The sequence below is a fragment of the Hippocampus guttulatus genome, chromosome 12, assembly GCF_054856545.1.
Source record: "Hippocampus guttulatus isolate MCC_2025c chromosome 12, RoL_Hgut_1.0, whole genome shotgun sequence".
In the NCBI taxonomy this organism is placed as follows: Eukaryota; Metazoa; Chordata; class Actinopteri; order Syngnathiformes; family Syngnathidae; genus Hippocampus; species Hippocampus guttulatus.
This window is the reverse complement of record NC_141272.1, coordinates 20,348,423-20,410,079: the sequence shown is the minus strand read 5'-3', so window position 1 is coordinate 20,410,079 and position 61,657 is coordinate 20,348,423. Positions and strand designations below refer to the sequence as shown.

Below are 61,657 nucleotides of genomic sequence, written 5' to 3'. Positions count from 1 at the left end.
ATAAGGACAATATACACTGGACTTTACGACATGCCGAAAACAGCTGCTACTGGGTTCCTAGAACAACACCTGTGTTCATGCTCAGAAATAGTATTACCGTTTACGCTGGACTGGACTGTTTCCAAGCGAGAAGTACAGCTTTTCTATAACTTCAAATACTTGTGCAGACATTGTATTACAGTACTTTACAAGTTTAACGACGTAACATGAACGGGTCTGCAGTGCGTCCTGACACATTGAATAAATTTGTTTTTTCCAGCAGTAAACAACACACCAAACAACCACAGGAGAAAGCTCTAAGGCTACATATAACCTGCATTAAAAAGCCACTTTATACAACAGAATATAACTCATAACATTTACCAGAAAGAAAAACTAGAGATCCTTTGAATAATTTGAGTTTAAACATAGCATAGAATCATTGTTAACATTAATATAAAAAATATAAAATAAATATAGATCAATTTACAAGAATAAGTTTCCTAACAATGTTTTTACTCTGTAACAGAAACAATTTGAAGAGCATCACTTTGCCTGAAATTAAAAAAATATAAATAAATGACAGCACCACTGCCACCTACTGTACTGGATGTTCTTACAATACAAAGAAAATGCTGCTGATATACTTCCAGCTTCGACAAAATGATGACATGCATCACACCAATCCCTGCTGCCCTTTACTCGCTACGTGGGAATTTTAGAATTGATTTTAAGATAATGCAGATTAATTTTGAAGCCTAAATGGTCAGGCTTCTGCCACACTCCATATGAGCTTAAGTCAGGGGTGTCCAAAGTCAGTCCTCAAGGGCCGCTGTCCTGCCTGTTTTCCAGCTCTCCCAAGAGCAACACACCTGATTCAAATAATCAGGAACGTTCTAATGCTGTTTCAGAGCTGATCATCTGAATCAGGTGTGTTGCAGCCACGAGAGCTGGAAAACAGGCAGGACAGTGGCCCTCCAGGCCCGGAGCTGGACATGCCTGGCCGAAGTGATACTTGAGATGTTTGGGGCTTTACTTGTGGTCCCTAAATTCCATTTGGTCTACAAATGAGACAAAACCTTTGCAGTTCAAACTCTGCATCTAAGGTCCAACTGTAGGCTAATGCGATCCAAATACGATGTTTATGCCCATATGTAACCTATATCATATTTTTTCATTCTTGGCGGAATGCATGATTTTTACTGCATCAATTACCCACAAAGTGGAAAATAAAGATTCAGTTTCTAGCAGAGCCGTCCTGATGTCGGGTTTTAATATCCTTTTTCAATTTCTATGTGTGTGTGTGTGTAGGCGGTTCGGATCATGGATGGATGGGTGTGTGTGCGTGTGTGTGTGTGTGTGTGTGTGTGTGCATGTGTGTGCGCGCGTGTGTGTGTGTGTGTATCTCATTTCAGATAGTGCCTGAGCTGACCTGCTCAGCTTCATGAAAACATGATTGTACTCACTGGAAACATGAGATTCCCGGCTTATAGATCATGGGGACCGAAACCTGTGTCAGCAGCTTGTTTTTCCACTCTCCGGCCTAACCACATTCTTTTGACCTTCAGAAGTGAAAAGGAAGTCAGTTTTACTTATATGGTACTCATCACAGAAAGGTCAAGAGAGAATTACCCCCCTAAATTCCAACCATCGACCTCATCGTGGTGGGGGGGTGAACGGGTAATCTACCCGGCCAACAGAAGGCTCTGGTAGAAGCAGGGCTGGGGACCAGGCTTTTCAATAAATTCCGATGAAACCTCTTCATGACTCGAGCTACGGCGTCCGCGGGAACCGACGCGCCTGCCCTCAGCTCGACGGGGTGAGTGATAAATGTGCAAGTCGGGCACCACTACCCCCTCCACCATCACCTCCTCCGACCCCGTGAGTGCCTCAAAATTGCTTGCTGTAACATCCCCCTTAAACTCTCCGAGACGAAGGGACCCAAGCCCTCACCATGAGGTCACTTCACAACTATGGCGTCAGTGTGGCATGCCTTTCCGAAGTACACCTCCCTGATGCCGGGCAGCTAGAGCTGAAGGTCCCTGGTGTCGATGTGGTCTACAACCTCTACCACAGTGGAGTGACGGACAACAGCGGCTGGCACGGCGTTGCAATCGCCCTTGCTCCCGAGGCACATGCTGCACTGCTGGGGTGGGAACCCATCTCCCCCCGCCTTGCCACGGTGCGCTTGAGGGGTGCCATTGCCAACATCTCTGTCGTGGCGGTATACGCGCCCACATTGAACGCTGCTGACGTGGACAAGGAGCAGTTCTATCATAAGCTCCAGACGACTGTCGATGGCATCCCCTCCAATGACATCCTGGTGGTCGCAGGAGACTGGAATGCGCGCACCGGACCGGCGACTGACACCACGCGACGAGTGCTGGGGCGTTTTGCTCTGGGAGGACGCTGCGACAATGGCGAACGGCTCGTTAACTTCGCCGCCTCAAATCGCCTAGTCGTGATGAATACACGCTTCCAACATCCCCAACATCAGCTAGTCACCTGGTACTAGCAGTTCAGTTTCCTGAGCAGGTACATCCTCTGGTGGCATTTTGTCTGGATTACCTCGGTGTTGGAGGAGAACCTCAGGTTATTGTCCAGGATGGTCCCCGGGTACTTGTATTTGGATACAGTTTCCGTTGGAGTCCCCTGGATGATGGTGGGGATTGTCGAGGCCAGCTCTCTCTGTTTTCTGGAGAAGGTCACCAGCATGTCCTTGGTCTTGCTGACATTCAGTTCCAGCCGGGAGGCATCACACCACCTGCTGCAGGGCGGGACCATGGTGTTGCGTGGAGCCGGAGAGCAGAGAAACTAGGACAGTGTCGTCAGCGAACTTCACCAGGGCGGGACCATGGTGTTGCGTGGAGCCGGAGAGCAGAGAAACTAGGACAGTGTCGTCAGCGAACTTCACCAGGTGGCTGTTGGGGTGTGAGGACCTGCATTCATCCGTGTACAGGATGAAGAGCAGTGGCGAGTGCATGCAGCCCTGTGGGGAGCCTGTGGAGGTGGTGAGGAGGTCAGACAGGTTGTTGTTGTCTCTGTGTTCTGTGTGTGAGGAAGTCCAGGATCCAGAGGATGAGTTGGTTGTTCAGGGAGAAGCTCTGCTTGAACCTTTGTGCCAGGATGTGAGGCTGCAGGGTGTTGAAGGCGGAGGAGAAGTCAGTAAACAGAATCCTGGCCAGGGTGTTGGGGAATTTCACATGTTTTGGATGGTGTCGATGATGAAAGGCTTTGGCATCGTTGATATCTCTGCCTGCCTGGTATGCAAATTGGAGGGGGTCGAGGCGTGAGCTGGTCTTTGTGAGGATGTGCTGCTTGACGATCCTCTCCATGGCTTTCATCACGTGGGAGGTGAGGGCCACAGGGCGGAGGTCGTTCAGGGTCTTGGGGTTGTTGTTCTTGGGAATGGGGGTGATGGTGGAGTGCTTCCACAGTTTCGGGATGGTGGCGGTGTTCATGGAGGACTGGAATAAGAGCTGGAAAACGCACCTGAGCTGGTCAGCGCAGTACTTGAGGACCCGGCCACTGACGTTGTCGGCTCCTGGTGCACTGTTGATCTTGGTCCTCTTGAGAGCCCTCACAACGTCCTCCGTGTAGAGTGTAATTGAAGAGTTGCTGGGCCAGAGGTGGGAACTGATGTTGGTGAGCTGCGTGGAGGTATCAGTCTCGAACCTGGTGTAGAAGGAGTTGAGGACGTTAGCGAGGGAGGCTGGGCTGCTCCCAGGGATGAGGATGGGGGCGGTGCTGGTGGTGGTGTTCACAGCTGCCATTTTCTTCAGGCCCTGCCAGGCTGCACGGAGGTTACCGCCATTAAGTTTCTCCTCCACCTTGCACTTGTATTGCAGCTTGGCGATCTTGATGGCTCTCTTGACCTCCCTGTTGATCTCCTTTTTCTCCACCTCGGTGCCCGAGAAGAAGGTGTGCTTCTTCCTGTTGATGATCTCCTTTTTTGTTGTTGGTGAAGATGGTGACAGTTTTGGAGGGGATGAAGGTTTCCTCACAGAAGCGGATATATGAGGAGACTACATCCACCTGGACATTGATGTCGTCGGAGGGGGAGAGAAGGTTGCACCAATCCGTGGACTCTCGGCACCCCTGGAGGGCGGTGATGCTCTTCTGCGTCCACTGTTTGATGGTTTTGGTTACCTTCTCTACTCTCCTGATGGCCGGGCTCTAGGCAGGGAGGAGCAGGATGGCTCTACATGGCGGACAATTGGCGTTTGTCTGGAAGCTGTTCCATAATATGCACGTACTGTCGCAACGTCACTCGAGTGAAGCGCGTCTCAGCAGCCAATAGTCTGCTGTTCTCTGCTGTGCGCGCGTGAGCGCCACATATTAAAGAAGCTTTGAACTACGACAACAGCTAAGCTAGCCTAGCCGATGTAATGATGGTCAGCAGACAAGGTTTACGTTTTATGTGACTTTTAATAACGTGGCAGAGTCATCAAACATGCGGTGTGCTCACTCGCAGTCACTTCCTGGAACTCCCCCTTATAGGCGGGACCTCTCAATCAACTGGCGTATGACCTACAGTACAAACGTTCATAAAGCACTTCTCATATAATAATAGCCTATTATATGACAGCCAACACGACGCTTGAAATCAGACGGATACGTTTTTCTGATAATCTGTGTGTTTTCCGTTTTGCCCAAATATATTTTTTTATTCGAGCGAGGGTGAGGTCTGGCTTGTTTCGGCAGGCGGCATCGTGTCGCCAGACGCACTTCCTTATAAACACTGTGTGGCGGGCTTTTACTTCGTCGACGCCCCCTGGACTGAGTCGACGCCCCCTGGACTGAGTCGACTCCGTCTGGACTGTGTCACGCAGCCTGGACTGTGTCAACGCAGTCCAGGCTGTGCCCACGCAGTTCACGTGTTGATCACGTAATCTCATGAAGCAGCACACGCACCGAAATGTGGATCGCTCTGTGAGCCCGACGCATGCGTCAACGCATCGGTGTCGCTGGACCCATCACTAGCGTTTCATGCTGTACTGTGTCGGTCTTGTGACCTTATTTTATAAATAAATATTTTTTTTCTCGACCTTTTCCTTGTCTGTGTTTGTGAGATCTGCTCCTGTTCCTGACTGGTCCTTAACATAACATTTACAACAGTATATTCTATGCAGCTCTATGTTCTATGACAATCAGGTTCATAGATCAATATGAATTAAGAAGCAAAATCCGTAATTGGTCGTTATCTGCTGTCCATGTACTGTCAACACAGACAGCCCACTCGATCTTTCCTTTTTTGAATGAACATATGTAATGCCTGCAACAACATACACTATATAACTAAAATGTTATACCTTGACATTCATAAAACCCAAATAAAATTTGTTCATGGAAGCAAACAGAACCCTTAATCATCACTGACCCGATTACTTTGTCCTTGAGATGAACGACCCACTGTAGAGTTTATGAAGCTATTTGGGTCATTGAGAAGTGCTCCAGTTTTCCAGCTTCTATCTTTTTCTGTACTTGTAGGCAAAAGACGGTTGCATGTGAGGTTACGATCAGTTGATTTATCCTTATCGTTGTCGTTATGAATATGAATACTAATTTAACATGCCTGTGAATCTGCCAACAAAGGGGCCCATGTTACTGCTGATGTCTGTTGAGATTTAGGCTCTGACATTGGAGAATTCTTTCCAGGATTTTGTTTGGTTTTTTTCCGTGGTTTAATAATATGAATTGGATGAAAAGAACATTTTAGTAGAAAATGAAAAATAATGTAGTCTCTTTCTGAGAGGAGGAAAATGATTAAAGCAGTAAGGCCAGCAGTGAAAACAATGGCAACACACCTGTGTGAGAGAGTTAAAAGATATTGTTGGCTGTGTGTGTTTTCTGTTTGTGTGAAGGAGTAGAGCTGGGATCAACGAACGTATCACAGGATGGTTTCATCTTCAGCTCAAAGAGATCATCCTGCCGTGATGGTCCATTTTTCATAAATAAGCAATTTTTTATTTTATTTTTATTTATTAGGAAGACATTAGCTTGCATTTTCAATTCTATCAATTTGTTTAAAACTTTAAAACCACCCCCTGGAAATGAGGAATATGGCCACGCCCCTCCCTTCCCTCCATGTCTTGGTGGGAGTCATGGGAAGGACCAGAGACTTTTTGTCATTCAAAATTATTATCAATACATCACTACTATTGTCAAAATAACGGGGATCAATCAGCCCCAAAATGTATGTGGACATCTCTCCTTGGGCCCACTTCAAACTGAAAGGATCACAAAACAATTAGCCTTTCCATGGCTGAACCGAACAAGAAATGAGCAGCCTATGTGCAGTTTCTGTCATGTCTTGTCTGTTTTCTTTCATAAGTCACCAAGATCCTTAAAGACAAAGAGTTCCTAAAGGCTTTAGGTCATCTTAATTGTTCATCAGTCGTGATCTATTAAATTTAAATCTGTAAAGGTCAATAAGTAAGCTTCACTTAACTTTTTCCCAGAAGGCCACCTGGGTACTCCCTACAATGCCGATCCAAAAATTAAAGGCTGTAAACGGCCCCACTCGGCTGAGGTTGGCCTCATTGCTCGAAATCCAGTGCCCCGAATTTTCCGAAGACCAACTTTGAAATTTAAACAAGGCTACCTCTGGGGCTTGTCTCGCAGCTTACATTTGATGCCAATATATCCAAAACATTGTGCGGATCACTTTTATTTATGCACAGATTGAAATGGACAACAGTAGGAATGTGCATATGAATTTTTGTTAATCGCCGTTTCAGACATTACATGACAACAGAACATATATCTATATATATATACAGTATCTCTCTCTCTCTCTCTCTCTCTCTCTCAGAGAGAGAGAGAGAGAGAGAGAGAGAGAGAGAGAGAGCAAGGGAGAGACTGAATTAGTGTGCTTCACTTGTTTTTTGACGCCATCAGTGATATGGGAGTGCAAGGAGTTGCAGATCAATAGTGACGGAGCTGCATGAAAAAAGCCGCCTGGTCTCTTGATGTAAATTTCTCTTAGCCACTCACTCATTTTTTCCTCATTCATCCATCCCTTCGAGTTAGCTTTGATGGCGGCGCCGGTTGGAAAGTTTCAATTTGGTGCGGTCTTCCTCTTGAAAATAACCATGGGTGGAAGTTTCTGGCCATTAGCCTGGCAGGCGAGAACTATCGTGAAAGATGCTTTCCCATTCCCTGTGGTGCGAACATTCCCCGTACATGATCCTGTTTTATCCACAGTGCAGTTAACAGGAATATCAAAGGTGAGTGGAACCTCGTCCATGTTGACGATGTGCTCTGGTCGGATATGTAAATTTCAGTGATTTTGTTTTTGCAGTATGCACGGAAAGTGGCAAGCTTTTCTTTGTAGTCTTGAGGCAGTTGCTGCGAAACAGTGGTTCGTGTGCGGATAGAGAGATGACATCTTTTCATAAATCGAAAGCACCAAGAAGGACCGCCACTAAATTCATTTATTTTAAGTTCCTGTGCCAGCGCTTTTGCATTTATTCGAATTGTGACTGTAGACGCACTAATACCTGCTGCTCTCTGCTCAACAACCCATTGTTCGAGTTGGTCCTCCAACTGTGGCCATCGTGCTTTGTTTCCTCGGAAGTTCTGTTTAGTCTTCTTTTCCTGGCACAGGGCGTCTTGTTGCTTCCGCCACTTCTGCACCATTGATTCATTCAGGTTGAACTCTCTCGCTGCTACTCTAGTTCCCTTTTCAATTGTATAACCGATCGCCCTAAGTTTAAAATCTGCATTGTATGCATGTCTCTTGCAAGGAGCCATTTTGGGGTCTTGACACAGTCACATCTTCAGCAAGCTGCAAAATCAGTGTCGAATCATGCTGTTGACTCTGATCAGTATCTCATCATCTGTGTACTCTCTGATCATTGTCTCTTCATGCTGTTGAGTTTGCTACGTGCGCGCGAGGGCTTGGGGGCAGTGGCGGTTCTGGGGGGGGGGCAACGGGGGCCAGTGCCCCTGTAGCACTGATTCTGCCCCCCCCCTCTGGCCCCCCCTCCGAGCGTAGATGACACAGTCGCCCCGAGTCGCTGACGCGAAAGGTGGAACCAAAGTGCGTGGCTTAATATTCTAGTCGGACCCTTTAGTGTGCTGCACCACTTAAAAATGAGCGGGAAAATGAGAAGCAGTCCGCAGAGAAGGAAATTACCACGACAGGAGTGCTATTTTCGACACACCATTTATATTGTCGATGTAAAATCACAAAACGAAACAAGCCCCCAACAGTAGCATTATTAATTCTAATTCCTCTTCACTTAAACATTTAACGTTAAAAATGAAAAGAAAAACGGACATTACATCATATTTCTATATAGAAACAAATTGATCCAGACATAGAGAGAGTCAGATGATGATGGTGGTGAGAGTTCTGAAGAGGAGCAAGTTGAAAGCACCAGAGAGGGAGAGTCAGAGGACACGGGATTCATTTATTTTCAGAGCAAGGACACGGAGCAGGAAAGGGATACAAATGAAGATCCTGAGAATGAGGAAGACGAGACTGCAATAGAAGTGGAGTGTGAGACACAGACAGAGGATATTTGCGCTTCAACAAGCACTGGACCATCAGGTATGTGATGCTGAAAAGAACACGATCCTGTTTTGTGTGTGCGTGTGTGCGTGTGTGTGTGTGTGTGTGCGTGAGTGTGTGTGTAACTTTTAGTCTCCTTTTTATTTTAATTTTTATTTAACAGGATCAATATATAAGACTTTGCCTTTTAAAATTTGGATAATTATATGCATGTAAACATCTAGCTTCAGTGTATTTGCAATTTTTGTCCCCGGTCAGGCTTGAGAATGTATACATTTATATTTATTTAATACAATTACAAAAATAATGAATACAATTAATAAATAGCATCAATCAATTCATTTTAGACAATTGTGTATGTCTGACTGCCTCAGCAATGTAAGTGTAGCGGGTTAGTGAATATGCTGTGTCCATGCAGAACTTGTGTTTACATATATTTGGTTTGTCTTTGTCCACAGACATCAGTTGATGTGAAGAGGACCCGCCAATGCAGCCAGACCTAAAACAGTTTCCCAGGACCCTGATGGGGGACAGGAGAAGGAGCTTCAAGGCAGGCTGGTACCATATCATCCCTTGGCTTGAATATTCTCAACAGATGGACACGGCGTATTGTTACGCTTGCAGACATTTTAGCCCTCCTAATACAGTTTTTTTTTCTCATCACTGTAATGTTATGACTACAATTTCAAAGTTTGATGAAATAAAAAGTCAAATAAGATTTCGAATCTGTCTTTTTAGCCCTGTGTTGAATGTGCCCCTCCATCAAAACCCCTGGCCCCAGCCCGGCCCCCTCAGTGAAATTGATCCAGAACTGCCACTGCTTGGGGGGGCACATGCTATTGGGAGAGCTAGTGCAAGAGTGAAAGCGAAAGTGAGCCGGAGTGAGAGAAAGAGAGAAAGAGTGGGGGTGATTGGGCTTGTCCGAAAAAAGCAGCGCGTCTCTCTTCACCTCCTCCTTGTCAATTCCGATTCATTGTCTTATCATAAAGAGATTGGCTGCGCGGGGATAGCTGGCCAGCAGCTTGCTGGAGGTTAACGGCTGCTACACTGCCAGAGCGGCGTAAAGTGAGAGGAACACAAGTCTCTTTGTCTCTCTCAAAAATACTGTAGGTGGACTGCTGTAGTCTTTGTCTCAAATATGTAAAGTGTTGTCTGTTTAAGAGGGAGGAAATTTCATCTGTGCTGTATGTTACAGCACATTTGACAATAAAGTTGTACTTGATATTTGATATAAATACTCTTTACATATTTTAAACATGTTGGTGCCCACATACACTTCGAAAATTCCTAGAGGGCAGGGGAGCCAACGCTCCATCGCGGTTTTTCACTTATCGTGTCAGGGTCCCAGTCCCCATTAATCACGAGGGAACACTGCATAATCGCTCCTCCTTATTGTGGCAGAGGGGTTTGTGTGTCTCGGTGATCCTCGGAGCTACGTTGTCGGTTGGCTTTTTGCCCATGGTAGGGTCACCAAGGGCAAACAGTTCCATGGTAAGGGACCAGATAAATCAAGGCTCAAAGACCCTCTACGAAGAGAAACAATTTTGTCTCTTATCGCGGATCACCACTAACCCCCTCTGCAGCAAGGTGGGGGCGAGGTGGGGCCTGGTGGACGCACGTATACCCGTGGGGGCCAGCAGAACCCAAAGACATGATGTCCCTGTTCCAATGGGTTTACCACATGTAGGAGGGATTCTGAAAAGACAGACTTGGGCTCGCCCTAAGCACACTGCTTGGGATTCGGTACCAGTCTTTTTGGGAGAGGTTTGACTCTCGTCCACTTTGGGGTTGCCCACGATGAGAGGCGCCGAGCAGGTTCTGGCATATTTACTGTCCAATGGTTCCCTGCCTGTATGTTGGGGTTCACCCTGGTAGATGATAAGGTATCCTCCATCCGTCTTCATGTTTCAGTCTAAAATGCTGGAGAAGTAAAATTCAAAACCAGTCAGCCGTTAATAATTGACCGTGATGACAGGTTGAAGGTTTTCAGCGAGGATACTTTAGCAGGTCTCACAAGGAACAGGCAGTCAAGTCAAGTACAACTTTATTGTCAAATGCGCTGTATGTGCAACATACAGCACGGATTACATTTCTTCCGTCTCAACCAGACAACAAGAGGAGCCGCTGCGGGTGTCCGCGCTGTCATCAAAAGAAAATTTAACATAAAATGACAAAATAGTACAATACAACACATAAGGCACAGACAATCATGCAATCTTAACCACTTTCCTGCATACACTTTGTTGTTTGAAGCAGTTTTAGATGAAAGAGGAGCGAATAAAGTGTCCTTTTCACCAGTGGATCAAAGACGTCATGCTGAAATGTGCACACATCTGCTACAAGCTATGTTTAAAAGCACCAAGAAGCTGTAGCATCCATTAACGAAAAAGAGATTGGCTCTCTTCTCCTGTCCCATGTAAATCCGCTTCAATTCCAAGCCGCAACTCCCAGTGTCACATACGCATTGGCGCTCTGCGCTGACCCTCCTTTCTTCTCATCGTGGGCTCCTCAAGGCATGCATCCATCGAGCCGCAAACTGTCCATCAGCACCGACCTTTCCACTGAACAAAGCGGGGCTGTCCAGCAACGACAGTCAAATGGCGCCGACATTCCTCTGAATCAAAATCAGTGCTGTCGAGAAGGCGCAACCACCAAGGGGCAACCACCAAGCACAGATTCTTCTTCATTGACGAATGTCGTGGCCAAAAATGCTGAAAACAGTCTACATCAGGTCCACACGACATAACAACACCATGTGACAAAACAAAAGCCCAAAAAAAAAAAAAACAACAAAAAACACAAGGCTCTTGAAGAACACTTGCCAACAACTGCCTACTCGGGCACCATCTTGGAAAAAAAACCCAACAATTGCTTTAAATTTTTTTCTCATACAAACACACATTTCCGCTTACATGGCATGAAATATGATACCCACTTCCTAGGTTCGCATGGTAAGTCCAAAGACTTCACAAATTACAACAACAATAAAATGAACAAGTTAGAGCTAAGGGAAATACTTCAGGTGTGCCTGTCAACGTCCAGAAAGGTCACGCATATTCAGTTCGAGCTCTAGTGAGTGAACCATCCCATTAAAAATTTCATATGGTCATTACCGTGACAAATATTGACTTGGACTCGGCTGTTTAAGGATGCATACTGTTTAGGATTTAAAGGAACTGGTGTCGAGCCCAAATGACTTTGGGCATAAGTCAGACCACACCCTGAACTGTTCATCTGTCAGTGGGCAACAGGTAACAATTCCCACTCACATCCAGACCACCACCGAGTGGGAAATGAACCCGGCTTGCCTGTTGGGAAGTCAGTTGAGTGAGCTATTGCTCTGTGACTGACTGTTGCTGGGAATACGCATCTCTGTTTGGTATGTTGAGACAGGCCCAAGTTCAGCAATCATTTCTATCATTTTTAATTGAAAACTTTCAACATGCTCTCACATCCCATCTCACATCATATGTTTAATCCTTTTAAGATGATGAAAGAAATTATAATTGATTTTATGCATTGAGCAAGATATTTTGTAACTATCAAATAAGTTTATGAATGTTGCTCATGGTAATTTCAAAATTCAAAACACCCATGTATGAGAACCCCTGAACGATAGGTAAAAAGGCATTTATTGAATCAGAATCAAGGCAAAATATATCATGGCTGTGATATGTTTGATCCTTGTCTGTAAAACTGTGTCTGATACCTGCTCACCACCGGCACGCCAGCAGACAGAAAAAGCAATTTACACCTCAGTTTCATGCATTGATTTACACATGATGCCATCGTATCTGGACTGAGAAGAAGCAAGTTGAATATGTGCAGGATCACACAATGCCATGTTCAGAGAGTGAATGTTACCAGCTCATTTTACCTCTGTGCTGTGGAACAAAGAGGGGTTCTGTGGGCTGAAAACGACCCCCCACACCCACAAGCCACTAAATCTTACCACCCCTTTGCAGCAACACAAGAGAAGCACAGACAGCAGATTAAATGGGTAGACTGGGCATAAAACAAACATTGCACAGAAAATGGCAGTCACCACACCATGGTGCTCTTCAGGCGACGTTTAAAGGCCAAGTGTGAAGTAATTTCATGAAATGCCAAATAGGGTCTGAAGTCTGTATTCTGCTCATATTTAGTCATGCTGTATAACCTTCCCATGCCCACAGCGTAGCTTGGCGTCCTTGTAACAATCATCTCCTAGAATTGGAATACTCTTGTATTATTCCTCTCTTCTTAGTTAGGTTTGATGGTTAAGGTGTTATTCCTCTCTGTTAGTTGTGTTTGTTCAGACACTTGAACGAAACAATGTAGAATGCTGTTGAAGGTATTTCCTGCTCACTGTGTTTACAATCACCTTTAGTGCCCCTCAACCCCCACCACTTTTAGGGCCCCCCTCCACAGGACATCAAAAGAGGAACTGTTATCTCAAGTATCTGTGTTCCTGCCATCACACCAAATGGTGGGTAGTGGTGGTCTGGTCTCACCTCACCGCTCCCAACTTCTTCCAGCCACACCGGGTCAGATGACATGTTACCGGTACTTTCTTTGTTTCTGGGATTTGCATGAGAGGGGTACCTCCCCGCCTCTCATTATCATATTGTCTCTATATAATCTCATGAATGTGTTTCTTTTACGCTTCCTGATTCAAATCTGGACCCCTCAGGAGCCCGAATCGATTCGTAAACTGCAGAAAAATAAAGTAAACCCTTCGAAGGAACTGTTCATCGCCTCCAGCCTTTATTTGGTTTACCAACATTCTCCTCGTCCGAAATTCAACGAACACGCGGGGAAGAGGAGGCCACTCTTCCCCCAACAGGTCACAATGAAAGTACTTAAACATTGTCCACCAAATAAAGCATGAAAAAATAATTTATATGTTGTATATTTGACAAAATAATCGATTTTCCAAAGTTCCAGCCGGAAAGGGGCGGAACCCGGAAGTGATACGTCACATGGAGAACAGCGATGGCAGAGCTCCATACGGCCACATGCAAAGCATTTCAAACAATGATTCAAACAGCGATACAAGCAATCGATCAAGCGCAAGTGAGGATATCCAAGTTTTTGAAGAGATGGAGGAAGAAGTGTAGGTTGGAATTTTACATGTTGGACCTTACATGTACGAGCCAGACGCTCATCAGGATGCAAACAATGTGGCCAGACCACCTGACATGGAATGGAGACAAGACCCATCAAGATTGGTAAGATATACTGTAGGCTGGTATTATTTTTATGATTTGAAGATGCAGGCATGTGCACATAATTTTATATTTTTGTCTGTCGGATGACATTGTTTAAAAAAAAAAAAAATCAGACTTCATGGTCAAGCCTACTCGGTACTTGAGTATTCTTTTTAGCAAATCATTTTTTGACTTGAACTTGAAAGATTTTTGTAATGACTTTTTTTTATACTCAGTATGTAATGCATCTGCCTGGAATTACTTTATATTTCAGAAATTACCATAAATTGCATCCACCAGTATCTTTCTCAGAGAATACCCACCACTCTTATATTTGGGATAAACGATACAGTAGGAGTGTATTCCTTCCTTTGTTACTTTCTGTGGTCTGCCAGCATTTTCATTATAATGCATAGCAGCAAGAAGTATTCTGAAATAGAACAAAAAATGCCTTATTTAAAAAAAAATTGTCAAATTGTGATGAAATAACTTTATATCTCAAAGTTCTACATTTCACTATAGTCGACATTTCATGCATATCCGTTTTCTTCAACACACCTGCTTTTCATTCCTTTGTACGAGAAGTGGTACATCTTTGGGGCAAAGTGATTCACCACACTGTGAAAAGCTTCCACGCCACTGGTCTGTCCGAGGTGAGACATCTTCATGACATCGTTGACAAACATGGTCTTTGTCAGGAGTTCCACCACTGCGACATTGACTTCAGTACCTTTAAATGAATTTACAAGGTATGACAATATTTCTATTTTTTAGGGTTAACTAGCAGGCAACATCTAAAAAAAAAAAATACCTGGTATGCTTTTTCTCTAGTAATTGGAGGATGTAAACAACTATCATGCACGTTCTGCAGGTGGTCCACACATGCCAGCCACTTCTGCTTCTTTTCCTCCGATGTCTGGGAGGAAAGTGCGCACCAGTACAAATGGCACTTCAAACTTTGTACCCAATCCTTCAGGATCGACATGCTCTTCCTTTTGGCCAAGGAGTCCAGTTTCTTGCACATACCTGTATATTTAAAATGATATGAAAACTCATGACGTGACGTGCATGATATATAAGACATAATCCCAAAACTAGCGCATTTATAAAAATTGAAATACACTAACCTTTAACAATGTGCCAACAATTATAATAATGGATGACTTGGGTCCAATTCCCCACCTGGCGATGCCTGTCAGTGGTGATGGCTCGAAATGGCCCGAGGCTACGACACTTGTGTCGAGTAATGGGAGGGGCGTTTCCACGAAGCTTGTATCGAGGCGCGCGTCATTTCGGCAAAACCCGGAAGTGATGACATATGAAGCCTCGCCGGTCGGCTGACTCACATGTACGCTTTGGCAGTGGTCCGACGTTTGGCGTGCATTGCAAACACAGTACAGACTACGGTATAGATAGGTTGCAAAACGCAATGGCGATCGCCTGTTATCTCACATTTTGTGGATTTCGGGCTCCTGTACTTGTTACACCTGTGCGCAAAAGTGCAACTCGTGCAATCTGTTTTCGAGCCTTGTCCGTTGCTTGCGATGGAACCTGCACGAAAAAGGCGATCCTCCCCTGTATGGGAACACTTTGATTTGATTGCTTCCAATAAGGTAAGGGAGAAAAACTACATGAATATCAATGTGACATTGCAGCTTTTTGCTTGTTCTTATGTCTAACTATTGTTATTTCACAGGTGAAGTGAAGTGTCTGTTGTGTGCAAGGGAACTATTCAACAATAACACCTCGTCTACGTTGAGGCATACAGAGCCTTGCACGAGAGCAAGGAGAGCCATGAAACTGGGCCATACCGACCCAAATTTATGTAAACTGGCACTCGCATTTCTCTGCACCCCAGCTTCATCTGTGCCTTGTGAAAGAATATTTTCTAAAGCTGGGGAAATATTGTCCAAAAAAAGAAACCGTTTAAAGCCAGCCACTGTGGGAAAACTATTATTTCTAAATAAAAATGAATAACAAATTATCCTGAGCACTTGTTGTATTTTGTTCACATACTAAATTACGAACACAAGCACATTCATATCTTTGTCTGAAGCAAATAGCTATTGAATTCTTAACACTGTTGACCTCTTGGGCTTAAGAGACCACTTGATGGCGCCATAGAGTAAATGAAGCACCATGAAGCTTTGCTCCATGTGCAAAACAATTGGCTGCAAAGCTTCATTGCTTCATGAGGCTTCATTTAGCCATCACTACCTGTCAGTGACGACAACTTTTACATTGAAGCCTTCCAACTCCGAACGGCATCTTTTCAGGCCCTCCAGTTCCATTCCATAGCTTCCCCCAGTCTCGTTACTCTAAAGGATAAGTTTAATATGCGTCATGAGACTAAAATAATCGGCATGTAATTATGCCGCATATAATCTATGGGCTAGTCGCACAGTTTTCCAAGAGGACGTGTCATGTTCATTCGTCAACAAAGCAGCGCTGCCAACCTATTGAAATGTACTTCCAGAACAATTCGTCTGACTGCCATTATTACTCATCGCTGATATGAAAAGCATCGATCGGAGTTCGGGGTTTGCCTCGAGCCGAAAACTAACGTCACTATCGCTACCTTCTCCTGTTCAACATTGCTAGCTTCTCGAGTTAGCTTTCGGCGAACGTCGCTATCTTTTACTGTTCATTCCACAAGAGTTGGCAGCTATGCTTTGACAAAATCATTATCATCTATCCAAAAATCACACTTACTTTTTTGCAAATCCTTGATTATGAGCAGACCGGTTGAGAAAGCAGTCATCTTTGAAGTGGAGATGGCAGAGAACACTCGTCGATGATGGCGTGAAATTCATTCGCTTCGTGCAAATAAAAGATGTCCATTTAAGTGCCCTGCTATCCTTCAGCCACTGGCACAACTTTTCTGTCGATTGCGAACAATACATCGCCACACACCGCCGTGGCATCTTACCAACAAGCAATGCAACAATGCTGTTCAATGGAAGGACTTCCCTCGCATGTCTCCATGTGACGTCATTTCCGAAGAATTCCGAAAATTGCCGAAGAAAAGCATTTTCATTGTCAAGGGCATTGCTAAGGGTTAAACAAAGAATCTGGAAGGGTTGCGTTAAAAAAAATAACGGAAATATGCTTATAATTGTTCATCCATTGATATTACTCAAAAACACGGTTGGCCAACTTTACTTCACACTTGGTCTTGAAGAACAAAGCATTGTATCAAGATGCAATCATCTAAGTGAATAGTACCTACACTTATGTCCCACTTTCATCTGGTTTTATTCAATATATATTGGTCCAATGTTGGATGGAAAAGTAAAAATACAGTACAGTATAGACTGGTACTCGCAGCTCCGAGTTTCCTTAACGCAACATACTTATAGCTGCTCTGCCAGTGGCTATCACCTAGCATCTTCCTGGCATCCCATTGGCTAAGAGGGACTTCGACCATGTGTATGTGTGCGTGTGTGTGTGTGTGTGTTTGTGTGCGTGAGTGTGTGCGCGTGCGTGCGTGTGTGTGTGTGTAGATAGAATGTGTCTATGCAGCATCCTCGTCATTCGCCCCTCGAGCCACGAGGCGTATGGATAGTTTTTCGTAAATGTGAATCACCCAGAAAAAGTGTTGACCAGTCCGGTGATCGCTCACTATGCTGATGTTTGCCTTGGACCTTTTCGAAGGATTGTTAAAAGCCGACAAAAGCAAACATTTTTAGATCAGTTCTTTACAAAATGCCAGGTAAAAACCACTTCTGAGAGAGAACATGAACTAAAGAGGGCAAAAAGAAAAAAACGATGAGGACGCAGTTAAAAGTGAAATGACCACATTTTTATTCCTTATTCTTTGTTTTTTATATTCTGCACAACTCTCATTTATTGTGCAATAATCTAATTGTAACATGTTACAAATTTTGATGCATTTTTATGTTGTCCTGGAACAAATTAGGAAATGGAAAATGCATCTCTACTTACAAAATTTTCTAGTTAAGAAATTTCTTCCAGAACCAATTAATTTTGTAAGTAGAGGTACCAGGTGTTAGTGTCTCCTCATTATCCTTATTATTGGCTTTTCAATCATTGGAAAACAGGCATATTCTCCTTATCCTCATTCAGGTCATGCACAAGATGCAAGACGATCCCACCTGACTTTTGGCGAGAAGCAGGGTCGCCCTGTACCGGTCGCCAGCCAATTGTTGGACGCATGTAGTCAAACAATCATTCATACTCTTCATTTGAAACCTACGGAAAATTTAGCAGAGCACAGTTTGTGAGGCAGATTCCTGACCACTATTTTTTACGAAGTGCTGCCTCAGTTAATTTCTATTCAGTTGTCAAAAAATAAAACAAAAATACAAAGGTGTTCCTCTTCTCAGGATATTAGTGCTTTGAAAGCACAGAACGAGAGAGAGAGAGAGACAGAGAGAGAGAGAGAGAGCACGCCCACCGTGCAACAGCAAACAGACTGTACAAGGTGGTTGGATTGAGCGGGAGTTGACTCGGGGATTTGCCAGAGATGTTGTCCCCTCATCGGAGATGGCTCCAGGACGAGCCTCTCAGCCTTCTCTCCTGGTAAGACCTCTCATGTTTGTCTTAAATTAGTACTGCACTACCACTACAACTGCTCCGCTCTCTTTTTCATTACTCTCCGGATTCTGCCTTAAAAATGTCCTTTTACTATGATCTACTGAAACTGTGCATGCTTGAAATCCCATTCATTTTTCCACAACACAGGTTACTGAACCGATGATTCGTGTGTTAAAACAAAATGTATGAAAAGCAAATATGTTTTCATGATTTGCCAACAATTGTAACTTTAAATAAATAAATAAAGCTGGTAGTTTGTGGATGTGTCCACTTTATTGTATTCAATCTCAACTTTAAAGGTACAGTGTGTAGAATGTATTGCCATCTAGTGGGGAACTAATAGGATGCAATCACCTTAGCTCAACGTGCGTGCATTTTGAAGCATGTACTGTACACTATGGTGCTTCAGAGGAAAAAAATCACTTCGCAAGCCTACCACCAATTTCTTCAGCAGAGGTCCAAGAAAAATGGCATCCCAAATGACTTCTTATTTCCCTCAAATGGCGGCGTAAGTGCTTGGCAGTTGGAAGACATGCTGATGGTCATCGTGTTGAGGAACTGTTTTCTAAATGTGCCTCCTTTGAGTATCTATCGCAGAAAGACGGCAGCCAAACATGGCAGCATCCAGAGGCCTATTAAATACAATAGCACAGGGCTGGCCAACCAATCAGAGACTAAGAGCCAATTTTTTTCTGTGTTACTGCAAAGAGCCACATCATGCACATGGGCACACATAAACATCACTGCATCCCTTCCACACACACACACACACACACACACACACACACACACACACACACACACACACACACACAAAGACACACAGACCTCTGCTCAGCCACATTTATTGTAACTGTCACATACCAACATGATAATGACAAAAATTGACTCCTACAGTACGAAGACCACAGGCCAGACATTTTCAACAATGAATATTGTGTGCACTGTCTCACACTCAACTCAACTCAACTCAACTCAACTCAACTGTATTTATAGAGCACTTTAAAACAGCCATCACTGTATACAAAGTGCTGTACATGTATCAACTATAATATATGCAACAATAAAGCAAAGAAGTCAGTAACAAAGACGGTAGAAAGCACCAAACAGTAAAACTAAGATCAAGTCTGAGTCATACTGAGTCAAATGCCAAAGAATACAAGTGAATTTTGAGGCAGGTTTTAAAGATGGGCAGCGAGGGGGCTTGCCGAATGTTCAGTGGGAGGTCATTCCAGAGAAAGGGACCAGCAACGGAAAAGGCTCGATCCCCTCTGAGCCTCCGCTTAGTTCTTGGTACTTCAAATAATGTCTGGTCCGCAGACCTGAGGCGCCAGGCAGGTGTGTAGGGGCGGATGAGCTCAGAGAGGTAAGGTGGCGCGAGGTCATTTATAGGTTTGAAAACGAATAATAGGATCTTAAAAAGGACTCTAAAATGTATAGGGAGCCAGTGAAGGGATGCCAGAGTAGGAGTTATGTGCTCCCTCTTACGAGTACCAGTCAAGAGGCGAGCAGCAGCATTCTGGACCAGCTGGAGATGCTTAATGGAGGATTGGCTGACTCCAAAGTAAAGATAAGATAAGATAAGATAAGATATCCTTTATTAGTCCCACACTGGGGAAATTTACAGCCTCCAGCAGCAAGAATGTAGGCAGAAAGAAGAAGAAAAAACAAACAAACACCGTCCAATTAAGTGCAATATAAATACAAAATGGATAAATCGCAGTGCTATTTACAGTTGTTTTCCACATCATTCAATTATTAAATATTATTGTTGCTATTTTTTATTCAGCAGCCTGACAGCAGTTGGTAGGGCATTGCAGTAATCCAGCTGGGATGTGACGAAGGCATGAATTACTGTCTCCAGGGGAGGTTTTACTTTAGCCAGCTGCCTAAGATGAAATAAGCTACACACACACACACACAAACTCTCAGTGCACCTAAATCCACAAATAAAAATATAATCATGTTTTTCTCTTACTATGCATGTTGGTTAGCACCTTCGTGCAGGGACTTTTGGTATTCCTTCTCTTGAACAATCCTCTTCAAATCTGGTTTGTAATCCGTTGTTGCCACTCGAAACATGGCACTGTCTGCATGCGAGCTGCAGTGGTTACTGACTTGGGACCAGTCTGCTGGCTCTTGGTCGATCCCGATTGACGTATTGGGCACCCCTGCCTTAATATCAGAGGTAATTCGCTGACCAACTTCGTGCCTCGTTGCAAAGTGATTCCGTTGTCATCTGACTGGCTGCCCTGTATGTCAATGAAGTAACGGGATTGATGATAGACTGACATCGTAAATTCTGCTGTACATAGTGCCGTTGTTTGAATGTCAGCGCCACGGAGGCGTTTTTGATGCTTGTCATGTGAAAGCCCAGGAGCCGCATTGTACAAGCCCAATAGCCGAATGCGGCTCGCGAGCTGCGGGTTGGCCACCGGTGCAATAGCGATTACTTCAGCTACAATTACACCTACATCTTTTTGCATATTATTGAAATTAACTGTGGGTTTTTGAAAAAAAAAAAAAAACAATATTTAAAAATCAAAAACGTTTGAAACACTGTCCCTTCAAGGCCGCTGCATATTTCAACAACATGATTTCAGTCGAAAAAGATGACAAGATGTCACACTGGCACTTTAGGGCCAGAATAACGCTTGTCCCAAGTCTTTTCCTTTGAAGTCAAGATGGCGCCCGAGTAGGCAGCCGTCAGCAAGTGCTCTCATGAGCCTTGCTTTTTTTGTTGTTTTTGTTTGTTTTATCACTTTGTGTTTGTTGTTACGTCGTGTGGACCTGATATGGACTTTTTTCAGCATTTTTTGGCCACGACATTCATCAAGGAGGAGACTCTGTGCTCGGTGGTTGCGCCTTCTCGGCAGCATGGGTATACCAGCACTGTTTTTGACTGGGAGGAATGTCGGCGCCATTTGACTGTCGTTGCTGGACAGTCCCTTGGCGCTTGTGTCTTGCGCCTGTAATGGGCAGCATTTTTAACAGCCCCGCTTTGTTCAGCGGAGAGATCGGTGCTGTTGAACGGTCTGCGGCTGGATGGATGTAAGTCTTGAGGAGCCGACGATGAGAAGAAAGGAGTGTTAGCGCGGAGCGCCGATGCGGATTTGGAACTGGGAGTCACGGCTTGGAGTTTGAAGCGGATTACGTGGGAGACAGGAGAAGTGAACTAATCTCTTTTCGTCAATGGACGCTACAGCTTTGTGTTTGCTTTCAAAACTTAGCTTGTAGCAGACGTGTGCACATTTTCAGCATGACGTCTCTGATCCACTGGTGAAAGGACACTTTGATCCTCTCCTCTTTCATCTAGAACTGCTTCAGACAACAAAGTGTATGCAGAAAAGTGGTGAAGATTGCACGACTGTCTGTGTCCTATGTGTTGTGTTGTGTAATTTTTGTTATTTTGACTTCAAAATGGCGCCGCGAGAGTGGCTGCCTTTCCAGCAGCTCCTATATTTTGTTGTTCTACTTCTTCCTTTCATAACTTTGCTGCTGTGAATTGGGAATTTCTCCATTGCAAGACTAATAAAGGTTTTCTCTTTCTCTCTTTCTGGGTGCAAGTAAAACAAAGAGCCATAGTGGAAATTCCAGAGGGAGTGTAAACAACTCACAGATTAGATTACCACCGTGAATCATGAAGGTCTTGAAAACTCAAAAAATTCACGTGATATAAAAATTGTTTTCCTCATGTTGTGACTGTTTGCATCCTTGAGGTTTTCAGTTCCTTTAATGACACACAGGGTTGGCACACACAATGACTGGTGGTCCATCTGATGTGACACACAGGGTTGGGAATGGCCTATTGTGTTTAAATATTTAAGTTTTTAAAAGGAAGGTCAAGTCAAAAATGTTCTGAAAAATAGTAGGTTCTATGCGGCTCCACTAGTCTGAACATGGCATTCTGATTAATATTGCGTTTCTGGCATATGAATTAAGCAGCAAAATTCGGCCATTTTTTCCCGCAGGGGCAGCGATTTTATCACTTGCTGTCGACTGAAAATAACATCACATTTACTCACGGTATAGGTGACGATCAATCGCGAGATGGATAAAAACGGGTGGATTTTGCTGCTTAATTCTTAGTCCACAAACGCAACATTAATCAGAATACCGTGTTCAGGGTAGTGGGGTCGCATAAAACATACAATTTTCTGATCCGTTTAATCCTCACAAGGGTCGGTGGCCGGTGCTGGAGCCTATATCAGCTGTCTTCAGGCAGCAGGCGGGGAACACCCTGAAGCAGCCGCCAGTCAATCGCAGGGCACACATAGTCGTCCACTGGTTAGCCGCCTCACAGTGCAAACGTGCAGGGTTCAATTTTGGCTCTGGCTTTCCTGTGTAGAGTTTGCATGTTCACCCCATGTCTGCGTGTTTTTTTCCGGTTACTCTGATTTCTTCCTACATTCCAAGAACATACATGGCAGGCTAATGGAATACTCTAAATTGTCCCTAGGTGTGATTCTGAGAATGAATGATTGTTTTTGTATGCGTGCCCTGCATTTTACTGTTAACCAGTTAAGAGTGTACCTCGCCTACTGCCCGAAAACAGCTGGGAAAGGCACCAGCACGCCCACGACCCTCGTGACGATAGGTGGATAAGAACACGGATGGATGCATGGACTTTTTACTTCGCCACTTTCGTGTCTTGTCTGTTTCAGCTTCTGCTCCTCATGCCACACCTCAGGCCTTTAATTACTGCCTACAATACATGACTTCATTTTTGAAAACCATTAAATTTAAATCAATTACAATATTATTTAAATACAGCTGCGTACATCATCATGTGTGATAAATTTCCAGTTTCCGGTGACTTGTCCGCCAACCTGTGTGCATCGCGCAGGTGCATCCGGTGCTGATCACAAGTGTGGCTTATTAAATTAAATGAAGAGTCGCCTCAGTGCAAGACTACCAATAAGATGATATTGTGCAAAGGAGGTTGCGTGACATCGATAAGTTGAAGGAGTGCCGTGTTTGACGAGCTTGGTGCAAGCCTCAGCCTCAAATGCGCTGAACTTTAGTGTCACAATCTTCTGAGTTAAACAATAAAAAAGGTTCATTGCCAACAGTGAAACAGCGAACAACTAAATCAGGGGTGCGAAAACCTTTTGGCTCAGGGGCCACATTGACTTTTAAAATTTGACAGATGGGCCGGATCAGCACAAGATACAGTACCGGTATATATATATATATATATATATATATATATATATATATATATATATATATATATTTTTTTTTAAACTGCATTTGTTGGCGGTCCATATCAAACATCAACAAAACAAAAGCATTAAGCTATGAACATACTTTTTTAAAAATGAGAACAGTGTTGTTGATCACCCATTTCCGCCAGTGCAATGCTGTAGAAGGGTTGTGATCTGATTCGTAGAAGTAGAGCGATACAGTATTTTCTAGTCAGGAATCATATTTGCGGTGTCCAATATTTCCTTATAACAGAATTTCCTTCTGTGGGAAACAACTACAGTACGGTCCTGTATGAACGTCCAAGTATGTTAACAACATACTGTACATGTGTGACAACACAAGCAACAAAATATAACATTATATTGACCAAAAACAGTTTATAACAGAAAGCCTTCAGTATACAGTACAGGTATATGAACAAAATATAGTATAACAAAATTAGGACTATTTGCTACAAAATGAGACTCGTAAAAGACCTGGTAGCTTTTCTTTCCACTCACTCACTGTCTCTGGAATTGAGCCTTTCCGACTCCAAGCCTTTCCTGAATGTTTCGTACTTTATAACCGCTTCATTTAATCGGATGCATTTCACTTTCTCTTCCGTGGTCATTACCGTTCCTCTTCGTTTGGATGCCATGATCTACATGACGTAAATGTAAATAAATTTAAAACTTTCGCAATTCAACTAAAACTCACTGCAATAAAGAGTCACTTACATGTGTTTTGGATCCAATGATATCGCGGCGTGGACACATTAATTCCATCGTATAGAGCGAGAGTCGCTTGAGTTGGCGCTACTGCGGGCTTCCGTATGTCTTCTGGGTTCCGGAACTTTCATTGCTCTGACTCAATCGTTCATGTAATATAGTAGTAGAAAGTTTAATGCATGAGTTTTCTTACTGGGTTCAGGAATTTCCGTTTGACAGAGGTCCGTGAGTGGTAGATAAGATTTCTGCCTCTGTCTCTCCCCTCTCTCTTCCTCTCCCCTCCCTCCCTGTGCTCTGCAACTTCAAGTCAATGTGCCAACTGGCGTTGAGATCCCTGTCATTAAAAGTCGAAATAAAATGAACGCAATCATTCACATCGAACCTTAATTGTGTACCAACCTTCGGCGGGCCGGATTAAAAAGACCAACGGGCCGAATCCGGCCTGTGGGCCGTAGTTTGCTCACCGTTGAACTAAATGGTGGGTAAACTCCAATGGTGGCATCGCAAGTCACAAGTCTTTAAATTGCCAAGTCATGTGACTCGAGTCCCTCACCTCTGGTCGCTTGTCACGTCGCCTGTAGTGGGGAGTCTGTCCCCTGTATTTTTTGTGCTCTCAGTATCATTTCTTATCCTGCACTCTATTACCTTTGTTTACGTTTTGCAAATATTGATACATTCTTGCACTTTGCCAACCTTTCGTCTGCACTCCACCATAACAAGCTCCCTCATCAGTGAGCTTCTCTGGTGATGTCCTCCTTCCATTATTTTTTCAGTGCTATGATATGTACATACCAGGGGTGGCCAACCTGTGACTCTTGAGCTACATGCGGCTCTTTGGCTGGTTCAATGCGGCTCCCGGGCTTTCACATGACCAGCGTCAAAAACGGCTTGGCTGGTGGCACTGCCATTCAAACAATGGCGCTAAGGAGAGCAGAATTTACAATGTCAGCCTAGCATCAATCCCGTTACTTGATTGACATACAGAGCAACCAGTCGGATGACAACTGAAACACCGGTCATGTGCAAACAACGGCGCGAAGCGCGAAGCTAGTCAGCGGATTACCTCGAATTTTAAGGCAGGGGTGCGCAATACGTCGATTGCGAGGGGTAGGATGAGGAAATGGGGTGGGGGGAGATTTGTGTGTCTGTGTGTTTCGATTTCGTTCATGTGAGGGGCCGTTGCGGCTGTTGCTCATCGTGGCGTGCATGCGTATGTGCGCATATGTGTGCATGTGCATTGAGGCGCCCGCGTATATGCGTGCACATACATATGCTTGCACGTGCGCGATCGGGTTGATTGCAGGAGGTTGGTGGCTTCAAAAGTTGATCTTCAGTCAAAAAGGTTTGTACTGTACAATGTGGCAAGCCGACCCAAGCAATAAGCAACAAAACCTGCCTAAGACTGAGGGGCCAATTTTTATTCCAGGCACAAGTCTTGCACCAAGTGCATTCTCATTGTGCATGAGTGGAGGTTTCTTTCCTTTTGTATTTTGCTTGACTTGGTACAGGTAGAATTGGGTGTAACCGGGCGTTAGTACCGTTGTGTGCCATTGCGGGATGGAACGAGCCTTTTCCTGGCCAATCGTGGCATTGTCCCTCATTTGCATTAAAATTAGGGCAGTACAGGAGGAGGACACCATGCTTGACATTGCAGAAATAGAAATAGACTCGCTGGAGTCTGTGCGTGACATTGGCAGGTAAACTGCAAGATCTCTTGTGGATGATGTGGTCGGCCGTTAGGTTTACATTTTGCCGTGAATTGTGTGCCGATGGGCTTTGCTTTCATTTTATCATTGATGTTTCTCACAACATGATGCAGACAAATCATTGAGTAGCAGTATGGTGAGATATACTGTACGGTACCGTATAAGAGAATTTTTCAAATGACATTCTTACCAATGAAATGTGCATGTTGCACTCCTCGCAGATGTATTGTGACAACCATATGCCATACATGATGGCATTTTTTACCATAGAGACAGAAAATAATGTGAATACACCGCAAATAAATCAATGTACTGTTTTCAAGTTAGCTGGGCTGAGCATCCTAAAATGGCCGCCAGTGGTATGACTTTTGCCGACACTGAGCAAGTGGCATTGTTGGTCCCTTCAAAAGTCCGTGGAGTACACACGGACAAACTCCCCTCCCCAACAACAACATGTATAATGCATTTTGTGACAGTAGTAATGAACTGGACAAGCAACACCCAAATTGTGTGTTCTTGTTTTTCATATATACAGTCCTAACAGACAAGTTTGTTACCACTAGAAATGTTAATTAAATAAGCCACACTTGATAATCCTTCAACTTTTAAAATTATTTTTAACAGGAGAAGATAGAGAGAGAGAGAGAGAGAAAGAGAGAGAGAGAGAAAGAGAGAGAGAGAGAGAAAACGCTGATGCTCCAGGAAAAAAGTAAACAACAGTAAAAATATAACACAGAGACAGAAATAGACAAGTGTCAACATGACTTCAAAGTCAATATTTTTGCATTGTTCTGACTACTGGTAGTTTTAGTTAGCATTTGTTTGAATGCACTGCCTCATTACTTTTTCCACTTTCAAACTCAAGAACAACGAGGTGCAATTTCTCATACTGGGTTTGCCGTGGTCTCAAGGAGGCTGGATGCTCGTACAATGGTCCCCAACCCCCGGGTCGCGGACCGGTACTGGTCCGTGGGTCATTTGCAATCGGGCCACACTTAAAGAATAAATAACTTACATTACTTCTGTTTTATTCATTTCGGAATCTTGAAGAGGTTTTACACGCTGCATTAGTATCATCGTAAACAAATCATTGAACCATTTTAGAGTAACCAGTAGCAGTATTTGTAGTACAAGAAGAGTGACTACGTCAGTGACTGTTTAAGGAGTTAATGGCTAGAGGGAAGAAGCTGTTTAAGTGTCTACTGGATTTGGTGCGCATGGATCTGTAGTGTCTGCCTGAGGGGAGTAGCTGGAAAAGGTGGTGGGCAGGGTGCGGGGGATCCAGGAGGATTTTCCGTGCCCTTGTCTTGATTCTTGCAGTGTGCAAGTCCTCAAGAGTGGGTAGGGCGGTGCCAACGATTTTTTCCGCCGTCCTAACTGTCCGTTGAAGTCGGAATTTGTCCTTTTATGTGGCGGCCCCAAACCAAACCGTGATGGAAGAACACAGGATTGATTCGATGACTGCCGTGTAGAACTGTCGTAGCACCTCCTGTGGCAGGCCATGCTTCCTCAGCAGCCTCAGGAAGTACATCCTCTGCCGGGCCCTTTTCAGGATGGAGATGGTGTTGACTTCCCACTTCATGTCCTGGGAGACTGTGATTCCCAGGAACTTGAAGGTCTCGACGGTTGACACAGGGCAGTTGGATAGTGTGAGGGGCAACTGTGGAGAAGAATGTTTCCTGAAGTCCACGATCATCTCTACAGTCTTGAGCGTGTTCAGCCCGAGGTTGTGTCGGCTGCACCAGAGCTCCAGCTGCTCCACTTGTTGGCGGTACGCAGACTCGTCGCCGTCTTTGATGAGACCGATGAGCGTGGTGTCGTCTGCGAACTTTATGAGTTTGACAGCTGGATCTGTTGAGGTGCAATCGTTTGTGTAGAGAGAGAAGAGCAGTGGAGAGAGGACACATCCCTGTGGGGCTCCAGTGCTGGTGGTGCGTATTGATGATGTTGCTCCCAGTCTCACCTGTTGTGTCCGTCCCGTCAGGAAGCTGAGGATCCACTGGCAGATCGTAGGGGACACACCGAGGTGGAGAAGTTTGGGGGTGAGGAGTTCCGGGATGATGGTGTTGAACGCAGAGCTGAAATCCACAAACAGAATCCTTGCGTAGGTCCCTGTGCTGTCGAGGTGCTCGAGGATGTAGTGCAGACCTATTATTGACTGCGTCTTCCACAGACCTGTTTGCCCGGTAGGCAAACTGGAGAGGGTCCAGCAGGGGTCCGGTGACGTTCTTTAGGTGGTTCAGCACAAGGCGTTCAAAGGACTTCATGACCACAGACGTCAGGGCGACAGGCCTATAGTCGTTCAGTTCCGATGTTGCCGATTTCTTGGGAACTGGGATGATGGTAGACTGTTTGAAGCAGGATGGGACCTCACACAGCTCCAGAGATCTGTTGACGATTTGTGTGAAGACCGGAGCCAGCTGGTCAGTGCAGACTTTCAGGCAGGAGGGGGACACTTTGTCGGGCCCCGCAGCTTTCTTGATCTTCTTCTGCTTGAAGAGCCGTCTCACATCCTGTTCGTGGATCTGTAGTGGAGAAAAAGAGGGGGGGGGGGGGTAGGTAGAGTGGTTTCTGGTAGAGGTGGGCGTGTGTGGGAAATGGGGGTGACCTTTTCAAATTGGCAGAAAAACATGTTTAGTTCATTAGCAAGACCCTTATTGTTCACTGTTTGGGGGGGGGGGGTGGCATTCTATAGTTAGTGATTGCTTTCAGGCCATTCCATACAGATGCAGAGTCGTTAGCAGAGAACTGGTTTTTCAGACTCTCTGCATAGCTTCTCTTAGCGATGTTAATTTCCTTTGTCAATTGGTTTCGGGCGTGTTTGTACAGTGCCCGATCTCCACTTCTAAATGCGGCCTCTTTCTCTTTCCTGAGTTGCCTGAGTTTGGGAGTAAACCATGGCTTGTTATTGTTGAAGGAGCGGAAGGACTTCGTTGGTACACACATGTCCTCACAGAAACTGATCTATGATGTTACAGTGTCTGTGTATTCATCCAGTGTGCCCGTTGAAGTTTCAAAGACGCCCCAATCAATGCAGTCTAAGCATTCTTGTAGAGCTAGCTTTACTTCATCTGTCCATTTTTTCACAGTCTTAACAACCGGTTTAGCACATTTGAGTTTCTGTCTGTATGTAGGTATTAAGTGGATTAAATTGTGGTCAGAAAGACCCAATGCTGCACGGGCGACCGATCGGTATGAATTTTTGATTGTTGTATAGCAGTGGTCTAGAATGTTGCCTTCTCTGGTGAAACAGTCGATGTGCTGCTTATATCTGGGAAGTTCACGGTTAAGATGTGCTCTATTAAAATCGCCCAAAATTATCAGGGGTGACTCTGGGTATTTTAGTTCGAGTTTGTTTACTTGTTCGGCTAGCGTTTGTATCGCCGTGTTAGCGTTAGCTTGTGGCGCAATGTAAACACCGACTAGTAAAAAGGAGGTGAACTCACGTGGCGAGTAGAATGGCTTGCAGTTTAAAGACAGCGACTCCAGGTCCGGGCTGCAGTGTGCGTCGAGCTTCGTGACATCAGTGCACCATTCTTTGTTGATATAGAAGCAAATCCCGCCACCTTTCGATTTCCCTGATAGCTCCGTGTCGCGGTCGGCTCGGAGAAGGTGGAAGCCGGGTAGATGTAGCGCGGAATCCGGGTGGCGGTCACTGAGCCAGGTTTCAGTGAAGCAGAGCGCAGCAGAACGTGCAAAGGTTTTGTTGGTCTTTGTGAGGAGAAGAAGTTCATCCATCTTGTTTGGCAGAGATCGTAGATTAGCAAGATGGATCGATGGGAGGGGGGTTCGAAATCCGCGCTGCCGGAGCTTGACGAGCACGCCGGCTCTCTTCCCCCTCCTCCGGCGGCGTTTCCATGCTCCGTACAGCGCAGCCGCTCCGCTCGCGATTAGCTCCGAAAAACCTTGTGGGTTTTCGTGTGCTGGTGAAAAAAGACCGAGCGTAGACTCCCCAATGCGCAGCAACTTTTCCCTCGTGTAAGTAAGCCGCTCAGGGTCGCCAAAAACTAACGAAAATGACAAAAACAGGGATAATACTAGGGAGCGTGTGACCGAGGCTGCCATACCTGTCGGCGCCCGATGATGACGACGATGAGGAGGTGAAGGGGGAGATCGTTAGGGTTACGTGTCGAGAACTGAAACCGAATGCTTCTCCTCGTTCCCTCCTGGTACCAGAATCGAGTCCCCTGTCTCCTCCTTTTGTTTATTCCTGAGTGTCAAATTGGACAAACCTGACAGTATACGTCAGTGACTGTTTAGGGAGTTAATGGCTAGAGGGAAAAAGCTGTTTAAGTGTCTGCTGGATTTGGTGCGCATGGATCTGTCGCGCCTGCCTGAGGGGAGTAGCTGGAAAAGGTGGTGGGCAGGGTGCGGTGGATCCAGTAGGATTTTCCGTGCCCTTGTTTTGATTCTTGCAGTGTGTAAGTCCTCAAGAGTTGATAGGGCAGTGCCAGTGATTTTTTCCGCTGTCCTAACTGTCCATTGAAGTCGGATTTTGTCCTTTTTTGTGGCGGCCCCAAACCAAACCTTGATGGAAGAACACAGGATTGATTCAATGACTGCCGTGTAGAACTGTCGTAGCACCTCCTGTGGCAGGCCATGCTTCCTCAGCAGCCTCAGGAAGTACATCGTCTGCTGGGCCCTTTTCAGGATGGAGTTGGTGTTGACCTCCCACTTCATGTCCTGGGAGACTGTGATTCCCAGGAACTTGAAGGTCTTGATGGTTGACACAGGGCAGTTGGATAGTGTGAGGGGCAACTGGGGTGAAGGATGTTTCCTGAAGTCCACGATCATCTCTACAGTCTTGAGCGTGTTCAGCCCGAGGTTGTGTCAGTTGCACCAGAGCTCCAGCTGCTCCACTTGTTGTCGGTACGCAGACTCGTCGCCGTATTTGATGAGACCGATGACCGTGATGTCGCCTGCGAACTTTATGAGTTTGACAGCTGGACTTGTTGAGGTGCAATCGTTTGTGTAGAGGGAGAAAGCAGTGGAGAGAGGACGCATCCCTGTGGGGCTCCAGTGCTCGTGGTGCGTGTTGATGATGTTGTTTTTCCCAGTCTCACCTGTTGTGTCCGTCCCGTCAGGAAACTGAGGATCCACTGGCAGATCGTAGGGGGACACACCGAGCTGGAGAAGTTTGGGGGTGAGGAGTTCCGGGATGATGGTGTTGAACGCAGAGCTGAAATCCACAATCAGGATCCTTGCGTAGGTCCCTGTGTTGTCGAGGTGCTCGAGGATGTAGTGCAGACCTATGTTGACTGCGTCCTCCACAGACCCGTTTGCCCGGTAGGCAAACTGAAGAGGGTCCAGCAGGGGTCCGGTGACATTCTTTAGGTGGTTCAGCACAAGAAGAGGAGCCTACGAATTTCAAGAAAAAGAAGGCTACATTTAATAGGCAGTATCAGGAGTCCTACTTAAAATACGGTTTTATCTCAACGGGATTTTCCCACACAACAAGCCCACTGGTGTACTCATGTGGCATCATCAGAGTGTTTTTTCCAATCTCACACTGCAAAGATTAATTTACTGGTAATCATTAATACAGGTAAGTATTGATGTGGCTTGACATCCTCTTCCCAAGACGATGCATGTGTAATCTACGATCAATTTGACGAAAGAATTTAACACACGTCTCATGAGTTCTACCAACAGTTAACATTAGCATTACTACACCTTGTGACGAATGTTTTATTCATAAAGTTTCCATGCTACAACCAGTAAATTATAGAATAACCAAAACTGTTTCATAATATTTTCCACAGCGATTAGCCAACAAATCTAATGACCAACTTGCCTCGTAATCGTGCCTCTCGTCGTATCATGCTCTCGTGTTCTGTGCATACATCCCAGGTGAGTTTCGTGATACGCCCTTTGGACGATTCATACGAAAAATCAGACTGGCATTCCCATTTCTTAAATGTCGTAATTAGTAGACGTTTGTGAGTTTTTTTCGCCGCCATCTCAAACTTTTCATCTAGTCAAAAACAAAGACAGCGAACCTAAGATAAGAGGTATATAGAAATAAATGAAGAGAAATCATAAGAACCAGACGTGGGCATTCTGGCAGTACTTATGGAAGGTCTGTCAGTCTGTCAATGACAAATGCGTTTTGCTGATTATTAACAAATTTATGACTTTAAATGATGAACAACTTAAAAAAAAGGATGCATCTAAAATAGCAACCCGCATGCGCACATAACGTTATCTGTTGTACCCCCCCTTGGGTCCTTGGCCTCGGAAATCAAGTCCTTGGCCTTGGGTTGCCGGTCCTCGGACACAACGAGGGATTAAAGCCCCTTCGCCCACAGGTATAAAGTGGGCCAGAGGACCGCAAAAATTACAAAGAAATCAAACAAAATCCATCCAAGGAAACCCACGTTGATGACTTTCCCTGGCGTTTTAAAAGGGGCGAGGCTTTGTGCAGTCGCACTAGAATGTTTGTTTGAACCAAGTAATTTGCGCTACAGCTGGAGTCAATAATGTCAGCACTTCACTTCCGGGTTTGGCCGTTGGGATTTGGAGTCCTTTTGCTCGATTCCAGTTATGTTTGCTGATTGCTTTCTCATGTTTGGAATAATGAATATTGACAACACATAGTTTAAAATCATGGTTGATTTAATTATTTATTATTATTATTGAGAAGTTGAAAGTATTAATTAATGTAGTATTAGTGGTAGTGGTAATAATAGTAGTACTCAGAGAATGTTTAGACATTCAACCATCTCGTTACCTCTGCGTCCCGCGTCTAGACGCATAATTTCCCACGGGACGCACAGTTCCAAATAATGTGCGTTGTGGGACGCAAGGAAATTTCTCAGTCAAAATAAATAAACAAACCAAAAACAACTACGGCAACCCTGGGGATTTCACGGTAACAATCATTACCGGTAGCGTGTCGTTTCTGTGGCGTCATTTTAACGGTACCGAAAAATAGTTTAACCATAAAAGTCACCGCACACGAGTTCACTGTGTGATCAACGCGATTTCACTGTGCCTGTATGTGTGTTTGTGGTGTGGTGTGTGAGTGTCTTTCTTCTAATTTACTTTCGTTTTGTTTTGTTTTCAGTGTTGGGGGGGGGGGGGGGGGGTACAACAGATAATGTTATGTGCGCATGCGGGTTGCTATTTTAGATGCATCCTTTTTTTTAAGTTGTTCATCATTTAAAGTCATAAATTTGTTAATCATCAGCAAAACGCATTTGTCATTGACAGACTGACAGACCTTCCATAAGTACTGCCAGAATGCCCACGTCTGGTTCTTATGATTTCTCTTCATTTATTTCTATATACCTCTTATCTTAGGTTCGCTGTCTTTGTTTTTGACTAGATGAAAAGTTTGAGATGGCGGCGAAAGAAACTCACAAACGTCTACTAATTACGACATTTAAGAAATGGGAATGCCAGTCTGATTTTTCGTATGAATCGTCCAAAGGGCGTATCACGAAACTCACCTGGGATGTATGCACAGAACACGAGAGCATGATACGACGAGAGGCACGATTACGAGGCAAGTTGGTCATTAGATTTGTTGGCTAATCGCTGTGGAAAATATTATGAAACAGTTTTGGTTATTCTATAATTTACTGGTTGTAGCATGGAAACTTCATGAATAAAACATTCGTCACAAGGTGTAGTAATGCTAATGTTAATAATAATAATAATAATACATTTTATTTATAAGCGCCTTTCAAGACACCCAAGGACACTTTACAATAACAAAAAACACAAAACAATACGGGTTGAGCAGCGGCAGCCAAAACGTTAACTGTTGGTAGAACTCATGATGACGTGTGTTAAATTCTTTCGTCAAATTGATCGTAGATTACACATGCATCATCTTGGGAAGAGGATGTCAAGCCACATCAATACTTACCTGTATTAATGATTACCAGTAAATTAATCTTTGCAGTGTGAGATTGGAAAAAACACTCTGATGATGCCACATGAGTACACCAGTTTTTGATCTATTTATTTTTTGGAATAAACCTGGAGTACACAGCTGCTGATGTAATGTTCATTGTTAATGCATAGTTTTCAAACATTTACCCTTGAAACATTATACTTTTGAGTTTCAGAATTCTTGATTATGAATATCAGTCAAAATAGAAAAATGGGTTCCCATGATGAACGTTTACGGAACCCAACATTAGTTACCGTGGTTTCCCATTCCCATCCCAATCCGACGGAACCGAAAAACGGTTACCATGAATTTCCGAAATCCTCAGGCCTGCTACTGAATTATTTAAATTTTTGCAGCATTTGTTTATAATTGTATGTATATGTTGTTGTTTGTGTTATTCATTGCAATTGAATAAGTAGACCGTTTCAGAATTCGAAATTTGGGACTCTCTCAATACTTTTCTGATCAGCCAGTCCCTGGGACTCGCTGCCGGTAAACTGTAAAATTATTACTGCAAAGATTACCGCTTTTTCTGCAGTCAGTGATTGACTTCTATGCAAAGTCATTTCTCAACTTGTGTTCCGTGCCATGTCATGCCTGTTGAGTGTTGATTTACTTCATATTAAGAAACTACTGCACTAAAACATTAATTCATAAATGTATATCATATCCTTTTATTTTATTTTTCTCAGTATAAATAACACGTACCATGACTGTTCTACTCTGAATAAAAACACTTCATTCAAGCATTAGGGAGTGCAAAGGGTTATGATGGAGGGGTGTTGCAAATCATGAGGACCTGCCAAGTGGTATGATAGCATTGTTTTATACATGTCCTTGGCTAGGCCTCAATTTCAAAATCAGTCCTTGGTCCTTGGCCTTGCCCTCGGAGGCAAGTCCTTGGTCCTTGGCCTTGGCCTCGGAAAATTTCTCAAGTCCTTGGCCTTGGCCTTGCCTCGGAAAACTTTCCAAGTCCTTGGCCTTGGCCTTGGCCTTGGCCTCGGAGGCAAGTCCTTGGCCTTGGCCTCGGGTTGTCGGTCCTTGGACACAACACTGAAAATCAAGCCTGTTGCATAGCAAAAAAAGCAGATCTTGACATAAAAACTATCTTAGAGGGAAGCGTGTTGATGTCGGAAAAAAAGTGCTTGCATTTGACAGCCAACTGATGAAGTAAAAATGCAAGAATAAACTCTGATTTTGTGTTCTCTGCAGGTGCATGCAGAGAAAATTGTGCAAAAAGCATCACCTTTTGTGGCTATTGCTCATCCTGTTAGTGGTCTACATTGGCATTCAGTTGGTCGTCCGCCAAGCCAGGTGAGGTTAATTTACCGGTCTGGATTGAATGCTAAAAAAATGAAATCTGTTTATAATGTGTAAGAATGGTTTAAATGCAATCAAAATGTTGATCGGAGGGATGCGATATAATTTGACCTCAGCCACTTCTGGCCAGATTGTCAAAGACAAACAGATGGCACATTTTTTGCATCCATCCATTGAGCTCACTCATTGTCTGAGTCTGAGTGTTGACAGCAGAGTACCATCCTTCTGCCATGATGGGCAGTCTCACTATTATAATTGTGCTACCAGTGTCTTCTGAATTTTGCGATGAATCAGGAAACTGCCAACTCCAAACAACAGATTGCCTGTTATCAAAACTCTGATCATTTATATGTCTTCAAAAAGAAAGAAGAGACAAACTGATCCCCCACAGAACGATATCCGACGTGCATCCGGCTGCAAAATGTTCCGTCAGGACAAGCAGGCTCATCTCTACCCAAGCTTCTTGTTGTGAAAATTTGATACATGATACTGCATTGCATTGAGAGAGGGGTGGCGCGGTGAGAGACTGGTTAGCACGTCAACCTCAAAGTGCAGAGATTGTTCGTTCAAATCTGGCCCAGGCCTCCATGTTCGCATGTTTGCATGTTCGGCATGGGTTTCCTCCCACATCCCAGAAACATACAGTACATTGTAAGTTAACTGAACGTTCTAAATTGTCCCAAGGTGTGATTCTGAACGCTAATGGTAGTTCATCCATGTGTGCCATGTGATTGGCTGGCAACAAGTTCAGAGTGGGCCCTGCCTACTGCCCCAAGACATCTGGGATTGGCTCCAGCACGCCAGCAACCTTTGTGAGGATAACCGGATCAGATAATGGATGGATGTAAGAATGCAGTAAGAGGCCAGTTGATCAATTGCATGATTTTTTAAATTTTCAGATCAAATGCAGTGGCAGGCACAGGATGATAGCTTAGAACAGGGGTGCCCAACCTTTTTGACCTAAGATCTACTTTTCAAGCAGCCAAATACGTGCAGTCGACCATCCCGGGAAAGGTGTGGATGCACTTTCGTCCACTATTGGTCGATGGCTCAGCATGTGAGGTTTTATTAATGTGCAAAGAAAGACTTACATTTTTCCCACCCATCCATCCATCTATCCATCTTCTAATATGCTTACCTCACGAAGTTCACGGGTGCACTGGAGCCTATCACAGCTGTCTTCAGGCAGTAGGCAGGGCACCCTGAACTGGATTACAGCCAATCGCAGGGCACACATAGACGAACATCCATTCGTGCTCACAATCACGCCAAGGGACAATTTCGATTGTTCCATTAACCTGACATGCATGTTTTTGGAATGTGGGAGGAAACTGGAGTACTCGGAGAAAACCCACACAGGCACAAGGAGAACATGCGAACTCGACACAAGAAGGCCAGATCTGGAAACAAACCCTGCACCTCTGCATTGAGAGGCAGACGTCCTTACCAGTCAAACACCGTGCCATCCCAAATTTATTTATTTTAACTAATACATCCCTTCTAGGGCAGCACACTGGAATACTGGTTAGCACGTCCGCCTCACAGTGGTCATGTATTCGATATCCGGCTCTGGCCTTCTCGTGTGGAGTTTGCATGTTCGCCCCATACCTATATACCCAGTATGGGGCGAACATACCCCGCTGAGTACTCTGATTTCCTCCCACATTCCAAATAACAAAAGGCACGGTAGGTTAATTGATCACTCTGTAAGTCTATATTGTCTCTTGGTGTGATTGTGAATGTGAATGGTTGTTTGTCTATGAGTGTGCCCTACGATTGGCTAGCATCCAGTTTAGAGTGTACTCTGCCTACTGCCTGAAGACGGCTGGGATAGGCTCCAGCACGTCCGTGACCCTCACGAGGATAACAGGATCAGATAATGGATGGATGGATATGCCCTCCATGAGCTGTCATCTTGGTGGTGGAGAGGTTTGTGTGTCCCTATGATCCTAGAAGCTAAGTTATTTATGTCTCCTGACAGGGTCACTCATGCCAAACAGGTCCTTGGTGAGGGAGCAGACTAAGGACAGCTCAGAGCCTCCTTTTGATGAATAAAAACCCTGGATTCCCTTTTCCCTTGCCCAGATGCGGGTCACCAGGGCATCCCTCTGGGGCGAGGCCTGGAGGTGGGGCTCAGAAGTGGGTGACGGGTGGCCGGGCCTCCAGCCATTGGGCCAAGTCGAGCTCAGTCTGAAAGGAAAATGTGGGTCCCCCTTCCTATGCCAAAGGTGTCAGATGCACAGAGTGCTCGGCTATAGAGTCTGGCTTGAGGGGCGTTGAATGTCACCTCTCTGGCAGGGAAAAAGCCCAAGCTAGTGTGTGAGGCAGAGAAGTTCCAACTAGATACAGTTGGACTTACCTCCAGACACAGGGCTGTGGTATCAGTCCTCTCGAGAGGGCTTGGACTTTTCCTCCACTTTGGAGTTGCCCAATGTGAGAGAAGCCGAGCAGGTGTGGGTATACTTATTGTCCTCAGGCTTGGCACCTGTACAGTGGAGTTCACTCCACTGGACGAGAGGGTAGTCTTCCTCGGCCTTTGGGTGGGAGGACAGGGCCTGACTGTTTGTGTTTATCCACCAAACAGTAGTTCAGGGTAATGCTGGGCGATATGGGAAAAATTATATTCTTTATCTATTACTATACAGTCCATTTCATATCACAGTAACTCTGTGTGTGAGTGTGTGTGTGTGTACGTGTTTGTGTGTGTTTGTTTATTTATACATACAGTGGTACTTTTACTTACGTCATTCACACGAAATTGTCAAGTTTCGAAACGCCTCAACAGGAAAATATTGCCTCTTGTTACGAAAGAATTTCAATTCCATGAGGCATTCCAATAGTTTTATGTAAATGTGAATCACCCAGACTTAGGGTTCACCAGTCAGGCAATCGTTCACGATGCCGATGTTTGCCTTGGACATTTTCGAAGGATTGTTAAAAGCCGCTGGGGAGACCATGTCACCCAGCTGGCCTGGGAACACCTCGGGATCCACCAGGAAGAGCTCGAAGAAGTGGCTGGGGAGAGGGATGTCTGGGCTTCCCTCCTAAAGCTGCTGCCCCCGCGACCCGACCCCGGATAAGCGGTGGAAAATGGATGGATGGATGGATGTTAAAAGCAGACAAAAGCAAATGTCCTTGTATCAGTTCTTTACAAAACCACAGGCAAAATCCACTTCAGAGAGAGAACATGAATGAAAGAGGGCAAAAAAATGATGAGAGTTTCTGTTAAATTACCATAATTTTTATTCTTTACTCTATTTGTTACATATTTTGATAAATTTCTATGCTTTAGCAAACATTTATGTCTGAATTTTGGAGGGGGGGGGGGGGGGGGCTTGGAACAGATTAAGGCATTTACATGGAAAACGCGTCTCTACTTACAAAATTTTCTAGCTAAGAAATTTCTTCCAGAACCAATTAATTTCCTAAGTAGAGGTTCCACTGTATACAGTATATACAGTTCAGTGTACCCACTCTTTTTGGAGTCATTGGAAGTAATGCTGGAGAGTGCTCCTCGGTGACTTCACTGTTCACCTGGTCAATGACAGTGAGACCTGTAAGGGTGTGATTGTGAGGAATGCCCCCCCCCCCGACCCCGATCAGTACCCAAGCGGTTTTCTGTTATTGAACTTCTGTGCTGATGATGGATTGTCCATAACAAAAACAATATTTAAACCTAAGGTCCGTCCCCATTCTGTACGTGCACTTGGCACCAGGACAACTTCGGCTGCAGTTCGATAACGTACTTTTATCGTCCGATTTGTGGCCGAATTTTTTGGACACTTAAAAACCTCTGGGCCTGCCAGTGTTAACTCCTGAATGTCCAAAAATTGTAATTTAACAGTTTAAACTGGCTTACCTTAACGATTGCGGTCAAGGGTAGAATCCAATCGAGGTCACTCGTGAATTCCTACTCCAATTAATGCTCATCGTTATTGTCGTCTTCTTCTTCTTGGTTCAGTTGGCGAATTACAACTCTTTGTTATATATCGCCACCCACTGTACAGAAAGCAAAAAGCATTTCCATATCTTGCCAATGGAAGCAACCCTGCTTGTATTCAGTGCCACAAACAGACACATAAGACAGGTGGGGCGTGTTTCTGTCAGTCATCAGCAAAACAGGTGCCCGTCAGTGACGCACTGAGAGGTACGTCAGTACTTGACCTGGTTTTTGATGATTACACTGAGGGTTGATAACTCACTTCCATCAGTGCCCGTCCTTTTTTTTTAAAGTTGTTCATCATTTGTTAATCATCAGCAAAACACATTTGTCATTGACAGACTGACAGACCTTCCATAAGTACTGCCAGAATGCCCACGTCTGGTTCTTATGATTTCTCTTCATTTATTTCTATATACCTCTTATCTTAGGTTCGCTGTCTTTGTTTTTGACTTGATGATTTTTAGTTTTTTTTTGTTTTTTTGACAGGCATTGGTTATTCATTTCATAAGACAAAGGCATTTGTTCCTGTTTTCTGTGTGATATTTTCTCACTGGACAGTGTTTGTAATAAAAATAGCTTGATCTTTTTGACGATAAAATGTTAATAGTTGAACAAACATGCCATTTTTGGGGTCTCCTGAAAAGTCATGATTTTGGAACTACGAAGAATCCACCCGATGCCACCGAAGTCTGTTTATCTAGTACGAGAGCAGCGCAAGCCAGAACCATGTGACCAGTCTCTGTCTGTGATAGCATCACAGTGCCGTTTACTGGGGTTGTAGCGAATTGTGCTCAATTGCGACCTAATCTGTACAATTTCATGGCCTTAGAGCTACTTTAGAATGGATGTTTTGATTTGTTGAATTTGGAATAAGCTCTGTATATCCTGATTGCATTTACGATTTTCAACATTTCTGAAATATTTGACACCGCTCTTATTACATGTGATTTATTTCAGGTATGATGAGGTCCCAAACGTGAAATACCCTACTGAGAGTGAGCACATGTTCCCGCCTCTGAGAAATGTCTGGCCGGGCCTCCATACTCAATCAACACTGCCAGAAATGCAGGATGTGATATCAGCACCGACAGAAAGAAATGCAAATCATCTTTATCAGAATATGCAAAACGGAAACCCAGAAACTGATCTCAAGCCAAAATATATGGATCCAAACGTCTTCAATTCCACAGGCTCTCAAACCAAGGGTCTTTTACCCGGATCATCTTTTCCGTTGGATCATCAAAACAAACTGAAAAGTCGATTTCTTGAATTTTTGGCTCGAGAGAGTGACGGAAAGAGTTTGCTAGCTGGCAAATATAGTAACCACTCCAACGCCCACTCTCCATCTAATGGAGTCCAAGAAAAGACAACTGTTTACACCGAAAGGAAGTGCCTGCCAAAGTCACACATTGTTTTCCTCAAGACGCACAAGACGGCAAGCAGCACAATTCTAAACATCCTTTACCGATATGGGGAAAGCAGGAACTTGACCTTCGCACTTCCCCTAAACAAACAAAAACAGCTCTTTTACCCTTACTTCTTTGCTTCACATTTTGTGGAAGGTGTCAGCACCAGGAACGTCAAGGAGTTTCACATCATGTGCAATCATATGAGGTTTAGAAAAGCTGAGGTGAGTGCGTATTCACAAATTTCAGTCCAAAAGTATTCATACCTTGACCAAAGATTGAATACAGTGATATTTGTTGAATGGGTTTCAGCTGAAAAGATAAGAAAGCAGGATAAAAGCATAGATGCTAAGAGTTTAGCTCAAGGGTGCACAACCTTTTGACCAAAGATCTACTTTTCGATCAACCAATCTCCCGCGATCGACCCATTACTGCTCACGCGCGCATGTGCACGCACTTACACACACATGCCCTGATGAGCAATAGCCATAACTGTTCCTAACATGAATGAGACAGAAAAATAAAGTAGATCCAAGAGTTTGGGAGTTTGTGAGAAGGAAATCACTGCTTGAAAATCTTCGTCGAGACCTGACACGGATGGGTGGGACGCACTTTTGCAGCCTGATAATTATCATAGCTCACGCATACTGTTTTAAAATGCACTCCAGATTCCCATTCTTTGCCTGTGCCCTCCGTGAATTGTACATGAAACAAACTATGAATGAGAATAATAATAACAATGAAAGATATAGCGCAATAGCTCTGATCGCAAGCTGCAATTCCAGACTACTGACCGTGAACAACTTCGGTGACGCATCGCCATAGGTTAAAGGTGACCCGCTTTTTGATTTTATTTTTTAAATACTTTTTGGGAAAGTGAGACTGATAGGATGCTTCGGGTGCAGTGTGCACTAACACAAAAATATACCATATTAATGACACGCACACAGACACACAAATATTTTGGGGTGGTCCCCCACCCCTCTGTACACCCTTCGCAATCGACTTAGGACTAGTCCGCAAGCTACCGGTCAACCGTGAGTGACATATTGGGCACTCCTGGTTTAGATGCTATCGAGTTTTTTTTTTTTTTTTTTTTTAATGCTACAAGTTCCTGCATGTTCAAACAAAATCTTACATCAAATGTTATGAAGGAATAGTTAAATTCAAAATTCTAGATTAGGTCAGAAAATGCAAGGACAATACAATGCAATACAATACATTACACCATGATTTATATAGCACTTTCACACCAGCTGCAGCTGTAACAAAGCACTTTATAAAACAGTTAACATAAAATAAAATAAACACAACACAGTCGTGCAATCTTAACCACTTTTCCCTCATACGCTTTGTTGTTTGAAGCAGTTCTAGATGAAAGAGGAGAGAATCAAAGTGTATTTTCGCGAGTGGATCATCATGCTTAAAATGTGCATACATCTGCTACAAGCTAAATTTGAAAGTAAACAAGAAGCTGTCGAGTCCATTGATGAAAAAAGAGATTGGTTCACTTTTCCTGTCCCATGTAAATCCGTTTCAGTTCCAAGGGGTGACTCTCAGTTCCAAATACGCATCCGTGCTCCGCGCCGACGCTCCTCTCTCCTTATCCTCGGCTCCAGAAGCCATCTATCCAGCCGCTCCAACACAGACTGTCCAACAGCGCTGACATCTCTGCTGAGCAAAACGGGGCTGTGAAAAATTGCACCCATTACAGTTGCAAAAAACACAAGCGCCCCACCGACCTATAAGACCTATAAGAACCTGTATAAGGACCTACATATAAAAGGACCAATAAGAATAGTGCAAAAGTTGTGCTTCCATAAAACTGTCTGACAAGATCAAATATAGAGCTGATTTACAAAAATGCACAAAAAAGAGAATTGGCAGTATTTCTTAAGAAGATATCCATCACAACTTTTGTGCTTTTCCAGATACCTCACTCACAACACATTTACAACAGAAGGCCTAAATGTTGACGTAAATGTATTAGGTGCATGTTGATCTTGGATAACTAATAGATACATTTGCATGAAGTGGCATCCTGTTGACATAGAGAGGATATACTTCAAGAAAAGGCCATCCACCTGCCCCACCAATATGAAAATATGTTGGTTTATGTATAACGGATGCCATCATGTAAAGGCCCACTTTAACTTCATTTTAGCTGTTAGTGCACTGCGCTTCCGAGCCAACAGTACAGGTTCGATCCCCACATTGAGTGGTCACCACAAGAGTAAAAACGGCACCAGTTATACATGTCCGCCACCCATAATAAAATGAAATCCCAATGAGAATGCGCTTATGTTCGAAAACTAATGTTTCCAACCTCTTACCCATTCAACTGCACCCCTTCCACCCGTTGAACCCTCAAAAACTAGGGGGCATCTAAACCGCCCCTTCGGCCCTGGCAACTACTGTGCTTTGCACGCACGTGCTGTGTGCTGCTTTTCTGAGACACATTTTGACCTGTAAAAAAAAAGACAACACACATCTCTTCAATCATCTGATGCAAGACCTCTATTTTTTCCCCGTAACTCTTAAAGGATGTTTTCCCTGAAGATTGTGTGAACCCCATTTGAAGCCTTAAAAACATGACAATGATAGGTTATGTCCCACTGAAAAATATATTTTCATGTCCCAGGTGGCAAAGGTGATGCCTGCGGATGCATTCTACTTCTCCATCATAAGGAATCCAGTGGCTATGATGGAGTCCATCTTCATTTACTACAAGAGCATTCCGGCCTTCCACCAGACTCAAAGCCTGGATGACTTCCTCGACAATAGAGCCCCAAACTACATCTCATCGGTCATCAACAACCAGTATGCTCACAATATTTTGGCCTTTGACTTTGGTTTCGACAACAATGTTACCGCAGATTCTGAAGACCTTGTGGAAAGAACAAACAGGTCTATTGCTGCCATTGAACGGGACTTCCAGCTCATTCTTATTTTGGAATACTTTGAAGAGTCTATGATTTTGCTCAAACACAGCCTTTGCTGGACCCTGGAGGATGTGGTTTCCTTTAGGATGAATAGCCGCAGTGAACGCTCGCGTCGCCCACCTTTACCTACAACTGCAAAAAAAATCAAGAGGTGGAATGCTCTAGACTGGAGAATCTACATGCATTTCAACAGGTCTTTTTGGCAAAAAGTGGAAACTCTTATTGGACGAGAGCAGATAGAAGTTGAAGTTGCTGAGCTGAAGAGATTACAGGCTAAATTAGCGAAGATCTGTCTCAAGGATGGCGGGCCTGTTGACCCGCTCCAGGTAAAAGAAGTGAGACTAAAGCCATTCCAGTATGGAGCAGCGGTCATACAGGGCTACAACCTCAATCCGCATATTGAAGCTGCACAAACCAAAATGAAATGTGAGAGGCTAATAACACCAGAGATGCAATACACAGATAGTCTCTACAACCAGCAGTTCCCCGAGTTAGCAGCTAAGCAACGAAGAGCAAGGGCTGCCATACAAAGTCAGCGCTCGGAAAGAAGAGAATTGGCAGGTAAACCCTTGAAAAGGAAAGCTCAAGGCAGGCACACAACTTGTCTACGCGTCAAGAACCTGAAGGCCGACAAAACTACCAGCTGATCACACACTGGAATATATTGTGTGACTATCTGCGATGGACTGAGGAATGCACTTAAACATGACAATCGCATGAAACATGAGACATTGCAATGGCTACACCAAAGAAATACTCAACCCACAAAAAGTTAGCGATATTCAGCTTTTAGTTGAAATTTCAGGATGAACCTAAAATTAATTTGAACTTCTCCAAACTTTATAAGGGGGAAGCACGGTTGTCGACTGGTTAAGATGTCAGCTTCACAGTGCAGAGGTGCAGAGCTCCGGCCTTCCTGTGTGGGGTTTGCATGTCCTCCTTGTCCCTGCGTGGGTTTTCCCTACGTACTCCGGTTTCCACCCACATTCCAAAACTATGCATGGCAGGTTAACAGAACACTCTAAATTGTCCCTAGGTGTGAGTGTGAGCGCTAATGGTTGTTCGTCTATGTGTGCATTGTGATTGGCTGGCAACCAGTTTGGGTGTCCCCTTCGACTGCCCAAAGACTGCTGGGATAGGCTCCAGCACACCCGCGACCCTTGTGAGGATAAAAGTGGATCCGAAAATGGATGGATGGCTGGATAAACTTTGTAAGGCATGAACACGTCCTACCGTCTAATTTTGCAAATTTGCAAAACTTCCCGTCCATAACCAAGGAAGGAGATGTACCACAACATTCATTCTGACAAATTCAGACTGTCTTAAATGCATTTTTGTGACTGCTGTTATCGTCTCTGTGTTGTAACCTGCTCACTTTGTTCCTTCCCTCTGAGGATCTCGTTTGTCTGTTTGGGGAATGGCTCATTTGAATTTGCAAGGTGTGCAAAAAGTATTGAAACATTTCACAATAATCAAATTAAATTCACTTGTAAAGTTTAGCTATAGTGCAATTTAGTTTAAACTGGATATCCCAAGGTTTTTGTGGGCAGTGCATGTTGGGATTCATAAACATTTTTTTCCCTTTGATGCAGTATTTTACCAATATGGTAACGTGAAGAAGGACTGAACTTGCAATTCTTTTGTATTTGTTATTCCTTGACTGATATACACATTTTGCTGTGTTTGTTTTATTCTGGGCAGCATTCTGAAATTATGAAATACATTGGCTCATGGTTAATAATCATTGAAAGACTAATAATTGGGATTTACTTTTGTGAAAAGCAAGAAAATAAAAAGGTTTTGGTGAGTCTAACTGTTTTTGCATTCCACATAATACATAAACAACTTATCAACACAGTATACAAGTCTCTACAAATATGCACAGCGGGTGGTGTGAGCCTACAGAAAGAAGCCCGCTCATAATCGGCTTTGCATCTGCAATCGTGAAGAGTGGAGATCATAATTGAGTTTAATTTCATTCCACTTGAAACATAAATGGCAATGTCCTGACATCCAAAAGTTTCTCCTCGCTCTATCTCTTCAACTTCTCGATTGCATCACTGTTGGACTGAGCGAGCTGAGAATGTCACAGAAAAAGACCTGTGACGACAACTAGGCTTATGACATTTTTGATTTCGCTGAATAAAGAGCACTGTAATCTTGCATAGTTTGCCAAAAGACACTGAGACATATCATTGGCATGTAGATAAAAGATGGATTACTAATTGTGCTGAAGTTTACATTTGCAGACACCAAATGTGCCAATGTTTGCACTTGTAAGCATTATCCTGTTGTGTATGTCTTTAGCTGATCCAGAAAACACAAATTGTTGGCTGTCCTTTTTTTTTTTGGAAATTCCGGCTGCACTTTTTTTTTAATCCTTTCACAGAATTTAGTGTAACTCAAACCTCTCTGTTATCTTGTAACTTAAAATATTTTACGGTTCACCTGTTGTTTTACTAAACTCTTAAAAGTATTTTTAAAAATGCAGACATTTCCTACTACGAGTCGTTTCACTTTCCGCGATAGGGTACAGGCACCTCTTCCTCTCTGAGGAAGACGCGGCTTCGAGAGCAAACAATCAGGCCCAGATGTCATTCTTTTTGTTTTGTCAGGCATTTAGTTCAGAGCTCATCATTATTCAGTATTTTTGTTTGGCGGCGTGCTGTTTTCTTTTTTAAACGTTGCAAAGAAAAGATTCGTTTCTACGCTCGACTTTTTTTTTTTTTTGGTTACAAAATATGAAGTAGTGTAGTGCTTCCCTCTTGTGTTCGATATCTATAATACAGCTGACTGCCGGATTGTGAAATGTAAGTGCAGCATGTGCAAACCACGCTTCATTGATTGTCAAGCAGCCACACACATCTTTTCTTATTTTTCAATTACTTTACTATATTGGTGATATATATATATTTTCCAATTACAATATATATAGTATATTTGTGAGAAAATAATTGATGAGGATTGTGTTCTTTATTGACATGTTGATGTCAATACAGATATAATAGTATAATTTTCTAACTTTTGTGTCCCGGGGAGGTATCACAGTAATCATGTTGATCACAAACCTGCAGAAGTTTGAGGATACAGTACAGCTGTAAAATCAATTGTTTTAAGCCTGATCTGTCCAATAGGGGGCAGCCGAGGACCCCGTTCGTATCCTGAGCATGCGTACTGTAGTTTTGATATGAAGAGACCAGTCCGTTTATGAGCCTGAAAGTAGTTTTTACTCAGCAGCACCAAGAATGTGTTACAGGCTTCCTCGTGTTGCCAATCAACCCTAGAGCTCCCGCGACACCTTGTGGACGGGTGGTATAACAGCGGGTTAGAATGGCCTATGTAATTGGGACATTACCAAAATAATAAACAGATCTACAGCCCTCCTTTTAAATCTTTTTTTTTTTTAACACACATAAAGGCTAATACGTGGTTGATTCAAATTAGCAACAGTTTCAGGAACAGAAAAAGAATCTCACTCAAAATATTTACGATTCGGTTTTGATACTCTGCCACTTCTGGTACGGTATACTTCAGCATTGTTTTGTACTGGGCTTGTATCTTGTTTCTCAGTTTGGTTGGTGGTTTCTTGTTCATTCCGGGTTTTGTCCTTCGTTGGTGTAACAATGTCAGTCCTTTCAAGAGTGTCTCTTCCCTTTTCAACAGTCTCTGATTTGTCCATGCGTTGATTGTTCATTCCATTGGACTGCACAGGGACTTGTTCTGGTAGTTGTTCCTTCACTGGTAGTAGATGTTGTCTTGTACGTCTGTATTGCTTTCCATCTGACTCGACCGTGTATGAACGAGGCTCGTTGCAAACTTGACGTACAACAGCGATTTTGTCGTGTCCTTTTTGTGTTTGAAGTCTCACTACTTGATTTGTCTTCAATGGAGTGAGTGGCTTGCTGGTCTTGTCATAATACTGTTTTTGAGCTTTGCGCTTCTTTGTGAGATGAGCCTTGACAGTTTTGGTGGCTATTGGGATTGGCTTGAGTAACTTCTTGCAGACAGGTAAAGTTGACCGTGTTCTTCTTGAAAACAGTCTCTGAGCTGGAGATCCAAGGATACTGTCTCTGGGTGTATTTCGCAGATATAATAGATTTAGGTAGAAATCGGTTCCATCTCTCCTTGTTGTTTCCAGTAGTCTTTTCGCACTACGAACAGCTCTCTCGCTGAGACCATTTGACTGAGGGAACTCAGGGCTGCTCGTAACGTGTTCAAACTCCCATGACTCAGAAAAATCACGAAAGCTTTGACTGGTGAACTGAGTCCCATTGTCAGAATATAGTTTCTGAGGTATTCCGTGCACTGCAAACTGCCGTTTGAGTTTCTTGATGACACACATCGATGTCATGTTTTCCAGTTTGTCCACTTCGAACCATCCGGAGTAGGAATCCACGAGTACAAGGTCGTTGTTGTTGTCCCATTCAAATAGGTCTGTAGCTGTGGTGGACCATGGTAGATCTGGAACTTTGTGAAGTTTCAGTGGTTGCTTTTGTTGGTGAGGCTTGAGGCTGTTGCAGACACTGCATGACTTTACTTGGTCCTCTATGTCAGAGTTGATTGTGAGCCAGAAAACAGTGTCTCTTGCCCTTCTTTTCGTAGACTCCATGCCTGGATGTCCTTTGTGTAGTTCCTGCAAGTACACTTCCTGTAGAACAGCTGGAACAACGGCTCTGTTATTTTTCATAACAATCTCGTTTTCAACAGTCAGTTCTTCTCGAAAGCTAAAGAATGGTCTGATTGCTTCAGGTACACAGCTTACCCGTGTGGGCCAACCTTGTAGGATGTAGCGCGTCAGTGTCTGAAGAACTGGGTCGGTCTTTGTGTGTCCTGCCAGCTCTTGTCGACGTTTGGGTGAAATAAGTTGAAGCGTCATGACTTCAAAATCGCGCTTGCTCCTCTTTTGATGGGGGAGTGTTCAGCCTTGGTGTGCGAGAAAGTGTGTCCGCAATGTAGAGATGTTTACCCTTCTTGTAAACGAGTGTTAGGTTGAACTTCTGTAGTCTGAGCATCATTCTTTGCAATCGCGCTGGAATCGTGTGAAAGGGCTTGTTGTGGATGGTGACCAATGGTTGGTGATCGGTTTCAATCAACACTGGTTTTCCGTAGATGTAGTCATAGAACTTGTAACACGCAAACACAACAGCGAGAAGCTCTTTCTCGATCTGCGCATACTTTTTCTCCGTCTCTGTCAAAGTTCGTGATGCATAGGCAACTGGTTTGTCATCTTGTAGGCATGCAGCTCCCAGGCCGTACTGAGATGCATCGCAGGTGAGGGTCACTGCCTTCTTCATGTCATAGTACTGAAGCACTGGTGGGCTTGTGATGCATGCTTTGATTCTGATGAACGCCTCTTGTTGATGATGCGTCCAGCTCCATACAATGTCTTTGTGAAGCAGCTGGCGCAGTGGCGCTGACAGTTCACTCAAGTTTGGAATGAACTTCCCTAGATAGTTAATCATTCCTAGGAACCGCTGGAGAGAAACCTTGTCTTCGGGTGGGGGCATGTCTTTGATCGCCGCAATTTTCGATGGGTCAGCTTTCAGTCCTTTGTCTGTGAAAACATGTCCAACATAACCCACCTCTTTCAATCTGAATTTGCATTTCTTGGGATTTAGCCTGAGTTTGACTTGTCTTGCACGATCTAGGACTTTCCTGAGGTTGCGGTCATGCTCTTCAATCCCTTTTCCTCCGACAAGGATATCATCGACAATCACTGCACATGGATAACCTGTAAAGATTTGTTCCATGGCCTTTTGAAAAACTTCGGAAGCTGTGTTAATCCCAAATGGCATTCTCAGAAATTTGAATCTACCAAAAGGTGTGGCAAACGTTGTGAGCAGGGGCGAGGCATGATCTAGCTTTATTTGCCAAAATGAACTCTTCGCGTCCAGGACAGAAAATACGGTTGCCTCGGGCATTTGTGCTGCAACCTCTTCAACTGTACGCATGGGATGGTGTGGTCTCATTAACGACTTGTTTAACTCCCTCGGGTCGATGCATAGACGCACATCGTCAACCTCTTTCTTATGAGTGGCTACCATGTTCGACACCCATTCAGTAGGTACGTCAACTGGTTCGATCACACCAAGTTTTTGCATTCTTTGGAGTTCACTTTTCACCTTTTGTTGCATTGGCACTGGAACGCGTCGTGGGGAGTTGATGACTGGAACTGCATCAGATGCGAGCTTCATCAAGTAGGTCACTGGTAATTCCCCAAGCTCATCTTTGAATAGATCTTTGTACTCTTTAAATACTTTTTCCTCAAAGCTTTCATTTGGAATCGCATCGATGTGAAAAACTTCTTTGCTGAAACTAACTAGTTTCATATTCACACTGTCCTTGAGTCCCACGATAGACTGCACATTTTGTTTCACAACTTGGAAAATTAGGTCATAGCTCTTTTCTCCTAATTTGCATTTGAGAGTGATCGTGCCTGCAGACTTGATCTTTGTTCCTCCAAAAGCGATTAGATTGATCTGCTTGTCTTGTGGCTGTATTTTCTCACGCTGAAACATGTCCTTGCAGGTGTTCAGAGAAATCACGTTACACTTCGCACCCGTGTCCACTTTGAGCTTTAGCATCTTCTCCCCGAATGCAACAGAACAATAGCCTTCTTTTTTGTGACTATTCTCGCCCTCCAGTGTTAGGTGCTCGATAGTGAATGTTTCGTCGCTGTCTGAATCATCAGTTGATATTTGATTTACTTGTCTGCCTCTTGCGTGTGCTTTTGCGAACCTGCACTGGCTCTTGAAGTGATTTGGCTTCATGCATGTGTGACATTGTTGTCCAAAAGCTGGGCACTGGTCACGTTTGGCTGCGTGTGAACCACCGCAATTTCTGCAATTTGAGATTTCAGTCGCCATTTTGTCTTGTTTCTTTTTGAAGTTGTGAGTCTTTTTAAATGTGTGGCTGCGCCTTATTTGTACAGTGTCCACACTTGTTGATGCCACGTGTTTTGGAGCAGCTAGCACTTTGCTATGTTGGTCAGTGAGCTCGTTTATTTGACAAATGCGCACTGCTTTGGCAAGTGTCAGCTCAGTTTCTTTGAGAAGTGAACGTCTGATGCTATCACTGTTAATTCCACACACTAATCGGTCTCGGATTAGCTCATCTTGCAATGCTCCAAAATTACACGTTTTTGCCATGTTGCGTTATGTACTCACATAAGCTTCAATCGTTTCTCCTGGCTTTTGTTGTCTCACGTTGAAACTGTGCCTCTCCATTATGATATTTGTTTCTGGGTTGCATATTTCTTTGAACTTCCTTTTCAAACATGTCGGATCTTCCCGTGACTCCGCTGCGGTTATTTCCACGCCTTGGTCTGACACAACTGCTGGGGCATATGTGAACAATCTCTCTCTTTCAATGGCCTCCGGTCCCGCCAGATTGAGGAGTATGTAGGCCTTTGTTTTAGCATTTTTGTCACTGTGTGCTGCGGCTATGAATATATCATATTCTTGCTCGAACTTACGCCAGTTTTCAGCGACATTGCTGTTGAAGATGAGAGGATCAGGCCGCCGAAATCCGTCCGCATTACCGCCTTTTCACGGAGGTAAAATCTCATCCTTTTTGCTCACCACCAGCACAGACTGTCTTCGTGGACCCTGCAGACTTTTTGAAGTATCCCACTTCTGACATCATGTAGTTTTGATATGAAGAGACCAGTCCGTTTATGAGCTTGAAAGTAGTTTTTACTCAGCAGCACCAAGAATGTGTTACAGGCTTCCTCGTGTTGCCAATCAACCCTAGAGCTCCCGCGACACCTTGTGGACGGGTGGTATAACAGCGGGTTAGAATGGCCTATGTAATTGGGACATTACCAAAATAATAAACAGATCTACACGTACTTTCCACTTTGCAAATAGATTTACAATGAAGCCTCTCTTCACAGACGTATTGTTGTTTTTGTTGTTATTATTGTTGTTGTTATGATTATTATCATTACATCTTCTCTACTGCTTGCCCCCCCATTAGCGTCTCGAGTGAATTGGAGCCTGTCCAACTGATTTGGGGGCGGGATAGACACACTTTCAACAGGCTTTCATCGATGAGCACAATCCCGAGCCTGTTTGCTGTGAGGCCGATGTGCTCAGTGGCCTAGAACAGCAGGCTGCCTATTTTATATCAAGGTAGTTCTGCATTACTTCTCTGCCTCAACTCAAGACATTGTTCTGAGTTTTCGTTCACTTTTAATTCATACATATTTTGGATTGTATTTAAATGTATCGATGATGTATCTAGATACATTATAATACGTTATATTATTACATAATATGTATTCTGCTACCTGGTTAAATCGGTTTTTATCATCTATTCTTGATCCATCCTCTTCTTTTATTTTATAATAATATTTTTTCCCATTTTTGTGTATTGTTTTTATTTCTATTGTTGATTCCTAATATTTCTTTTAAACTGTGTTGATAGTTCCTTATTTCACCTTCAGTATGTTGGTTCAATATTTTATTCCTCCTTTTGATTGTATTTGTTTATGATCTATACTTTATTCAAGTAAACTTTACTCTGCCGCTAATGTTCCCTCATCTCTGACTTTTTCGACAATATCATCAGTCAGTGACAGAGTGAATGTGAGTTTGAATGAGTCAGTGTATGTAGGGGTATGAAAATGTGTTTGTCTACTTGCTGATGGTTTTTTTCATATTTGTCACACCTACATGTGTCCCTTCAGTAAAAAAAAAATCAATAAGTCAACACTAAATGCAGTTTTTCCCAAAAAGTTTTTATGACAAAGGGAAAGAAAAAAAATCTCAAAGTACATGCCCTTGTTTGAAAAAAAAAGTGATGGGCCTCTAAACCTAATTGCAATGAGACAACTCTGTGGAGATATTTTAGCGCACGAGTCCTTTCAGAATTGCTTTAATTCAGCAAAACTAAAGGGCTTTTGAGCATGAAAGGCCTTTTAAAGGTTAGGCCACAGCATTTCAATCAGATTCAAGTCTGGACTTCGACTAGGCCACTCCAAAAGCTTATATAAAAAAAAAAATATATATATATATATATTTATTTATTTATTTTAAGCCATTCAAAAGTTGAATTGCTGACCACTGGAGCAAAACAGCCACTTATAAACAGTCTGGAAACAACGTGTAAGAGTAAGGGTTTTAACGGATGGATTTGTGGTATTTACGCCCTTCTAAACAGCAGACTGAATACATCAGTGAGTCTCCAAGACAACTGAAGAGGAACAAATGTCACACTGTGCACACGATGACTGACAGGCAAATGCTCCCTTGATCCACAACCACAGTCAGACAGGGCAAATGCCACAGGACGCATTATGCAAATGCTGTAGTCACAGCACACCAGTCCTGAGAGCAAGCATGGATGGCATAGTCTGAGAATTAAGCATTCCGAGGTCTCTCTCTGATCCAGGAAAGTTTTCAATTTGTATTCAATTACATTCAGTGCCGAGAAAAGTATTTCTTCCGTCGTGTCCCACTGCAATGTTAAACATCAAACAAACGTGAACATGAGACAAAAATAAGGCTAGTAAACAGAGATGGCTAAAATTATTTATTTATGATATATTTATTCACAGAAAAATATTCATAGCTACCTGATGCATTCTGAAAGACTACTTGCCCCCAAAACCTTTTAACTGCTTGGGCCACCCTCAGCAGCAACAACTGAAATCAAGCGTATCCTAAAATTGGCAATGAGTCTTTCACATCTCTGTGGAGAGATTTTGGCCCACTCTTCCTGGCAGAATTGTTTTAGTTCAGCGACATTTGAAGATTTTCGAGCATGTACGGCCTTTTTACGATCATGATGACAGACACTTTAATCAAGTTCAAGTCCGGACTTTAACGAGGTCACTCCAAGATCTTTATTCAGTTTTTTTAAGCCATTCAGAAGTAGAGGGGATGCATAGGTCGTCGTCTTCACGTGACGTAATTTGTGCTATGTGATCCCCCCGCCCCCGATCACCTTGGGGCGATAACATTCGACTGATTACATTTGAACACGCATAAGGCTTTTCCCAGCTGCTCTTAAAATGGTGCACTCTCGCTGCGTCATTGGGTGTTATACACTGACAAGTGAGAAAAAGATTAATGTTTCATTTGTATTCAGAAGATAATATGCAGTCTTCCATGGCCATTCCATAATTTGGGCTCATTTGTGCAGCGATCACTTTGTGAGTGGTAAATTGAATTTTAAAATCATAATAATTTGTGAGATAACAGATTGTTTTACATAGGCTACAAAGAAATCTGTCATATTAAATAATACTAAACTACAAGCTGCTGTTGTTTTGGATGAGCAAGCTAGCTAGCTAGAACAAGCTAGCAAGTGGCCAAATCCAATGTTAGCCAAAAGCTAATATAGCTTGTACAAGCTAGCAAACGGTCAAATCCAATGTTAGCCAAAAGCTAATATATATATATATATATATATATATATATATATATATATATATAGGCGGACACTAGGACCATGCTTCTCACGCAGCAGGCATGCAGTAGGGGGCGTGTTTATGTGAATGTCTTTGGCGCAAATTTGTAATTGGTCAGATCCACTTGTTGGCAGTCGTGGAATAAAGACGTGTTTACAGTCAATCGTGTGTGCGCTCCTTTTGACTGCCACAATATATAATAAAATTCCTCGTCTCACCCCCCCCTCGGGTGGTGAGACTGCGCAGTATCCTTGCTGTTCCCAGCACTGCACATTTCTGGACTGAGATGTCCGATGTTGTTCCCGGGATCTGTTGCAACCACTCATCTAGTTTGGGGGTCACTGCCCCGAGTGCTCCGACCACCACAGGCACGACTGTCACCTTTACCTTCCAGGCTCTCTCCAGCTCCTCTCTGAGCCCTTGGTATTTCTCGAGTTTCTCGTGTTCCTTCTTTCTGATGTTTCCATCACTTGGGACCGCTACATCCACCACAACGGCTTTCCTCTGCCCTTTATCTATGATCACGATATCTGGTTGGTTCGCCATTACCATCTTGTCAGTCTGGATCTGGAAGTCCCACAGGATCTTCGCTCTGTCATTCTCCACCACCTTCGGAGGTGTTTCCCATTTTGACCTTGGGGTTTCCAGTCCATACTCTGCACAGATGTTTCGGTAGACTATGCCAGCCACCTGGTTATGGCGTTCCATGTAGGCTTTCCCTGCCAGCATCTTACACCCTGCAGTTATGTGTTGGATCGTCTCAGGTGCCTCTTTGCACAACCTACACCTTGGGTCTTGTCTGGTGTGGTATATCTGGGCCTCAATGGCTCTGGTGCTCAGGGCCTGCTCCTGAGCAGCCAGGATGAGTGCCTCTGTGCTGTCCTTCAGGCCAGCCCTCTCTAGCCACTGATAGGACTTCTTGAGATCGGCCACTTCAGTTATGGTCCGGTGGTACATCCCGTGTAGGGGCTTGTCCTCCCATGATGGTCCCTCTTCCAGCGCCTCATCTTCTGTTCCCCATTGTCTGAGACATTCTCTGAGTACGTCATCCGTTAGAGCCTTCTCCTTGATGTATTCATGGAGCTTGGATGTTACATTCTGGACAGTGGCTCTCACACTCACTAGTCCCCGGCCTCCTTCCTTTCGGCTTGCGTACAGTCTCAGGGTGCTGGATTTGGGATGGAACCCTCCATGCATGGTTAGGAGCTTTCGGGTCTTAACGTCCGTGGTCTGAATCTCTTCCTTTGGCCACCTTATTATTCCTGCAGGGTATCTGATCACTGGCAGGGCATAGCTGTTTATTGCCCGGGTCATGCACCGACAAGTGGTTTGCTCTGTGAGCCCGGCGCATGCGTCAACGCATGTGCTGCTTCATTACGTCACGTGATTGACACGTGAACTGCACCGGCGCAGTTTAGACTGCATCGGCTGCTTGGCACAGTCCAGGCTGCGCCACTTAGTCCAGGGGGCGTCGACTCAGTGCAGGGGGCGTTGACGCAGCAAAAGCCCGCACAGTGTATCTAAGGAAGTGCGTCTGGCGACACGATGCCGATTGCTGAAACAAGCCAGACCTCACCCTCGCTCGAATAAAAATATATGTTTGGGCAATACGGAAAACACACAGATTATCAGAAAAAATGTGTCCGTCTGACTTCGAGCGTCATGTCGGCTGTCATATAATAGGCTATTATTATATGAGAAGTGCTTTATGAACGTTTGTACTGTACGTCATACTCCAGTTGATTGAGAGGTCCCGCCTATAAGGGGGAGTTCCAGAAAGTGACTGCGAGTGAGCACACCGCATGTTTGATGACCCTGCCACGTTGTTATTAAAAGTCACATAAAACGTAAACCTTGTCTGCTGACCATCATTACATCGGCTAGGCTAGCTTAGCTGTTGTCGTAGTTCAAAGCTTAATATGTGGCGTGGGTTGGGTCGGCGCCGCGAGTACGTGCTCACGCTCACAGCAGAGAGCAGTATGGCAAGCCATTTGAGCATTTATTCCAAATCCCTGATATCAGACATGAGTGTGTTATATGGCAAGCCATTTGAGCATTTATTCCAAATCCTTGATATCAGACATGAGTGTGTTACACTAGTTCGATCTCTTTCAGCACTAGTTCTATGGCAAGCCATTTGAGCATTTATTCCAAATCCCTGATATCAAACATAAGTGTGTTACACTAGTTCGATCTCTTTCAGCACTAGTTCGACACTCGGCCACACTAGTGACACCGAATGTCGAACTAGTTTCATACAAACTCCAACTAGTCATTCATTTTCATGTTAACATGTTAACTTGTCAATCATGGATTATTCTAACATGTGAATTGTGACCCGTGATTTCCTGCGCGAGTAAACAAGTGCGAGCTGAAATACTCACTAGTTTACTAGTGGCGGATAAAACAGTAGCTAGTTTACTAGTTAAAGCCCCTTGACGCCTTGATATCTAACTAGTGAGTGTAAAAAATGTTACTTGTTCACTGGTGATGCCCCAAATATTTACTAGTTGCACTAGTGTGACATTTAATGTCGCACTAGTTCAACTAGTGAGGTCTAAAATGTTCACTAGTAGAACTAGTGGATGCCAACCTGCTCACTAGTAAGCTAGTTGCACAAAATATAATGAGGAGGTGGGGCAAAAATGTGGCTGCAGGATTCCAATGGATCTGCAGTTAAAATACACCAATCGGGATTCAGATTTTGTCATAATCACACCCACTTCATTTGCATGTTTTACACTAGTTTACAAGTTGTCCTGAGGATTTGCAGCTAGTTCACTAGAGGATGCCCATTATTGGTTACATGTCGACGAGTGAATCCAGAAATCCAAACTAGTAAACTAGGTGCAATCGATTTGACCTTACACGTTAACTAGACGGTTTCAAAATGTGAACATGTTCACTTGTCAATGTAGAGATATCCACTAGTTACACTAGTTGGGCTCATTTTCACTGTACTTGTTAACTAGTGATCCACATGTTTCCTCACTAGTAAACTAGTTCGGTTCAGAGTGACACACTAGTAAGCAGGTGACACAGATTTTCATATCACTAGTTAACTCGTGGAACGTATTTTGTCTCACTTGTCAGGCTCAATGCTGAACATGTATAGACTTTGACTGAACATGTTTGACAAAACTGGGCACTAGGTGACGTGCACACATCTAGTTTACTAGTGAAATAATTACATTTGGCTAGTTTACATGTTTGGCAGTTACAAAACTTTACAAGTTCACTAGTTGTGCACACATGTCAACAAGTAAGCAATTTTATTTAGCTAGTACGATGTACATGCCAGCTAGTATGCCAAAAACATGAGCTAGTGCAACAAAAATCCCTACATGTTAGATATTTGTTGCACTCGTTGTGCACAGTCGCTCACAAGTGCTGATTAACACCAACAAGTGAAAAGAAAAGCCCAACATGTAGGAAAAATGTCAAACATGTTCAGTCAAACAGCTTCTTCCCTCTAGCCATTAACTCCTTAAACAGTCACTGACGTAGTCACTCTTCTTGTACTACAAATACTGCTACTGGTTACTCTAAAATGGTTCAATGATTTGTTGTTTACGATGATACTAATGCAGCGTGTTATACCGGAGACAAATTCCTTGTGTGTTCTACATACTTGGCCAATAAAGATGATTCTGATTCTGATTCTGATTCAAACCTTGCACAAGTTCATTTCTTGGTCTGACTAGTGAGACAAAATGCCTCCCACTAGTTAACTAGTTGAATAAACACGAGCGTCTCTAGTGAACTAGTGGCTCACTCTGGACTCAACTAGTTTACTAGAAAGAAAACATGTGTTTCACTAGTTCACAAGTGAGTTCGAAATGAGACCAACTAGTGCAACTAGTGGAAATTGTCGCATTTACAAGTTAACTAGTGAACATTTTGAACCTCACTAGTCAGCTAGTAAGGTTTGGAAGATCCAACTAGTGTAACTAGTAGACATAATATGCCTTACTAGTGAGCTAGTGATCAATTTTTAAACTGACAAGTTCACTGCTAAGGCCAGAACACCTTAACTAGTGTACCCAGTGGACATTTGGCCCTTACAAGTGAGCATGTCAACTGTAACATGCGATCATTCATGTCTCAGTTGCGACTCGAACACCGACATGTTCACAAGTGGGCTGCATGCAAATGAAGCAGGCGGGACAAGAATTTTAATTGGTCAATATTCAGAGAATGAATATTCAGTCTTAAAGCTTTAACCCTTACGCGCCCGGCTCATAATACCTGAAGAAGAAAGTACAGTAGTCTTGTTTCTTTCTTATGCCACTTCACCTTCTTTCAACTGATTTATGCTGGCAGGCTGAGGAGACTGTACTGACTTTTCCACTCATAATCCATGGTGACAAAGCCTGTGAGTATAACTCACTCACTCACACACTCTCACACACACGCACACACACACACACACACACACGCGCGCGCACACACACACACGCGAGGAAGAGTGGTCCAAATATATCCACTCACCTCTGTAAAGGCCACTGTTCATTCTGTCACTAAAGTTCATGAGGGGTTGTGGCAGTAGTGATTTTATAAAAACAATTCATACTTTTGATTAATCTTTCTGTCTCTCTATCTTTATATACATATCTATATATACATATAGATATGTATATAATGTTACAATAGAACAAATCTGAATAAAATATCTAATCAATTACATTTTTAATACATTTTTGAAATGGTAAAGAGACTTTATGGACACTCTATATATATATATACACACACACACACACACAGTGGAGTGCAAAAGTAAAATAGAAAACACACACAAGACTAATTGTGTATTAATTATCCATCCATCCATTTTGTGATCCGCTTTATCCTCACAAGGGTCGCCTCACAACCATTCGCGCTCACACTCACACCCAGGGACAATTTAGAGTGTTTAATCAATCTGCCATTCATGTTTTTGGAATGTGAAAGGAAACCGGAGTACCTGGAGATTTTGCACCTGTAAAATTGGATCGATAAACACTGTGTGGATACTATACAGCATAGGTGTCAAAGTCAAGGGCCCAGATCTGACCTGCCACATTATTTTATGTGGCCCGTGAAAGCAAATCAAACATGTCAACATCAATGATGATTGCTAAAATATATACCAAAATTTAAAATTCTCATATGTAATAAATAAAAGAGACACTGTAAGCATTTTGTTGTGATTTTTCATTTGCAATTTGCCTTTCTGTTTGCATGAACTTTTTGTTACCCTCATTCTTATCCTGGTAACTTTGTTACCAGCGTTTTATGTTGTACTTTATTGGTCGTGTGACCTTATTTTGTAACTAAAGCATTTTTATAATACAATTTCTTTTGGTATACGTTTGAGGGATCCGCTCCTATTCCGGATTAGTCAGGCACCCAAATCGGCTATAAGTTATTTGGCGGGCCTCCTGCAGATATGAGCGGCAATTCAGCTGAATCTGCCACCGAAAGTGGTTTCAATGAAGTTATTAATCGCATCTGGAATGACTCTTGACGTTGCAAGACGAGAATTGGTGGTGCAGATGGATGACAATAATCTATTGCGAGCCACAAGAAGCACTTTTCGGAGACGAAGAAGAGCACGCCCGATGGCAGGTAGGCTAACTTTGACAAATTGTATTGGCTCCATTAATGTTGCTATTGCAGGAGTTTCAGTCAATGTTACGAATTATACGATAAAAATTAAATAGTTTTGGGCATATGCCTTTTATTTGGTACTGTGTAACTGAGTGTAAGTACATCATATTGAAAGAGGAATCGAAGATTATTTGCCCGAACGTCTTTGGCAATTTTGGGATTAGAATACTCTATGTTTGAAAAATGGCCTTACATGTTTACTAGTAAGCGTCAAAATGATCTTACTAGTGAACCAGTGGGCGTTTTGTGGCTTACATGTTCACTAGTAAGCTTCAAAACGAGCTCACTAGTTAACTAGTGGGAGTTTTGTGGTTTACATGTCAACTAGTAAGCGTCAAAATAATCTTACTAGTGAACTAGTGGGCAGATTGTGGCATACATGTCAACTAGTAAGCTTCAAAATGATCTTACTAGTGAACTAGTGGGCGTTTTGTGGCTTACATGTTCACTAGTAAGCTTCAAAACGAGCTCACTAGTTAACTAGTGGGCAATATGGACCCTTTGAGTATTTATTCATCCGTGATTGTATTGTAGACCAATGAGAGCACGTCCGACAGACACGTGAACTTCGGGCAGCCAATCATGATGCATTTCGAGCCAAGCCCCAACAAAAACGGAGGAGAAAACTTTCAGACGCATTTTTGAAAGCTTTTGGGGTAAATATTACTCTTGTTGTTACACAAAATGTTTTACGATTATTTTAGGCGGTAAAGTTATGGTGTAAATGTCAAATATGTGGTCAATTTATCAAGATGATGCCTGCTTAAAAATTTCGATTTCGGAGATGTGTCTGACTTTGACAGCAATGGCGGCAGTTCAACGCTGACAGTCGCAGTCGGGTGCAGATTTATTTCGGCAGGACTTTCTAAAATCTGCCGTTTGCTCTGACAATTCTCTGTCTGACAGTCACATTTTGTCTTATTACTCACAAGTTAAAGTTAATGTTTGGAACATGATTTTGCTCTTACTGTTTGCTGCCTTAGTTCGCTTGAATTATTTGCTGCCAGCATTACATGAAGTACATTTTTTAATATTCACAAGACTGTAACTGTGCATTATAAATAATGTAACATTTGCACAATGTTTTACTGGATCTACAACTAAACTAAACTAGGTCCTCGTTTCTGGGAGAGTCCACAGCACCTCCTGCATCACAACCATTCTGCCGGCACACCTTCAGCAGCACGATGTTTCTAACGGGAGCTGGAGGGTGATCAGCTTCATTGAAGAACAGGAGGAGGAGAGGCACAACGTTTGTCATCTGTGATATGTTTTGAGCCTTTTCTCCTAATAAAAAAACATCGTATGTTTTGTTAAATTCTTGATATAGTTCTCGTATTTAAATATTTTAACAATCAAATATTTTTCAACTGTGTTTTGGATATGAATTGTATGAAATAAATCAGTGAAGCCCCAATAGAATTCTACTCCATCTAATCTGCTCAATTACACTGCTGTCAACCTGCTGTAAATAATGCCTTCATTCATGATTGTAGAAACCTCAGAACGGTAAACATGTGAATTATTTCATTTTAAAATATAAGAAGTCTATGTTTTTCAATTGTGCTCATTTTTGTTATATTGCACGACAAATATAATAGATGAGCCGGTTTGGGGACATCATCAACCAAGCTGCTGCTCCAATTGCAATGCGATATATTGTCCTGCTCTCCTAAATTCACATCTACACCACAAAAAAACATCCTGAACTGATTTAGCAACAACTGAAAATTCACATCATCATTTAGGGAGAACATGTTGCAGAAATGTTGCATTATATGGTGCCGTATTCATTTTATTTAGTATAGCATACATATATAAAAGTGTAAAGATACTGTAGAGCTGTACCATTACCCTTTATCTCCGTGTACATAATAAATAAACATCACCTACAGATACATTGACTGGTAAAAATTGCTTGATTCCTTCTGTATACTGTAGATATTACGCAAATGGCAGTAAATAATTGTGAAAGCTCAGAATCAGGCGTTAATTTTTTGCTGGGTGGAGCTCTTATCAGGGAGCCAATAGGAGGTGTTCACTTCTGACACTGTCCTGCCTCCTGATTAGCATTTAGCGTAACTAGTGTGACCAGTGAGCCGTTAGTGTTTCACATGTTGTACTAGTGAACATTTTGCCGTCACTAGTTAACTAGTTAAATCAAAAGACCATTTAACTAGTTGACTAGTGAGTAGGGTGACATCCACTAGTTCCACTAG

At 43.5% G+C, this 61,657-nt stretch overlaps 1 protein-coding gene and 1 long non-coding RNA gene across 2 annotated transcripts; both read left to right on the top strand.

Moving 5' to 3' along the window:
• Positions 1 to 12,574: 12,574 nt before the first annotated feature.
• LOC147197781 (uncharacterized) lies at positions 12,575 to 13,375 on the top strand. The gene is made up of 2 exons (XR_015102446.1): positions 12,575 to 12,612; positions 13,323 to 13,375. It is a non-coding gene; the product is annotated as an uncharacterized LOC147197781 (long non-coding RNA).
• Positions 13,376 to 18,138: 4,763 nt separating this feature from the next.
• gal3st2 (galactose-3-O-sulfotransferase 2) lies at positions 18,139 to 45,085 on the top strand. The gene is made up of 4 exons (XM_086125527.1): positions 18,139 to 18,228; positions 34,977 to 35,078; positions 39,985 to 40,657; positions 43,075 to 45,085. The coding sequence occupies exons 1-4, from the start codon at positions 18,173 to 18,175 to the stop codon at positions 44,020 to 44,022; spliced, it is 1,779 nt and encodes a 592-aa protein (XP_085981653.1). The 5' UTR covers positions 18,139 to 18,172; the 3' UTR covers positions 44,023 to 45,085.
• The last annotated feature ends 16,572 nt before the right edge of the window (positions 45,086 to 61,657 follow it).

Bases quoted from the DNA above. Each gene is read 5' to 3' on its own strand.
- gal3st2 (XM_086125527.1), top strand. From the start codon at position 18,173: ATGTTGTCCCCTCATCGGAGATGGCTCCAGGACGAGCCTCTCAGCCTT. The intron at 35,079-39,984 runs GTGAGGTTAATT...GATTTATTTCAG, and splicing joins TTGGTCGTCCGCCAAGCCAG to GTATGATGAGGTCCCAAACG. The intron at 40,658-43,074 runs GTGAGTGCGTAT...TTCATGTCCCAG, and splicing joins TGAGGTTTAGAAAAGCTGAG to GTGGCAAAGGTGATGCCTGC.